Source organism: Lactuca serriola, chromosome 8, assembly GCF_051521515.1.
Source record: "Lactuca serriola cultivar US96UC23 chromosome 8, Lser_US96UC23_V15, whole genome shotgun sequence".
In the NCBI taxonomy this organism is placed as follows: domain Eukaryota; kingdom Viridiplantae; phylum Streptophyta; class Magnoliopsida; order Asterales; family Asteraceae; genus Lactuca; species Lactuca serriola.
The window spans coordinates 83,275,533-83,336,480 of record NC_136415.1 but is presented as its reverse complement, the minus strand read 5'-3'; the positions used below and the strand labels follow the sequence as shown (position 1 = coordinate 83,336,480).

The 60,948-nt window shown below is 39.5% G+C and overlaps 1 protein-coding gene across 1 annotated transcript; it reads left to right on the top strand.

The window, feature by feature from the left end:
- Positions 1 to 9,216: 9,216 nt before the first annotated feature.
- LOC145070923 (uncharacterized) lies at positions 9,217 to 10,567 on the top strand. The gene has a single exon (XM_079017876.1). It carries the CDS (start codon positions 9,408 to 9,410, stop codon positions 10,278 to 10,280), a length of 873 nt encoding a protein of 290 aa, XP_078874002.1. The 5' UTR covers positions 9,217 to 9,407; the 3' UTR covers positions 10,281 to 10,567.
- Positions 10,568 to 60,948: the final 50,381 nt, after the last annotated feature.

Here is a 60,948-nt window from a genome sequence, read left to right as displayed (position 1 = left end):
CCCTGCTAAGATCCCCACGTTGAAAATCACGAAAATAATGATTCATCAATAATCGAATATGGTCCATACATAAGTGCCCAAACTAGGGTAAAGACCTTTTTACCATTTTCTGAACATGACCCAAACCAACAATCCAAATGTGTAAAATCCAAATAAACACTCACGGCCCATACACGACTCAATTTTCCAAATTGGGCCCAAACCCTTACATGTGCCTTGCCTCCAATGCCCAACAACATTCCTTTTCCAAAAAAATTTCATTCGATGGCCCACAAATCCCTAAGCATTAAAGCCCAAAAGAATGTCCCAAACCAAAGCCCAAAACTTCTGAAGCCCACTGACTGAATATGAGGGGCGTACTCAGCTGTACGCTAAGAGTACATGCTTTAGGGCTTGTATGTTGCGTGTACTGGCTTGTACGCCCAATGTACTTCTCCCATTAAGCCATCTTCCTAATTTAGCCCTTAATCCTTTAAGACATTATCCAAAACGTAGATCTGACATCCATGAGCTGGATTATCACGTAAAGTTGCTAACTTTACTTTCATGCATGGATAAAAGAAGCTCTCAAAGATTAAAATGACTTAATAGGTGACTTAATGCATGCTTGTAACCAAAAATCCCATAAAGCTTGCACCTTATTCTTAAGGAATCCATAATAAGCTTAGATCTAAAAGAATAAGTCCTTAAAATGTCCCAATTCCACCAACCCAAAAAGGGACAAAAAGCATAAAAACTAAGATATGAAGAGATCTAAGCATGGAGAAGACAAGGTTTGAACTTGATACCTTAATAAGATTGCAACAAGGGTGGTGATTCTGGATCTATAACCTCCTCACCAAGCAAAGCACTTTCAATCTTCTTTACTTCCTCCACAAAGGGCAAAATAACCACCAAAATCTTCTCAAGAGCTCAAGAATACCACAAAGATGGCTTAAGGGTCGATTTAGGGTTGTAGGAGGTTTAGGGGCTGGTAAATAGGACAACCCTAAAGACTTAAGGTGCTTAAATAGGGTACAATACACTTATATTAAGGTTCCTTGCACTCCTCGTATGCCAAACGTACTCCTTGTACGCCCAGTGCACGAGGTCGAGGCTTCACGATCAATCTGCTGACTACTCTCAGCGTATGCCAATGTTTGCCTCGCATAATGGTCCTTGCACAAGGACGCCTTGCGTACTCCCCATGTACGCCCCGCGTACTAGGGTTTTCCTTAAACCCTAAATTCTTCCGAAGGCCATAACTTCTTCATTATAAATCCGATTTCAACGATCCTTATATACATGAAAAGGTAACGAGAAGCTCTACGCTTTTATCATCTCATAAACACCTTAAAATTTCTCTAACAAAAATCCAATTTCTATAAAATTGAGAGCTGACATCTTACCAAAATACCCTTTGGCTCCAATACACAAACCGAACCCCCAGATCATCTAAATTTACATCACCCACATGAAAATAGGTCCATATTTGTGACATCCCCATTTTCACAGCCAGAAAAGACTGATTTTGTTTATGCTTTATAAAAATCAGAGTATCTCTTTTAATAAAAACGTTGCGTAATTTGTTCCCATAGAAACATGATAATTTCATTATCAAAGCATTTCCGAAGAAATGTATTTTTATTCTTTTTAAAACATTTGGGATGTCATCGTCAATACAGAAACATAAGCATAAACATAACTTACATTCATTTACACTAGTGATCTATATCTCCTTAATCTCTCAGTGTAATGTAACTTCACATTGTCACTTGTGATACAAGTAAACTGAGTGGGTCAGGTTGGGAAACCTGGTGAGTACATAGGGTTTTCAACCCACAATAATATAATTACTTTGTTTAATCATCAAACATTAACCCAATTATCCATCCTCATTATCTTCTTTATTCCTAAGTACCTTCCCTAAGGATTTATCCTAAGGGTTGTCTCCCACATCATATTTACGTCTCATCTCCTTACATCGCATTTCCTTATATGTTTGTTCCTAAGGACTCTCCCTAAGGATCATCGCCTACATCGCATGGACAATATTGATTCATGGATTACTCCCTCAATACGTGCCCAACAAGGGTTAGGGCATCATCGTATGAATATGTAGTTACAACATCGCCTGAACTCGTAATTCATAGTAAAGGGTTAGAGTATCATCGCATGAATACGTAGTTACAACATCGCCTGAACTCGTAATTCATCACCTACAGGTTATGAGCCTGCTGGTGTTTCCACAGGGTTGTCTATAATAGTCCGCGGTTGCCATCTATACTCTGGTAGATGACTACATCTCCAAATTGTCGGACAAGGTTATAGTATCTTTCAGCCTACATCACCGATTCATCATCACCTATCTATCCCCACCTAATTATCATCACCTTCCTATCATCACCTATATCTCATCATTTTATTTCGTCACACATCAACTATTTCATCTAACCATGTTTTATATCAACATATTTGTAGATATAAAATAAATATATAGTTTAAATCATTTAAAACATGTATAAAATCATTCATCCAGCATAGAAAACAAGTATCCAGATAATATGCACACATGGCACGTAATTTATATAAAATACTTCATATCTATGTGTAAGATGAAAGGGACCATGCACTCACCTGGTTAGGTGGTGACTTTGTACTCGGACAACGCTTCGTTATCTCAAAACAATTTCCTTCGGACAAAACCTAGTATCATTACCACTAGAGTTTAGTCTATTATTCACCGAGACTAATTAATAATCTAGCTATTATTACTATTATATAAGCGTTAAACAATCCTTATATAACCCATAATAATAGCCCAAGGATTTATTATAAGGTCCTAATAACGTTACTATATTGAATCATAAGCTATACTAAAGATAGGTTAGGCGTAGCTCACTTACAACGAGTTTTTCTCAAAACCGGGCTTCGCTGGAGCAGCGTTACCGAGCCGAAAGGCTCTTCTTTTAGGAGCCGTTGGGCGGTTTGGGGCTTCTGCCTCGTGCTAGGGAGGTTCCCTAGGCTTTTCGGGGGGGGGGGGGGGTTTAGGGCTTAGAGCGAGAGAGTATAAAGAGATGAATGAAGGGTTAAGGTGTGAGGAATAAAGGAGAGGGGTGATTCTATTTATAGGAGGCTAGAGGAAGGTTCACGTTGTGAATTTTTGATATTCACATCGTGAGCCAGGCTGGCTACAGCCAACCACAGCCTGGTGTTGACACGTGGCATCGCACACAGGGTGGAAACCAACCGATTTTAAAAAATTCATAACTTTCGCTTACGAAATCCGTTCTCGACGTTCTTTATATCCACGCGTAGGTAAAAACAAGATCTACAAATTTCATTTAGACTCCATCGGCTAATTCTCGACCGATATTAAATTTAACTGTACGAGGAGATTAGACTGTTAAATGACCGCGAAAAATTCGTAACCCCTTCATACGGACTCCGTTTTCATCTGTCTTTTCAACGTTGAATTCCTATTAATGAGATCTTCAATTATCATTTAGGTCACGTAGGCCAAAAACCGCTCGAACTAAAATTCGAGTTTCAGGCCGTACACTGCGAAGCTGAAACTTCGAAAAATCATAACTTCCTCATACGAAGTCAGATTTGGGCGTTCTTTTTATGGATACTCTCAGGTTAACATATTATATGACTTTCATTTAGATTAATAAGGCTAAAAGTCGCTCTATCATAAACTCACTATTTAGGTCTTCCCGGTGTCGTGTCGGTTCCGTCGTGAAACTTCGACGGGTCATAACTTCTTTGTAACACCCCATTCCTAAAAGTATTTATGTATGAGTCCTTGAGATTTAAGAGAAAGGGTAATGTTGGTCTTTTTATGGGAAAAGTGGAAAGGGAAGACCATGCATGAAAAAGGGATCATGCTGGGTACGCCCAGCGTAAGCTGGACGTACGCCCAACGTAGTGGAGGAAGAAACACGGGTGTTTGAGTGAGTACGCCCGGCGTACTCTCAGAATCCCCAAAACCCTAATTTTAAGGCAACCACTATATAACGAACATAAAGGCTTCCTCCTTAGCCTCCATAATCACTCTCATAACCTCAGAAACCCTAAGATAGCCGTCCCACCTCCTTGATTGGGTGTGTTTGGTATTGAAAAGCTTGGATTAGCAAAGGAGAGCATAAAGGAAGAAAGGAGAAGTTGTCAAAGAAGGAGAGGAACGGCTGGAGCTTATAGATCTGGGAAGATATCATCCTTTGGAGCCTATTTGAGGTATAAAGCTTCTTGCTTGACATTCATATTGTGTAGATCTATGTGTTGTGAAGCTTTTCCACCATTCTTGTCCCAAAAGTACTCATCTTGTTGCATGTTTCGAGTTGGTCAAGATTATCTGTCCTTTCAGACCTTAGGAGAGGTCTTGAGTGAGAAAAATGAGGTCCCAAGGGCGGAGGTTGTTCTATGTGTGAGATAAGTGGGTCTTAATGGATTAAGACCTTGGATTAAGAGCTTTATGGACGTCCCAAGTAATAAAGTTTGAGACTTTATGAATCCTAGAAATATTTGGCCAAAGGATCTGAAGTTTGGGCTTAAGAGCTTAAACCATTAAGACGTTATGTGATGTTGTTGAGTAGTGAGGTTACGCCCCGCGTAACCTATGAGTACGCCCAGCGTAGCGGGCCAGTGTCCCGATCCCTTATTGTGAGAATTATTGTACCCCCAGCGTACCAAGAAAGGTACGCCCACCGTACCAAGAAAGGTACGCCCAGCGTACCCCATCTGTGGCATTTTCAATTTGGGCCTTATAGTTTAGGCTGTTATTGGGCTACTGGAATTTGGGCCGTGACTGGACATTATGGATAGAGTATTGTGGGCCCATTGGTTGTTATGGATCATGAGTTTAGGCCCATTTGGTGGGGTGGGCCCAATTTAGTAAATTGGGCCAATAATGAGCTTTGCTTTGGACTCCTGGACTTTGGACCATTGGTGGGCTTGGGAGCTTACCTAGTGTTGGGCCGGATTGAGTTAAGGGTAAAATGGTCAATTTACCCTTGGAAGGGTATTGTGCTTAGCCTAATGATTATTTGTGCTATGTTGGCTAGTTCGGGATTTTCGATGAGTCGGTGATTCGATAATCTGCTTTTTCAGTTCAGAGTTTCGGCAGTGCGAGGTGAGTTATCCTCACTATATCAACAGGGTCTAAGGCACCAAGGCCGACCCTTTATCGGATTGAGATCCGAGTGTTTGTTGTTATGTTATTGCTTTGATATGTTGCATCCTGGTAGCTAGGGTGGTATATGTTAGAGACCTGGTTGAGGTCGGTATCCTGATATGTAGGTTGATGCTATGCTAGTGACCGGTTAGGTCGGTATCCTGGTTAGAATGATGATATGTTATGTGATCTGCCAGATCGGATTGTTGACTGTGAATGGTTATATAATTGTATGTTTATGTGCACATGGTTGGTTGACTGGGGTTGGGTTGAGGCGGGTCCTACTTTGTGCTGTAGGCCAAGATACCCAGGGCGGACCGGTTGTCCCGAAGACCCAACGAGTGGTCCGGATATGCTGTAGGCCCCAAGAGGGCGGGCCAGACGTGCCGAGGCTCAGAGAGTGGACCAGGCTGACTGAAGGCCCGGTGCGGACGGACCAGTCATACTGTAGACTCAGAGAGTGGACCAAGAGGATTGAAGGCCCGGAGCGGGCGGACCAATCACACTGTAGACTCGATGTATATGGCTAGACTCGGAGGGTGGACCAGGTGGATTGTTGGTCGGTGCGGCGGACCAGTCACACAGTAGACCCGAAGTGCATGACTGTTCTGTGATCGGATATGATATGGCATGTTATGCGTGTGTGGTATATGTGGTTGGTATTTTGGGGATATCTCACTAAGCTTTCGGGCTTACAGTTGTGGTTTAATGTTTTTCAGGTTCTTCAGGAGACCGTAGCAAGGCAAAGGCGTGATCGTACCGCTCCTCATGTTTATGTTGTGATGTGATTCTGGGAATACTCTAAATCATTTGTATTGAAAACCTTTTTGTAATAATTTAATGAAATCGGGTTGTTTTTGAAAAGTTAAAATTGGTTGCATTTTTATGGTCGTTACATTCTTTGTCATAACTCGGATTTCGGCGCTCTTTATATGTACGGAACCCTTGAGACATATTATACAACTTGGTTAAGATTATTTATTCTAAATAATATTTTGTCGAAAAGTCTTTTTCGACCCCTATTATCTCTAAATTGACTTGCCCGAATCTATGGGCGTTACAGTTATCTCCCCCTTAGGATGATTACGTCCCAGAATCATCAACGAAATAGGACTCACATGATGACTCCATACGTTATCTCTTCATCCTAGGTAATAACCGTAACTTTCATGTTTCTTCGAACAAGTATCTAACTCAAAGACTTCTTAACTGCAGGCGGTGCCCGATCTTGGACCCGTTCTCCATCCAATGTTATATGTCACAATCCGATCTTTGTTGGAGACTCCTTCTTTAACAAACTTGAGATAAGCTTTTTCCTTCGATTATCATAATAGACCGATGGGTCATGTTCTAATGACCTCTCATCGTATGATGCATTGCTTGGACTTAGGTCTTTTAGAGTCAAATTCCAGAACAGACTATACCTTCCTTCATGTTCTAATCACATCTTAAAAGGTAGCATTTGTAGCTACAAGCAACTATCGCGATACCTCTACTGATCTCTTTGATCATCTTTTATTTCAATCTTACGGCTTAAGTCAGATGCCACATCGAACTTGGTTCTCTGAACCACGTAACATACTCATCGTAGTCGGACTCAATTTGATATGACCACTAGGGTCGGAATAACAACAACCTTCTTAGTCATTACCTAAACGATGGTAACGACATACTTGAATAAAACGAAATCAATTACTAGCTTCTTGGTAACCTTGTGACTTTCCCTGATCCAAGCGTGAATCCTGTGCTTCCGGTAGTATATGCATCTACTACCTTTCACACCTACTCATACTCATCCCAAGTATTGTCTCGTAGTTTTCCAATTAACCATAAAAAAAATCACATAACAAATTTACACATCAGATAACAAAACGAAGGTTTTATATTATTCCTTTAAACGATTACATAGGTGTTCAAGTTCAACCTATACTATGCCTCTAATAGGCTACACCTCCTGATACTATCTGCATGGCTTCTTCATAACTTGATCCTCGGATATCCATCCTCACTCCTGATTCCTTGCATTGCCATCTACTTCATCAATGATCATTTGGAATGCTCTTGCTTTTGGATTTAGCGGCGCATTTTGCCTTGCAACTTCGTTCTTCTTTGGAAAGTTCTTCGAAATATGCCCATCATTTCCACATTCATAGCACTTCTTGTTGTCGAACGTACAATCTCTGGAATAATGACCGGTCTTACCACACTTATAGCACGTCACTTCTCCATTGCATCTTCCGAAGTGCTTCTTCTTGCACTTATCACACCATCTTGCTTCACCTCCTCCTCCTCCTCCAGACTTCGGGAATTTTCTCTCCTTGTTGGACCTTGAAGATCCTTCATGCTTCCTTTTCTCACCAACTTCAGCTCTCTCCAGACCCTTCTCTCTTATCTGGGTCTCCATATTCTTAGCAGCCCAGATGACGGCTTTCAGAGTGGTTGCTTGCTTAACCATTGGACCAAAGTCCGCTGGTAATCCGTGGGCAAACTTGTTGACCTTGGAGAGCTCAGTTGGAACTAGATAAGGAACGAGCTTCATCTTCTCCGTAAAACTTGCAGCATACTCGGTGACACTCATCCTCCCCTTCTTTAGATTCTGGAACTCATTGTTGATCTCTAGAAGATCCTGCTAAGAGCAGTACTGCATCTTTAATTGCACTAGGAAATCTTCCCAAGACATCTTGCTTGCTTCTCCCTTGGGCATCGTGTTAGCTAGTAGCTTCCACCAGCTCAATACTCTAGACTTTAACAAAGGGACCACAAGGGCGGTCTTTTGTTTGTTGCTACACTCGCAACTCTCAAACATTGTCTCCATCTCGGAGATCCAGTCCATAACTTCCATTGGTGATGGGCATCCAGAAAGACTCGGGGGTTTGGATGCCATGAAATCCTTGTACTTGCATCCACGTTCGTCATTTCCTGCATCCTGATTGTTTCGTCTAACTATCGGTGGGTTGTCTTGACCAACCATCCCACTGTAGTTCCCTCCTTCTGACTGCCCATCATTCATCTCGGGCTGTTCAATAGGCATCGTAAGTTCCTCTCGATTTTGTTGAAGTAAACACCTTGTTTCCCCCATTTGACGACCCAACATCATTTGGATCATCGCTTATACCCCAGCCATTGTGATTGGCTCAGGTGCGGTTACTACAACATATATTTGTTCAATTACTGGGGGTTGTTGATTCCTATTTCCATTCGCGTTCCCGACTCCACTTCGGGTTCTTGCCATTTCGATTTATACACCAAATCAGACGATCGGTGTGTAATAACGAGAATTAAGATATGAAAGATTTTATCTATGATTGACGTATAATCCCCTTATCTCTCCGAAAAGTTATATGCCAGTTCTAATACCGTAATTAAACGTTTAGAAACCTGAACACATAAAGTTTCCAGATCCGATCGGCAATAGACCATAGATCCGATCATATAATGCCTATAAGTCATTTTATGGTTTTCTCCATTTTATTAAATTCATATAATACTTAAATGTAATAATAAATCTATATCCAATTCATTAATGTAATTTTTTTATAATTTCTAAATTTTTAAATTGAATCTAATTATTTTAATTGTTTATTTATTTACATTATTAATTTAAATTTAAAAGATAAATAAGCACTTCAATTTTAATAATTAAATATTTTACTTTTTTCGTATAAATTTAATTTTTTAAAATTGTTAGATCTTCATTTCTATTTTTTTTAATAAACCCATAAAATACATAGGTATCAAAACTAGTTTTTGAACATATATGAAAAATAAAATGCTTTATAACATTTAATATAAGGTAATCTATTAAAACATAAATATAAAAAACGCGTATAATTGGGATATTTTGTTAAAATCACTTACATTCTACAAATTACAAAATCTGTATTTTATTATTTAATTGAATATTACTGTAATTACGTAAAAATATCGAATATAGTAGTTACGAAAAAAAATGACAGAATAAATTCTAGTGGCATCTCTTTGGAAAAAGAGACCTCACATGCACTAATCTTCTATAAATACACCCTCCACCCCTTTACTCCTCTTCTCATACTTTCCCATTACTCTCCATTCCAAAACCCACAAAGGCTACTAATTTTCCACTCCAAAACAACTTGGGTTTTCTTCAGTTCCTCGTAAAGTTTTTATCTTTCGATCACCCAAAAGTTTCTTTAATTTTTTCTTGGAAACAAAAAAAAAAAAAACAAAATTTATTCTGTTTTTTTCTGTTCTGATCGATCAACATTGTGATCAAATGGCCTCCGCAGTGTGTCAAGGTTTGCAATCTTGCCTGGAACCTCCTCTCACAGAATCAACGGTTTTAACCCACAAATCGTCTTCAAAACCTTCCCAACTTCATCAAAAACCGAATACCGAAGCAAATTCTGTGACAGACGATAAAAATGGTGAGAGAGTTAGCAAGAACAATGTGTTCAGTTTTTTTAATGTTCTTGAAAACCCGTCTTCCAATAGTAATTTAAAAAATGAGGAAGTTTATGTTCATCCAATGGTGAAGCTTTCTGCTTCGACATTAAGTACGATGAGCTTAGAAATGTGTACGGAGAGTTTAGGTACTGAAACTGGGAGTGATGTGAGTGAAAGCAGTGATGAGCTTAACTGGGAGGAGAGAGAGATGTTTCGGTCAAAAGCTAGGAATTTATACCGGAAAGTGGCGAGCCGGAGCCACCGTGGAGGCTTTCCGCCGCCGTTGACCTCCATTAGTGGCTCAGATGGTACTGTGAAAGTGAGCCCTCACAGGGAAGGTGGCCGGTTGGTAATCAAAGCTGTGAGTGTTTCTGACTGTGGTACAAAGTTCGAAGCAGAACGTACGGATGGGAGACTTAGGTTGTCACTGTCGAAGGACTGTTGTGAAAATGTTGAAACTGGGAGGGCTAATAAGAAAAAGGAAGGTGGTGAAAAAGAATCTTGTGATGGTGACGTGGAAGATGGTGGGTGGTGGTGGGAGGTAGATGGACGTAACTCAAACTCAAAACGACCAACTCGTGTAGCAGCAAACTCGTTCGATCAAGAGTCGACTGAGTTTAGGTTAAGGAGTTGCAAAGACGGTGGAAACGGGAATAAGGGAATAGGAAACTGGAGTTTGTTTCGGCCGGTGGTTATATCTTAAACATGAAAATGGCGATTATCTTCACAATTTTCATTAATAGTAATCGTCAGCGAATAACTATTGATCCAGAATGTGTTATCAAGACCGTTGTTTATGATTATATTGGGAGCTGAGGACTAATTTTCACGGGTCATTAAATAATACCGATGTGTATGGTGCGGATTTAAGTTAATATCGTCATGTCATGTGTATTTATTTTGTGGATTATTTAATATATAATCTAATGATAGGTTTTTATGGATGATTAATTGAACATATCAATATAATTTTCATGAATTTAGTGTTTATTATTATTATTATTATTATGGTTAATGACTTGTAAGAGTAATATCTCATGCACCATGTACACATTTAATCATTAAAAGTTATTTTACTTAATTTTACTATTAAACTTAGAAATGATGTTCAAAATATACCATTATTATTATGTATTTTAGGCTTGACCGGTTTCCGACCATCCAGACATCTCCATTAAATCTCCGGCTACCGTGGATTTTCCAATGACCATATTCTACATCTCTCAATTTTAATATCTTTTCGGAGAAGAACACATGATCTGAAAAAAATAATTTCTTGAACACACATGTAAAAATGATTTCTTAAACATGATTTCAAAAACAAAATGAGTGCAACATATTTTTGGAGATGAAAATGTTATCTGCAAAAAAAAAAATTCTTGAAGATAATTATACAAAAACGTTTTTCTGAACATGGGTATTCAAAAACGATTTATTCTTAAACACAATAATTGATTTTAAAACCATGTTCAATGACAAAAATGATTTCAACTTTGTGTTCAATGGCAAAAAAATATGTTAACGTCATAGGAGTCATTGGAGAAGATGACGGTAGATGTCATCGGATGTTTAAAAAACATGTTTGTCTACAACACTCGCTCATAATGATATATTTTAAACATAATTTCCAAGTTAAATGACAAATTGTTGAATCATGAAAAGTATGAAAAGTGAACCTCTAGCAATCACTCAAGATCGAAGTCAGCTGAGTCCGAGATAAGTCCAAGATGAGTAGACGTTCCAAGATAAGAAGATCATTCCGAGATGAAGTGCAATTCCGAGTGTAACAAACCAAAAATCAGGGGTAAAATTTTCGTTTTTATAATAGTAAAAGCATAGTTATCTTTTAAATCCGAGCATTCCAAAAACATTGCTTAATTGAAATAGTTATCAGAGTTACATCCCAAAATCATATGATGCGGAAAACATGGGTGTGTGCATTGCGATCATGTCGGACCATTCTTTTCCCAACTGATGATACTTGAAACCATAAACAAAATTGTAAGCACGAAGCTTAGTGAGTTCCCCAGAGCATACCTCACACAATCCACATAATCACATAATCCATGTTAGCTATAAAAGCAACATAAACCCCATCAATCACACAATCCATATTAGCTACAATATAGCTACATACACCACATAAGCCATGCATACAATATATAGGGATGTTGTGGGCTCCCCCAGGCTCTTACTCCAGGATGAAATGAGTTCCCTACATGGTCTTACACCTAAGTGCCATGGGCTCCCCCATGGTCTTTAATAGGAAAGCCATGGGCTCCGCACATGGTCTTACATCCAATTGTCATGGGCTCCCCCATGGTCTTTAATAGGAAAGCCATGGGCTCCCCACATGGTCTTACATCCAAGTTCCATGGGCTCCCCCATGGTCTTTAATAGGAAAACCATGGGCTCTCCACATGGTCTGACATCCAGCTGCCATGGGATCCCCCATTGTCTTTCATACAAGTATACCACATATACAACTAGCATACCTCCTAGCATATAACCAACTAACATGCCACATAACACTACATCAAATAGCGTACCACATATCATAAAATGGGCCGACCTTGGTGCCTTAGACCCATTGATATGGTAAAGAGACTCACCTCAAATGCAGAAGCTTCCCGAATGATATCCTTAGCTGCTGCCCCGCCAGCTTCCCGAGCTGCCAATACCAATCAATACACCCAATTAGCAATTGGGTTCCTTACTATAATCCTTAATCCATACATGGGGTAAAATGACCATTCTACCCCTGGCCCAATATGATCCAAAATTGAGGCCCAAGCCCAAAACAAATGCCTAATACTATACTGTCCATAACTCCATTAATGGACCTAATCCGAGAAGGCCTAATACCAAAAAGGCCTAAAATACCGAATGGTCAACCCTAGTCAACTCTTGGTGAAAGTCAAAGTCAACAGTCAAGGTCAGCAGTCCATGTTGACCCAACCCGTCGAGTGCATCTAGCAACTCGTCGAGTTCCTTCAGTGTCCAGAAACCGGGAAAAACCCTAGCCAACTCGCCAAGTCTGCTCAGTATCCAGAAAGCGGGAAAACCTGACCTAACTCGTCGAGTTGCCAGGGCAACTCTTCTAGTTTCCCCTGTCTCAACATATTCATCCCCTTTCTAGTCGAATCTAAAGCCCCAAACTACAGATCTAACAGCCTAGGGTTAAGATACCATGTAAAGTTTCTAACTTTACATTTATGAAAAGCATTAAAGGCTAAAAACACTTAATCAAAGCTTGTTAAGGGACTTAGAGCATGAAGGAGGGCCAATACTTGATAAAGTTGATACCTTTAAGTCCCCAAAGGCCCTGAGATGTCCAAATCTAAAGTCATATCTTCATATCATGCTCACAACCAAGAATGGTCCTAAACTAGGCTAATAATGGCCATAAGTTTTCATAGAAGAAGATATAAGCAATGGAAGGTCAAGGTTTCGACTTTATACCTTAAAATGGTTGCCACAACATAGTAGACACCGAATCTACAGCCTCTCCCTTCAGCCATGCACCGACCACTTCAAGTTTCTTCACATAAACACCAAAAAAAGCACTCCTTAAGCCCTTACACACTCAAAATTGGAGATGAGGCACGATATAGGGTTTCTCTGGACAAAGGGGGTGATAAGGGAGGTTACAAGTGAGGCTTAAGGCCTTTAAATAAAGTACAAACCCTGAAAATTAGGGTTTTCCTTTCCAGCATCAACTTGTTTAGTTGGGGCCTTCCAACTCGTCGAGTAGACCACACATGATATGTGGCTGAAGAGCTCTCTACACGACGAGTTGGAGCCTCCTAACTTGTCGAGTTCCCTGCAAAACTCAAAACTTAATATATTTATTCCATACTTGAACTAAGAGTTACAAATCTCCCCCAGTTGAACTAGACTTCGTCCTCGAAGTCTTCTGATGCATAAGGTCCGGATACCGCTTACATGCCACTTCCTCTAACCCCGCCATCTTGTTCTTCCAGGTCCTCGCTTTCTGCTCGATAACTGATGCTAACTTCTCTACATGATGCATGTGACAACCCGAAATTTCCATTCTGAACAAACCATATCAAGCCAATAGAAGTTAGAACAGTTTCAACAAAATTCCAAACTTTGGGTATAAGTTTGAGTTTTTCAGGATTTACACTTAAGGAGATATCAGGAGAGTGGATGCACTAGGGTTTTGTGCAACACTGTTATTCCAATACTCTAGGATATTAGAGTTCATTCCGGGAATAAAATATTTTCTGCCCAAAAATCTCAGGACTATATATAGAAATCTGAACCAAATAATTCATTAGTTACGTTTCCAATTAGAGAAAAGCCAAATTCTCTCTCACGGATCTTCGGGTTTTTATCCCAAATCGTGAGTACTTCGATCTAGTTACATTATATAGCTTAGATTGTATTATATAACATCAAAATCGGACCAAAACCCCAATATTCGGGAGTTTACCGCCCAAGAACACTTGGAGAGTAAACTCCATTTTAAGGGCCAAAAGTGTCCCATTGTCCCTCAAAGCCTTGGAACTCAAACTAGAAGCCACCATTGCATGTTTAGGACACAAAAACAATTAAGAATCAAGGGTGAAAGAGAGTTCACGGCCAAGGAAGTTCTTGGGCCGTGAACTCCATGTTTAAGTGCCAAAATGCCCTAAAAATCCTCCTTAAGCCAAGAGACTAATTAGGACAAGTACCCTAGTGTGTTTGGGGCTAGCAAACACCTTTAGAACACCAAGAAAAAGGTGTTCACGACCCAAGATGTTCCAGGGCCGTGAACTCCATAAAGTGGTGCCAAATGGTGCCATAAATCCTCCTAAAGCCTTGGAAAATTGCCTTGATTCATTCCTTGATAAATTACGGACTTGAAAACACCATAAACCTCCTCCCAAAGGAGATTATGACCGTAATCTCCATGGGATATGGTCCCAGGGCCGTGAACTCCTCAAAGGAGTTAATAGGAAGCCCAAACACTTGTTTAAGCCTTGAAGCAATTCACCACATGAGTTGTATAAATGTTAGGCATCATTTAGGGACTTTATTGAGAGTTTACGGACAAGAGTTTACTCCCCTGGGCCGTAAACTCCAAAACATATGGTCATTTGACCATAAACTCCCATAAGAGGTCTTGCACTCTTTTGTCGCAACCTATTAGCCTCCTAGCACTTGACCAAAAGTGTTTTCCCCGCATTAGGATGTTTATACATGTTTAATTAGTGTTATAATCACTAATTGTTTATATACATATGTCTTCATATGATTATAACAGTCCTACCTCATCAGTTCATCCGTATCACCCACAACAGGTGAGTTCATACCCCTTAATCAATGTTTTAACTGTTTTTAAATGTTTTATGGGGGGGGGGATACAATTAGAATTATGCTAGTTACTATATCAATCACATGTGATTAGTAAGCAACATTCAAATGATTTGCTACTCATTAGCCATTTTACCAAACAGTTTCCTTCAAATGATTTTCATAAACATTTTATATGATTAAAACTCTTTATTAAGTTGTACACTTTACCCTGTACGCTTCGTTTCAAACTCATTTATGATTGTGTTTCAAACAAATGTTATTTTATACTTAAACTGTTTTATCAAAATCACGCTTTCAAACAGTTTTATAGATTGACATCAAGTTGATCGTTTCTTAGATAATAATTTTGTTCAAAAGTTTTACCAAACTTATTTTATGATTTTATATTATCAATTGCATGCCTATATATGTATCAAGTGTACATATATAGTCATAAAGGTTCTTCCAGTTCATTCAATACCCTTGGGTAGCAACGGTATACATCCCTGTCCATACGTACCAGTTAGATTACTAGTAAACTACCATAGGGGTAGTTTAGGAAGATACTAGAACTATTATGAGAACACTATATCATAAAATGAGTCAGTTCATTCATGAGTCAATACTTGCTAGATAGAGAGAGAACACACGTTACAGCTAGCACACGCAGAACATTTACATGATTACATTTACATGATTTCATTTACATGAGTACATTTACATAAACACGCTTACATGAGTACATTTACATAGATAATATATGATGAGTTATTATTTCATTTTATATGTATAGATTACGTTATAAAATCCTCATTCTTATCTTTACCTTGTGATACAATCACATAATCGACGAGATAGATTGGATTTAATATCCTAGTACCAAAGGATACTTTGTGGGACTTACCATTCCTATAGCCACTGTTAGCTACAGAGGATAATGAACATCTACGGATGCCTACGGTTGATACCATTACAAGTATACTTTAAGGGATTTACTATTCCTACACCCAGCTGTTAGCAACAGAGGTAAATGTACATCTACGGATGTCTAAAGTTAACACTGTTAGTTACCCTAGTACCAAAGGGTAATACTTAGGTTAGTTATATTATTACCTTTATTTTGTGACTCATTCACATAACCAATGAGATGAATTATATTTGAGTATCCTAGTACCAAAGGATACAATTTCTTATAATAATAATAATAATAACACAGTCGGGTCTTGGTAGAAGACTACATTCAGAGCAGTTAGGTCTTGGTAGAAGACTCCCTTATATAATAGTAGGAATCATAGGGATTTCTAGGGTTTTTCAAACGTTTACAGTTGTTCTACAAACATTTTTATACTTATACGAGCTTTCTTTCAAAACAATGTCAAGTCTTTAATTACAAGTTTTACAAACAAAGACACATTAATACTTATGATCTCACCAGCTTTAAAGCTGATACTCTCTTTCAAAATAACTTGTATCCTCAGGTCGGTGATAGACAAGTACCGATGCAAGGTTTAGAGAAGATGGAGCCCGATCAAGACTCATCTTTTATTTTGATTGTACTTTAGTGTCTATATTATAATTTGATAAAACACACTTGTATTAAAATTATATTATTAATGCAATGGATGATGTTGTTTCTTGTTTACTACTTTTCATTGTTGTGATACTGTACATGACGTCCTCCGCCCCAGAACGTTTCCGCCGTTCTTGGTTTTGGGGTGTGACAAATTGGTATCAGAGCATTGTTTATAGTGAATTAAGTATATCAACCCATAAAAGATATACTAACTATAAACCCATTGGGATTAAAAATACTCTGACCAAGAGTTTATATTTTAAATAATAAAATATTTAATAAAGTATACGTGCCTGCATTCATACTAAAACCAGTGTCACTAGGACAATACAAAAGAATTACGGTTGTTGGGCAACACAAGTGGGCTTAGAGACATATGGTCAAAACTGGGAAGATATAGCCTGATCAACTATATTATCCGAGGATTGACTAGCATGTGCCTAAGTTTAATTGTGTGGTTGCAACAAGTCTAAAATCTTACCAACCCTACCACAATGAGAACAGTAGAACATAACATTAAACTTAAAATACTATAGGAGTATTTGGTGTTACTATAAGTACGTCATACTTGAGAACTAAAACAGGATCTTCATTACTAAGTTGATAGTTGCTAAGTGGATACACTAAGGATATATGTAATTAGGATATTATAGACTTAGAATCTGTGAAATTTTACTTTACCCCGATTCTGTGTGAATTTGGAGTTAAGGTCACATATTCGAAGGCCTATCCTGTTTCGATTACATATAACTGGTATGCACTTCACAAATAGCGATGTAACTAATGAAGATTTTCTAAATAATTATCTAGATAGTTCTTCTAATAATTATTTTCTGACCCCAATTCTCGCATAGATAACATGGCTGGACTCCATCCCCACGGCAACCCGTACCTCCCGAATGAGGTCATTGCTGGTTGGTTTGGAGAAGAACCAGAGAATGATCATCCTATCCCTATGAATGATCACCATGATGAAGACCTTTCGGACGATGCTAACTCTGAACCAGAGGTTGAGAACCTACCCCAGGCAGCTCCCGTTCAAATTCCTAACCCTCGTCCGACTTTTCATGGGCCGACGCCTGAGTGGGTGGAATGCTTGGAAACATGGAGCCAAGGACAAGATCAACCCATGCCATTTAATGGTGAACGAAGCTTCTACGACTTGAGCAATGGGGGCTCAGCAGACAGGGTCTTGCCAATCTTGGTCCGCAGAGTGGCCCGAAATGAGATTCAAGGCAGGACAGCCCTACATCAGATTACCGAAGTTGTCGCCGATGCGAGAATGCATACCCTCCGCACCTTTTTTCTAGAAGATGCTCGCGAGAGATCAAAGAGAAACCATGAAACCCTGCTGCAAGCACTAGCTGTATCACGAGCCGAAGTCATAGAGCTCCGAGTACGCCAACGGGTGTACGAAAGACACCTACTTGATGTAGAACGTAAACTGGCTGAACTGAGAGTTCACCAGAGGGATGACCGTCGGCAGTAGTAGATGTTTTACTTTATTGTCCTTGTTAGAAGGAATCGTTTTTCCTGTCTATGCCCGATGTGGCATTTTCTATGAAATTATCATGTACTGTAAGTACTTTAGGCTAGGTCTTTATGCTGTTAAGAACTATCTTCTCTGGATATGATGTAAGACCTTTACAAGGTCATTTTCCCGAATCTTTACGTCGTGAATATCAAAGATATTGACAGTCGGCTAACTTCTGTGTCATTTCTTATTCAAGTACTCTTATCATACTTTCATTGGAGTCTATCTGAAACCTGCTTTAGTCAAGTCATTGGACTATAGTAATTTAGCTCCGGAGACATTTCCAAGTCCCTTTTAGTGGTTAGATCCTGTTATTCAACAACCATAGATACCTCGGCTTGAACGACAAACATCTTGAGACCATTTAACAAACTTACTCTCATTCCGTGCTAGGGCTGCATCAAAGGGATGTAGGTCAAACTCACGAGAACATACTTCTATTCTTTTCATAAACAGTCGAACTAAGTCTAGGTTCAATCAAGCTCGCTCACAAATTCATTTTCTTTCCGTGAAACAGAATCATGTCGCCAAAGAAAAACGATCAACCCAACAACTAAGCACCGACCCTTCAGATTGATGCGGCTACTTTTCAAGCTGCAGTCTCGGCTGCCGTGTCAGCTATTCTGAGCCATCTCCACGCTAACAACGCGAATGTTAGTGGAACTGTTAACAACAATGCCAATCCTGGTGACAATCCAGTACCTCAACGAGCAACAAACTACCACGATACCCCGAGTGCCGAGACCAAGAGTAACAAATGGAAGTTTTGGGCCAGAAAGAAGGACAAATCGCTTCGAGGGGTGAATAAGAAACAACGATCGGTAACGACCTTCACAACTACGACATCTGCACCTCCTACTACCATTCCTTCTGGTGTCCCAATTGTCCCTACACCAGCTAGACAATATGCCGGAAATCTACCGAAATGCTATGAGTGTAGCTTTCATCATCTGGGTAGTTGCCGACCGTTACACTGTTATAAGTGCAACAGGAATGGACATACTGCCAGTTGCTGCAGGATCCAGATCCAACACATTTCTTCAACCACCAATGTCCAAACCTCTCAGATATGCCATCTATGTGGCGTCATGGGACACTTCAAGAGGGACTGTCCAACAGAGAAGGACAACGACGAATCCGGAGGGGTTTGACCTAAGAATGCAAAGAGGTAGTTAAGGACCCTAATGTAGTATAGGTTCCCTCCAAATCGTCAGTATTTTGTATGTTCAAAAACATGTTTAAAACTAGTGCAACTAGAGTCTTATCTTTTGCGGGATCCTGTCGGTATAGGGATGCCCGTGCTGCGTATACTTGTCTTTTGTAGTATATCTTATTCACAGCAATAGTCTTGTAACAAATCTAAAGTATTGTAACTCTGTTCATGGTTGCACGGTTGTTTTTGTCTGTAAACGTTTTATGTTCAAATCTAATGTCTTTAAGTTTCTGTATGATTCCGACATTATCATACGACTCGATTCAATTTGATCCTCACAAAAACAGCTTCATACGTACATCTCTTTGTCAGTAAACGTCGTTTTAGCGAAGCCATCATATCAGAACACCGAAGTACTCATGCAGGGAGTGCCTCATAGTTCTTTTCTTTTCCGAAGAAATCCTTGAAGTACCACTCGTGTAGTACGTCAAGTTCAATCCAAGGATTCATATGATTAATCTATCGCTGAAGAATGTATGCATACGAGTGATATATAATCAAGGTTCTACAGGTTTAGAATTGATGATTCCAATTTAACTTCTTTTTCCCTGATGGGATGTGAGCTTAAAGAAGAATCAGTTATTCGACTACCTTTTCAATCTTAATTATATACGACTCGTATACACGAGATTGTGATGGTGAAACCATGTATGAATTCTAATATGAACTTCAGGACGGAGAACTGCCTAAGTCTACGAGTAATCGCATCGTCATGTGAACAAACTTAGAACCCAATATGACTCCCGTAAACGGATCGCCCTACAGCCTAAACCCCTACGGAGATACAAGAACAGTCCGGACAACTTAACGAACTACACAAAAACATAATTAGAAGACTAGGCTTCTCACCCTGGAGAACCCCGGTCATATTCTTCCAGAGATCGACGGATCGCATCGTATGTACCTCGGCTATCGAGGACTCCGTCAAGATTTCCCAGTAGAAATCGTTATCTTTGCCTCGCATAGATGAAATGGTTAAGCAAACGCAAGGAAAGAATTACTTTCAGAAATGGATCTGAGATCCGAATATCACCAGTTCGAGTGTTAGGGAAGGATGTCCGGAAGACTATCTTCCGAACTCGACGCGGCCATTTCGAGTCTGTAGTGATACCCTTCGGATAGGACCAATACGCCCATAGTTTTCTTGAGTTAAATGAGTAGGGTACGTCTTTTTACTAGGATCAGTTCGTCATTCCTCCATGTAATGACTTACTTATCTACCCTCGTAGTAAGAAGATCTAACCCTTGACCCCACGTTCTCTACTAGTTCTATCCTGAATTCCCGTAATCATCCGGGCTCGCCCGTGGACCCCAAAGATCCTCATCCTAGAACATAGAGTAATTCCTTGCCAACCCTGGACGGCGTGCCCAAAGCGCAAGCCGATCTCCTTTTCATGCTTGTGACCACCACATAAACAGTCTACTTGAGACCGATGAATGCTACAGTCCTTTCACAACCTAATACTACTTCCCTTACTATCCGACTGATAGTGAATGCTACGACTCCCCTGCAGTCTTACATCACTTCCCTTACTATCCGACTACTAGTGAATGCTACAACTCGCTACAATCTTTTTGCACTTCCCACACTACCTGACTGCTTGTGAACGCTACGACTCCCCCACAATCTTACAATACTTTCCACATTATCTGACTACTAGTGAATGTTACGGCTCCCCCGTAGTCTTACAACACTTTCACCCTAACTGACTGCTAGTGGATGCTACCGCTCCCCCGTAGTCTTACAACACTTTCACCCCAAATGACTAATAGTGAATGCTATGGATCCCCCGTAGTCTTACAACACATTCAACCTAACTGGCCATTAGTGAATGCTACGGGTCCCTCGTAGTCTTACAACACTTCCGCCCTAGCACAATCGCAACCCACTGCCTTACCCCAATTTATCAATTCAAAACACACACAGAGTCGAGCACACACTCGACCGAACACCCATACTGAACTCAATTCATGACTGGAATCCCAACATGCTTCCCCAAATTCTGCTATCAAGCACAAAGAAGACGCGATTCACATGCTGGGAAGTTTTACCGAACTCCAAACTCACCCACCCCTCAAACCAAACAACCACTTGGGCTGCCATTTTCCTCGATGGGGATGAGAAACTCATCCCGGTCTCATACCTGCTCTTGTCCTGAATACCTGCACGATTCTCCCCCACTTAGATTCGACTAAGACTTCACAATACATGAGATTTGAAGGATTCCCAATCCTTCTTACTCTTTAATAACCAACTGCTGACAACCTGCTACTTACTCGTGCTAGTGTTCTATTATTGGCCCAAACCCCAAATACCACACAACTTCTAAAGATCAAACGAACACTTCCTGAATCCTAGCGAAACTAATAATCTCAGACGCCTTGAAATGATGCCACCCTTATATCTTGAAGTCCAAATAAACGATGCCCATAGCAAAGCCTCTGAAGTAGATCACTTCCCTTGGCACTTCCAAAAGCTGACCCAAGTATAATGGCTGAGTCACTAATCATGACTGTAAACCTTTCGCATCACGTCCCAACACCGATCTCAACTATAGACCTAGATAACATTGAACGCTCCAAACCAGCAAAGAGGGAAACGACCTTTCACTAACCTCTTCGTAACTCACGGCATGCAAGTGACATATGAAAATGTTTGAAGGTATAACCCAAACACGAGCAGGGAAACAAACCCAAAGGTACACTTAACCAAACCCTTGGAATGAAAACTCCATCGTGCAGTTTCCCGCAAGTGCTGCACTTAATCCGACCCTGCTGGCCTCTCAAAAGCTGATCCGAACTCTTGGATCTCTTCCCAAGATCTTCCACTAAATTCATATGACCTGAACCTCTCTTATAGAGGTACTCTAAATTGATCTTCAGCCCTCGGCTCTGAGATCCATGTCATATAGGTTCTCGTACCCCGACACACTCACCGACTCAATCATCAACGGCTGAACTACAATATTTGGAGCAACCTCTGCTCTAAACTGGGCTACTAACTATCCCCAAGACATAGTCTCCAACCCCAAAAGTGCAATAGATCGCACAATATATCCTTGCTGCCTGATACAAGAGATCCAAGGTGAACCCAAAGTTCTGGCAGTCCTTCCACTAACTGGCTCACCAGCGGTGTCGGGACCAAACCCTGGTCCTTCCCCTTGCGTGATCATCCTCATTCTACATAGCAACTATTCCCACAGTCCAAGCATAACTAAGAATTCTCATTCCCATAGGCTTCTTAGATTCTCCGAAACTCTCACCGGTTCGAGTATGGATCCTGTGCTTTTAGTAGTATGGGCCCAATACTACCTTCCACTCGTATCCATACTTTCCTCAGCAATCCTCCTGAATCCTCTAAGTCTCCTAATCCACTGATGCATCAAATATCCGCTAGCAAACAACACGATACCCACCGAAGCAACTCCTAGGATCCCCCTAGGTTCCTAACCTCACCAGACCTCCCCACTAACTCACTGGAGCATATCCTAGGCTTTCCTAGGTTCCCAACCTCACCCTGCCATCAACTGCTAAAGAACTCCTCATGATGCCAGCCATCCACCTCGTGAATATCGTCATATTCACTTAGTAGCTGACTCCCATCATTCAAAAGTTCCACAAATCACAAAGCAAGCAACATTCATGCAGTAGCACTCTGATCCAAAGAACTATCATAGAACATTCAGCCCACATACCACAAATCGTGCTATCCACATCCATCCATCATCACTGTCGGCTGCCTTATGCATGGAAATTATACACATAACAGGATCTAATAGACTATCGAATAATAGACTCTACCCTAGGACCACAACCATACAAGAAACAAGAAATAAGGCCAAATCATTTATTCTAAGGCTATAAGATCCTAACCGCATACAATTTTCAAAGCATACACTTAGCATTTACCAATACCAATAATCATTCTCATTCTAGCATGGCATCCAGTATCTCCAAGGCTACAAGCATCACATATCAGGCCAATCTATCGCTGACTACTCAGCATCATTATGCAAGTCTACCAACTCATACAACATATAAAGGCATCTATCCTAGCCCTAACTAGCATGTGATTCTTAGATTCATAAATCAAGTCATAACAGATAACATATATGGGTATTATGGGAAACTTACTTGAACTCGACTGATTGCATGCACCACACCCTTTCTTATCTTACAAAACTCTTTCGTTGAAAATATTTTTCTTTTGAAAACTCTACAGATCCTTAGTTTGAGTTCAGACACACCTAAAGGTATGTCCAAATCCCTCAAACCAAGGATATGATACCAACATGCAATGACCCAAAAATTGTTGGATTAGTGTCTAAGTCCATAACTATTTTGGTATGTACTTGACCCGATTATGAGCATGATCCTTTTGGGTTGCCTTCACCATAGCAATATGTAGGATGAATTAAGCAGAGAAACGTTTAATTATGAATTATTAATATGTTATAAGGATAATATATTAAAAGAGAAATCATAATGTTTAATTAATATTAGTCAAGAATTAATTAATAATTAATTTTGTGGCTAAAAGAGATTAATTAAACTTAAGGGACTTATTATGTATTTATAAGATAAATTACATAGATGGGCTTATGGACTCCATAGAAGGTGGAGTGGATGAATTCTATGGGGGAAACCCATTAGAATTCGTCCAAGGCTTCTAAAGAAGGAGTCAATGGGTTGCTTAGGGCTTAAGCAGTCAAATTAGGGTTTCCTTGTTAGATAACCCTAATTGCCTAAGTATATAAAGAGCCCTTAGGCACCAAAACGTGGCTAACACTTGGATTAGGGTTTCCACCCGTTTTTGGTGCCTCCCCTCTCTTCCCTCTTCATTCTTGTTGCTTACTGGTGTTTGTGACTCCATTAGAGGTGCAACACTTGAGGCACTAAGCTTTCTGAAGCCAAGGATTGATTGTTATTTCTATATAACAATCAAAGGTCAGATCTAAACCCTACTTAATGTTAATATGATCAACTGTATGATAGGTTTAGGGTTTATAGCTTTGGATATTCAATTGCATGTTCATTAGAAAAACTAGATCCAAAAGCTATTAGGGTTTGCATGTACACCATAGGAATGATCTATTTCTCGAAACCCATCAGTGGTATCAAAGCATAGGTTGTTTTTCTATTGAATAGATGCATAATTGGACTGCCAAAGATCTGAAAATCGAAAATTTTTTCTCACTGCCTTATGAACTCGCCGAGTTGCTCTAAGAACTCGACGAGTTGCATGAACTCGACGAGTTGGCTGTTCTGTTGACGGGATTTTCGAATTTCTGGCCAGATTTTGATGGGGATAATTACCGAAACTCGTTTTTATTGCCTAAAATCGATTTTTTTATGTTTGGAATGTTTATCCTTATCAAAATTGATGGATTTGGTTAAATATGGACAATATATGATTATTATTATTAGATAAATATTTGACCTAGTAAGTTTGAAAAGTTTCAATTTACACCCTTTAGGTTTAATAGTTTAAATTTGAACTTAAAAAAGTTTTGTTTTTGAAATTTAAATAGTTAAACCTGAATGTTTTGAAAGGTTTCAAAACTTGTCCTCAAAATTTGGAATTTAAATTTTGATTAAAAGTTTAATTTTGAATATTTAAATTCTAAACCCTAAGTTTGAAAAGTTTCAAAACTTGCCCTCAAGTTTTGGAATTTAAAAGTTGATTAAAAGTTTAATTTTGAAATGTTAAATTTTAAAACCCTAGTATTTTGAAAAGTTCAAATTACAACCTTACGGTTTTGTTAATTAATTAAAGTGTATGATTAAAAGAGAGTTAATAAATCCATAAAGTTTTGGTTTACATTTAATTAAATTAAAAGTATAATTAATTAAACTAGACCACCTAGTATTTTAAAAGTGTAAAATATACCCTATACTATATATATGTAACATTAAAAGTTTAATATTATATATATATATATATATATATATATATATATATATATATATATATATATGAGTAAAGAGTCAGTCTTACCGTTAGTAGGCCTCATTCACGAAGCTGGTCTATAAGGGGTGTTTAAGGAAATTGCCTATAAAATGGCGATTGAATGGGTATGCACTCTTACCCACCGCACTCTTGACTAGTGGAGGGTCGTTAGCCGAACGGGCAGGATATGACAGAAACCTTCCATTATAAGTATAATGATGTACAAAGTAACTAAATGTCTTACAAAATCCCAAATCATAGTTACTTTAGGGAAAATGTGAAATTGTATGCTAATCCATGGAATTACACTTCGTACCCTTGTCAAACGTTAATGGAGCGTGTGTGGTTAACCGGCACACTAATTTGGGGATGACATTGGTAGCGAAGGGTGACTCGATGTTTTACATAGATCAATGGAGCGTGTGTGGTTAACCGACACATTGATTAGGTGATAGTAGCATTGAGTGCACCATGTGATTCGCACGGTTATTCAAACCTTGTTTGTGATCCTCGGCATCCCAGTCACAAACCTGAAGGGCATAATCGAGATTAAACATGCCATTGAAAAGTTCAATGAATCTCAAAGGATCTAGGAGTTTCAATACATTTAAAACTTAATTCTTTTTCATTTTTCATGGTGGAAATTGGTAAATCGTCATTTACCTACCTTCAAATATTCTGCAACTAGATTACGACATCCCTCTTCTAGGTTGTAGAATATTGTGTTGGATCCTAGCCTTAATAACTCATTCGGGTGTTTTATTAAGGACTCAATCAACTTAACTTGATTTTTCTCCCGTTTTGTAGATGTTTGAATCTTACAATGGTCTTCCCAAATCCTTTGGAACAAGCTTTCCAAATGAAGATGACGTTCCGAGATACGATCAAGGAAATGAGAGTCATGCTTCACTTCCTCCACCTCCTCCAATTGTTCTCCCTGACCTACAAGTTCAAAGGTTTGAAAATTTCAAGCTCACTTAAGCCCTTTTGGCAAGTAAACACGAAGATGGGAAACCTGTATGTGCACACGTCTTAGAGATGAAGTCACACATTGATAGGTTAAGGATGTTGGGTGTTGATATCTCAGAGATGTTGGATGTTGACTGGGTTCTTCAGTCACTTCCTGATTCGTATAGTGAGTTCGTAAGAGAGTACTATTCGATGGTTCACGACACGACCCTTATTGATTTGATCTATTTGCTTATTGCTGTTGAATCAACGATGATTTGGCTCAATGGTCAAGCAAACTTGATTGGTTGATCAAACTCCTATACTTCATTGGACAATGGCAACATTGGAAGTCTAGAAAGGATTGAGCATGAGATTGCCCCATGTAATGTGCCAATGGAATCCATTTGCTTTTATTGCCAAGAGAAGGGGCATTGGAGACGAAGCTTTCCTATTTACCTGAGAGATCTAAGAGATGGGAGAGTCAAGACGTATGGCTCTACTTCAGGTAAAATCCATTAACTAACTATATAAGTTCCTATTTTTGATTCTTAATACATGATGTGATAAGATTACATTTTGATGTTTTGCAGGATCGAAGAAAAGAAAGGAAGCTTAAGGGAGAAGCGTGCTGAATCTGATCACGAAGAAATGGATTTCGATCGCATGGATTCAAAGATCGGATTTTTGAGCTGCTACTTTAGAGTTAGGGTAGATTGCAAAGAAATATGTAAAAGCATAGTTTTTCAGTTGAATTACATTGTAAGGACAAGTTTTTCCACAATAAAATAAATTTTGATTTTATCTTATTTATTTATCCTTGCAATGGTATGTATGAAAAATTGATGTTTGAATGTTTCTATTATTAGCAATAATGGATTTGATTCTTAATTATATTATTTGTGGAAATGAGAATTTACCAAATAGGGAGAGTTTCTCATCACCCAAGTTTCAATTGGACAGAAACTTGGAATCATATAACTTGGTTGTGTGATGCATGAGAAACTTTATAATTGGAAATTCAAGACTAATTCATTGACAAAGAGTCAAGTGAAGGACTAGGAGATCGAGTTCACAATGTTGTGCATCAATCAAGTCCGCCACAAGAGTAATAAATATATTCATCATGATTTACTAAAAGTTTAGTAAATATGATTGTACTTATAAGAATAAGTGTAATTCTGAGTTGATTGGAAGAGTTTCAATGAATGGGAGAACGAATAAGAAGAATCAAGAAGGCAAAAAGATAAAAGTTTCTCTATTCTAAGAAGAAGGGAGAGTACCTTTTATTGTGTTTTATGATAGGTCTTAATGATTAAGAACCATGTCTCAATTGATCCTCTAAGAGAGTCTTAGTGCAATTGCATGTCTAAGAAGAGGAATCAAGAATTGTAGAAATGGTTAAATCAAGAAGTCAATCATACTTTGTTCCAATATCAAGTCTTAGAGTCAAGATTGTGAGTTGAGTGAAAACTTTTAAGTAGGTTTGTAACACTTATCAAATGTATAAGAAGAAAGTTTCTTATTCTTGTACATTTGAAATTGGTAAGTTGTGATGTCTTGGATAAGACAAAGACCAACTATGACCAATTATGTGAAGTGTTTTCTCTTGATAAGAGATACACTAACTCTTGAATATTTGTTTGTCTAGGAAAGTTTCCTGACAAGAGAATCATATATGTCAAGAGGACAGTGGGAGTTTTAATGATCTTGAAAAAGTTTCAAGAACAAATCAAGAATAAACCTTATCATCACTAGCGCACGACTTGAGGTTTACAACCTATCGTGTTGACATTATTTTGTTTCTGTGCCATTCTAATTGAGTTAATTATGCATGTGAGTTTTATGAGTTCTCATTTGAATGCATAAAGAAAAAGCACCTTGGTCGATGGAAAGTACATTAATAGGTAAGGATAAGTTGCTAAACTACTTGGAAGACATGGTGGGCACTCGTTTTACCATAAGGGAAAAAATCAAGATTAAGAAAGTTTAGTCCATATGAGATTGGATTCGTCGCAAACTTTGGTTTTGGCAAATTTACATGGATAGGAACTCATACACCATAAAAATCTAAGTGTCATAAGATTCCCTCCTTCATGAAAATGTCTGTGAGGAAATTGTGACAACCCAAGTTGCCCCGTTACATTTCCCCGTTACCGTTAACGGAATATTCCACTGTATAAAAGTTCCGTTAATTAGAGGGCATCAATTTAATAAACATTCCATTTGATTACCTTTAACATGCCGCTAAGTCGTAATAAAAGGAAATAAAAACACAGGACACACATTTTCATTCATTTGGAAAATGTCAAGTTTTATTATTACGACCACTAAATCGGGTGCGACCAAAAGCCCCGTTTAACGGCAGTATTGGGTAAAATTCCACTGAGCCCCGACTGTGAAACCTATATATGGGTGAGTGGAGTCCATTGGAGACTTTTTTACACTCTCTCTCTAAACACTCTCTCTAGACCCGTTTTCGCCCCGAATTCGCAACCAAACGCTTCCATATTGTAAGTCCACTTACCCTAGCGTATTCTAAACATATTGATTTATGTTTATAGCCCAAAAATCATACAAGAAGGCATGGTATAAGGAGTTTACGGCCCAGGAACATTCTAGGGCCGTAAACCCCTAAAATGGTGCCAAACATGCCTCCAAACTTGTCCATAAGCTTGGAAATAATTAGGGGATATAGCCTAGGGGTGTTTAAACATTAAAATGCATGATTTTAGGACTCAAACAAGAGTTTACGGCCCAAGCACAAGCTTAGGCCGTAAACTCCTCAAAATCATGTCAAAAGTGCCCCAAAACACTCCCAAACTCATCCTAGGGCTTATTACATAATTTAGGGACTTATCCTCTTAACTTTAGACCCTTGAAACACTCCAAAATGAATTAAAGAAAGGAGTTTACGGCCCAGACATGGTCAAGGCCGTAAACACCCTAAATCATGCCCAAAATTGTAGTTTTTGCCCCCCCAAATGACCATAGACTATTTCTATAAAATGCTAGAAAGGAATTAAGGGCTTAAACACAAGGAAAATGAGGGATTTCTTGGAGTTTACGGCCCAAGCATTATCTAGGCCGTAAACTCCCCAAAACCCCCTCAAATGTTGGTTTTAATCACCCAAAATGGCATCACACTTCATTAGAAATCACTAGAAAGGCATTAGGGGCTTGAAACATCACAAAACTCAATGATTTAGAGTTTATGGCCGTAAACTACTTTAGGAGTTGTTCTTAGGCCGTAAACTCCATTATAAGGCCCTTAGAAATCTCAAACCCACTCATGCCTTTGAGGAAAAGTGCTTGGAATAATTCTATGAACAAGCTAGAAGCATCAAACACCCAAGAAATTGACCTTGGGAGTTTACAGCCGTAAACTCCCTTAGGTTGGGCCGTAAACTCCTTGTTTGGTCCATGTTGGTGTTTTAAATCCATTTACACACTTGATATGTGAGTATAGCAAAGTCCTACAGCTGATAGGAGACCCTTAGCACCCTTAAACGCTACCCGGGACCCCAAACACTCAACCAAAAGTGTTTTCCACTCCTTTGAGTGTGTATAATTGTTTAATTAGTATATTATATGCTAATTGTATGTGAACATATGTTATCATATGTTAAAATAGGTCCTTGTGTGTGTTCAAGTCCTTGCGTGACCCCGAACGCCTAAACGGCACTTCCGTCGGACCTACTTACACCAGGTGAGTTCATACCCCTGAATGAACCTTTTAAATGCTTTTAAATGTTTTATGGGGGGGGGATTACAAGTTAAACATGCCAGTTATCATATCAATCACATGTGATTGATAACCCGCATGCACAAGATTTTACCACTGTACACTGTTTTACCGAGTAGGACACTGTAAATGGCTTTCAAAAAGGGTTGTTAAATTGTTCAAGTTCTTACTTTCATAGCTTATCAAAGATTCATTTTCAAACTGGTTTATAAAGATTCCCAAAGATTTCTAAAGGTTTTCACACCTATTTTATCAAAGAATACAAATGCGATTTTCCTGAGTAATAAAGTTTTCAAAGGTTTCATGAATACTCTTAATTGTTAATTACTGCTGCTTTGCTTATACTTATTTTATACTCCTACTCTGTAATGCTTTCGCTTATACCTGAAGTCCCTTATACCTGATGACGCTTATACTTATTCACACTCTTACTTAGTAATACGAGTCTACTTCGCTTATACTTGAGATCGACTTTACTTCACTTATACTTGATACACTCTTACTTCACTTGTGGTCATCTCCACTTCGCGATGCGCTTATACTTATCCGACACTTATACTTCACTTGCGACCGCTCTTACTTCACTTGTGGTCATCTCCACTTCGCGATGCGCTTATACTTATCCGACACTTATACTTCACTTGCGACCGCTCTTACTTCACTTGTGGTCATCTCCACTTCGCGATGCGCTTATACTTATCCGACACTTATACTTCACTTGCGACCACTCTTACTTCACTTGTTAGACACTCCTACTTCACGAGAATCACTTTTACTTGATACCCACTCAAGCATAGTTAGATGTATGTCTGTGCTTGTGTAGACGCATATAAATAATGGTTGAAGGACTTAGGAAGGTTGTCCGCCCTGTTTCCTTTTCTTCGTTGAGATGTGGTCTGGTGGGATCGGATGTCCATCCGAAGGTCGTTTGATTCATTAGTTATATACTATGTATACAAGCTTAGACATATGGGTCACTTCAGTCAGTTCAATTAAGAGTCTCTACCTCTATTTTACACTTTCATTAGAAACCCACTATTGGGAGGTCTCTACTTCTAGTTCAACACTTTCATTAGAAACCCACTGTTTGGGATGCATCTTCAGGACACGGTCTCCTCCGTCGTCTAGTTGGTAACCAGAGTCTCCTGTAGGGAGAGCGGACATTGTGTGTATAGATCTATACGGGATTGACACCCCCGCACCCTGACTGCTAGCTACAGTCCACGGCTCACCAAGCCAAGGGGTGACAAATGTCACATTATATAGATGCTTGTAGGGCGTCTGGAACTCTAGTCAGTATGGTTACGAGTATCCTGGGGTTACCTTATAATTCATGGCTTTAAGGTAACGGTATTTCGTCAGCAATGTACACTGTATGCTGATATCACTTTTCAGAGTCACACTGTTTTGACCTTGCTAGACGTATCTTTCATTTGATACTGTCTGGGGTCTGTAGTCTCTATTTTGACCTTGCTAGACGTATCTTTCATTTGATACTATCTGGGGTCTGTAGTCTTTGTTTCGACCTTGCTAGCTGTATCTTTCATTTGATACTGTCTGGGGTCTGTAGTCTTTGTTTTGACCTTGCAAGAGATACCTTTCATTTGGTATCGTCTTCGGTCTATATTCACTGTTTTAGACCTTACCAGCTGTATCTTTCATTTGGTACCTTTTGGGGTCTATGTCTCTCCTCTGTTAGACTGAACCAGGCGTGTCGTCAGTTCGATACCCTCCTGGAGTCTATGATTCCTTGCCTTAGTCAGCAGTCATCACTGCTGAGGCATATGTTATTCCCTGATGTCTCTTGCTTTCTTTAATAATCAAATTCAGTATTTTGATAATAATAGCAATTAAGGGAAAACTGCTTCTTACCACAATACACTGAACAGTCTTGGTAGAAGGCTGCTTTATTTAAAGAAAATATAGGATTTTCTGGAAAGAACACTGATGCACTGAAAACACTTAAACTACTACTTATTAAAGTTATTTGACTAAATGACACTAAATACTTATGAACTCACCAGCATTTGTAAAAATGCTGATACTCGCTTTTCAAATAACTTGTAATCTCAGGTCAGCAATTAGACAGGTACATCCCCTGGAGCTGCTGATGAAGATGGCTTAAGTACCTTGCTGCACTTTATATATATTTTGCTTGTATTACTTTGATACTATGTAATGTAACCATGTAAAATTATTACTATTAATGCAATGTTTTGTTGTACTTTGATTACTATATGCATGTGTTGTGATACTTGACATGACGTCATCCACCCCAGAACGTTTCCGCCGTTCCGGTTTTGGGGTGTGACAGAAATGCTTTCACTAAGAGGGATTTTAAGAAGATAGCAATTGTGAAAATTGTATTCTCAAATTCGATTATGGTTACGACATCCCTTTCCATAGTTAGAATTGTGAGATTTGGCAATTAGCCGAACATTTAGGACTTATTGATATAAGTTCTGAATTGTTTAGACATACATATGAGCTATCTAAGGCAAAGGTGTATAAGTTTAAGAAGCTTAGATAAAGACTTATCAAAGGATTTGATATTAGAAATATGAACTTCAGAAATTCAATAGGCATTGTTTTCTAGAAGTTCAATTGTTTTCTAAATACATGTCAAAGCTTGTGGGAGCATAAGTGTTATGATTATATGATAATAATTATCATGATAGTGGGAGCATAAGTGTTATGCTTGTATGATTATTATGGCAAGTATTGCAAGTTAGCAATATTAATTATAGAAAAACAAAGATTCTATTTGCAAAGTTGCATGGGTTGAAAAGATGTTTTGCTATAATTAAGGGAGAGAATATTATACTTCATTTCAAAATCTAAAGCTTAGATTGAGAAACTTTAATAAATTTAGTCAAAGGATACATAGTGTGTTCTTAAATTTCGATTATGATTACGACATCCCTCTTCATAGTTCGAATTGTGAGAACGTGACACATAAAATATTATGGCAAAAGCTTGGTAAAATATCATATCTTTATGTAAGACATTATGCATCGTGTCCCATACGCTTCGGGTATAGGATCGATTGCAAATGCTATAATATTTGACCATTCTTAAATTTTCCAAATGTTTAGCGCATTAAGAGGGAAAAAGGACTAGAATCGGTTTTGACTAAAATAATTAAACAACTATCAAAGGGCGATCCAAAGATCGCTCAGGATTGGTCGCTTGTGTGTAACATCCCGGAATATCAAGAGTAGAGTTGAAGGGCTAAAAGTGTAAGTGTGAGAGGGCAACTCGGTGAGTCCACGAGTGGACTCGGCGAGTAGGGTCGCGACTCTAGTCGCGTGTTATGTGACCAACTCGGCGAGTAGCTTGGGTGGACTCGGCGAGTTGGTGCTGAGTGGAGAAAACCCTAATTTCGGGGGATGAGCCCTATATAAAGAACATAACACTTCTTCCCCAGCCTTTTTACCTTCCCTTTGAGTTCCAGAAACCCTAAATTCATTTAAGCCTTCCTTGGTGAGAGATTAGAGCCTTGGAGGAGGTAATCTTGGAAGGAAATTGAAGAGCAAGAAGAGTGGAGCAAGGGAATTTGCAGAGAATTGGTTCATTCATCAGTGGGAGCCTTCATTTGAGGTAATAATCTTCTCTTTAAGCCTTTGTACATCTAGATCTATCATTTGTGGGGGGGGTTTTGGGGCACAAATGAGGTCCATCTCAAGTTTGGTGTAAGATCTAAGGTTGCTACCTCAGATCTAGGTTGTTAATGATCCAGAAATCCATAAAGTCTATGCTCAAGAGTTGTTGGTGAAGTTCTTTTTCCCTAAACCCTAGCCCTAGAGTGTAAAATGCCTAGATCTCCTTGGATCCACGTAAAGTTTGCCACTTTACGTGATGGATAGCTTGTAGAAGGGTAGATCTATGGTTTAGAGCTTCTGCATGGCTTGGGAAAGCCTTTGTATGGTTTCAGATCTAGGGGTACTCGGCGAGTGACAAGGGTGTACTCGGTGAGTTGCTTGAAGATAGACTGAAACTCAACGAGTTGGAAGAACAAATCGAGGAGTTGGTTGAAGATGGGCAGGAACTCGGCGAGTTGGTTGCAGATAGCCTTGGACTCGGCGAGTCTGTTCTTGGACTCAGCGAGTCTGGTCGAGAGGTCCTAACCTTTCTTCTGGTTGAGCTGTGAATCAGTGAGTCAATGGATGACTCGGTGAGTCGAGTGTGAAAGGACTCAGAGTTATTGGACTTGGCGAGTCTCGGGGTGACTCGGCGAGTTGAGTCGCGGATTGGGGGAAATTCTGAGCATGGGGACTCGGCGAGTCATCGGGTTGACTCAGCGAGTAGAGTCAGTCAGGGTTGACTTTGACTTTGACTTTGACCAAGGGTTGACCAGTTGACTTCCAGGGGCATTTTGATTATTGTTGGATATTATTTTGAGTTCAGTGTTGGTGTTGGCGAGTGGTGGAGATCGTGTCAGTGGTCGGAGCAGCTTGGGCTTATCTGTTCAGTCGGCAGTTGCGAGGTGAGTTATCCTCACTACATCAATAGGGTCTACGGCACCAAGGCCGACTCTTTGTCGGATTGTGATCCGGGTATCGTTGTTATGTTATTGCTTTGCTATGTTGTATCCTGGTAGTTAGGATGGTATATGTTAGAGACCTGGTTAAGGTCGGAATCCTGGTATATAGGATGATGCTATGCTAGTGACCGGTTAGGTCGGTATCTTGGTTAGGACGATGTTATGCTTTGTGATCTGCTAGATCGGTTTGATTGGATGCGAATTGTTATATGTTTGAATGTTTATGTGCACATGGTTGTTTGGATTGGGTTTGGGTTGAGGCGGGACCTGCTCTGTGCTATAGGCCAACATACCCAGGGCGGACCGGTTATCCCGAAGGCCCCGCGAGCGGTCCGGATAGGCTGTAGGCCCCAAAGAGGGCGGTGCAGACGTGCCGAGGCTCGGAGAGTGGACCAGGCCGACTGAAGGCCCAGTGCGGGTGGACCAGTCATACTGTAGACTCAGGGAGTGGACCAGGTGGATTGAAGGCCCGGTGCGGGCGGACCAATCACACTGTAGACTCGATGTATGTGGTCAGACTCGGAGGGTGGACCAGGTGGAATGAAGGCCAGTGCGGCGGACCAGTCACCCAGTAGACTCGAAGTGCATGGCTGTTCTGTGTTCTGTTATGATATAGCATGTTATGTGTGTATGGTATATGTGGTTGGTATTTTGGGGATATCTCACTAAGCTTTCGGGCTTACAGTTGTGGTTTAATGTTTTTCAGGTTCTTCAGAAGACCGTGGCAAGGCAAAGGCGTGATCGTACCGCTCCTCATGATTATGTTTTGTGATGTGATTCTGGGAAGACTCTGAAATAATTGTATTGAAAACCTTTTTGTAATAATTTTATGAAACCGTGTTGTTTTTGAAAAGTTTAAATTGGTTGGAATGTTATGGTCGTTACATTGTGAGTAGTTGGAAGTATGGTATTGGATGGACCATATCGACATTATTATGAATAAATAAGATTCTATTAAGAATGAGTTGTCATATGACAAATATGGAAATGTTTCCATATTGGGAGTTGGATATTGAGAGTCTATGTCTAGATTAGAAAATTTTATGCAAGAAGGATGTTCAAAAGAATGTACTTTGAATGTGAGACTTCACGTCTATGGAATTGTCTTGTAACAATTTCCGATAAGTACTTTGTAATTTCGTTGGCCAAGTCTTGGTGACTTTTGTGCTATGACATTGCGAAAGGATCGTTGCATAAAATGTTAGAATCTAGCATATTCTAGTAGTGGCACGAACCTTGTGTTCTAACACTAATGATAAGGATTGGGAATTGTGAAATGAGCATCATTGGAATTTTTTTTTCAATTGATCTATCTTACAAAGTAAGGACCATAGGAAACATAGTGTGCATGCTTTGTGCATGGGATAACTATAGTTGTAATTTGAGTAATAAGTTGATTTTCTGAAACAGTAAACAATGAATAATGAGTAATCAATATGGTGTTTAAACAAAAGTGTTTTATTTACTCCCACAAGTTTGGGGCGATATAGGATTAAGTATTATTGTTGTGTTTTAGTTTTCATGTTTTGACTTCCAGAATAACTGGGTTATTCGAACCTCCACAGTCGATCATACATTGGAAGTAAGTATGAAGGAAGACTGTCATGAAGAGTCTGTAGATTGTCTGAAAAGTTTAGACATAGCACAAGTTAGCTACAGGGTTCATGAGTGCTTTGATAAGATTAGAGTATTGGATTAAACCCACGCTCACAAGAATCACTTCATGAATTTTATCACGAGTGATTGTGAGTCGATAATATTGTATATTCTTGAAACCGAGACATGTGAGTTGTTATTTGTTGGTCGGTTGCACATTGATAATAAGAAAACACACCAATAACTTGGTGTTATAAAACTTATTGTTGTGTGTGATCCGATCAGTAAATGCAAGCGAGCATTTGAGTTGACGTTTATCCATTGTTTTTACCCAAAGTGGGATAAAATCGTTATCTGTGGGCGCCTCGATGATTTAGTGATGACACCTAAGCGCTTGGCCAAGCCGGGACTAAGTTGATGTGTTTAATTGTAGTCTGTTGTCAGTCTTCATAAATCGGAAGTCGGGAAATAGTATAGAGAGAATGATTGAAATTCATGTCTTATGTCCATATGATATCTTGAGAATGGAGGAATATATGATCCCTTATCTAAAGGACACACTATCTGATAAGATCAGAGTTGACAGTGGCTTTTTAAAGCTGCGATTGTTGATCAGGTTCTGAAGTCATACGGAAAATAGTTATTAGACTTATCCAAGTGGGAGACTGTTGGATTAGTGTCTAAGTCCATAACTATTTTGGTATATACTTGACCCGATTATGAGCATGGTCCTTTTGGGTTTCCTTCACCATAGCAATATGTTGAATGAATTAAGGAGAGAAAGGTTTAATTATGATTTATTAATGTATTATAAGAATAATATATTAAAGGAGAAATCATAATGTTTAATTAATATTAGTCAAGAATTAATTAAGAATTAATTTTGTGGCTAAAAGAGATTAATTAAACTTAAGGGACTTATTGTGTAATTATAAGATAAATTACATAGATGGGCTTATGGACTCCATAGAAAGTGGAGTGGACGAATTCTATGGGGGAAACCCATTAGAAGTTGTCCAAGGCTTCTAAAGAAGGAGTCCATGGGCTGCTTAGGGCTTAAGCAATCAAATTAGGGTTTCCTTGTTAGATAACCCTAATTGCCTAAGTATATAAGGAGCCCTTAGGCATCAAAAATGTGGCAAACACTTGGATTAGGGTTTCCAGTCATTTTTGGTGCCTCCCCTCTCTTCCCTCTTCATTCTTGTTGCTTAGTGGTGTTTGTGACTCCATTAGAGGTGCAACACTTGAGGCACTAAGCTTTTTGAAGCCAAGGATTGATTGTTATTGCTATATAACAATCAAAGGTCAGATCTAAACCCTATTTAATGTTAATATGATTAATTGTATGCTAGATTTAGGGTGTATAGCTTTGGATATTCAATTGCATGTTCATTAGACAAACTAGATCCAAAAGCTATTAGGGTTTGCATGTACACCATAGGAATGATGTATTGCTCGAAACCCATCAAAAATTAGGGGTACAAATTTTGTTTTTATAATAGTAAAAGCACAATTATCTTTTGAATCCAAGAATTCTGAAAACATTGCTTAATTGAAACAGTTATTAGAGTTACATCCCAAAATCACATGATGCGGAAAACATGGGTGTGTGGGCTGCGATTAAGGCGGGCCTTTCCTTTCCAAACCGATGCTACCTGAAACCATAAACAAAATTGTAAGCACCAAGCTTAGTGACTTCCCCAGAGAATACCCCATACAATCCACATAATTACATAATCCATGTTAGTTATAAAAGCTACATAAACCCCATCAATCATATAATCCATATTAGCTACAATATAGCTACATAAACCATATAAGCCATGCATACAAAATATAGGGATGTCGTGGGCTCCTTCCAAGGTCTTACTCCAGGATGCCATGGACTCCTCACATGGTCTTACATCTAAGTGTCATGCGCTACCCCATGGTGTTTAATAGGAAAGCCATGGGCTCCCCACATGGTCTTACATCCAAGTGCCTTGGGCTCCCCCATGGTCTTTAATTGAAAAGCCATGGGCTCCCCACATGGTCTTACATCCAAGTTCCATGGGCTCCCCTCATGATATTTAATAGGAAAGCCATGGGCTCTCCAGATGGTCTGACATGCAAGTTGCATGGGCTCCCCCATGGTCTTTCATACAAGTATACCACATATACAATTAGCATACCTCCTAGCATATAACCAACTAACATGTTACATAACACTACATCAACTAGTATACCACATATCATTAAATGGGCCAACCTTGGTACCTTACACCCATTGGTATAGTGAGGAGACTCACCTCGATTGTAGAAGCTTCCCAAATGACATCCTTAGTTGCTGCCCCGTCGGCTTCCTGAGCTGCCGATACTAATCAATATACCCAATTAGAAGTTGGGTTCCTTAATATAATTCTTAATCCATACATGGGGTAAAATGACCATTCTATCCCTGGCCGAGTATGATCCAAAACCGAGGCCCAAGCCCAAAAAAAGCCCAATACTATACTGTCCATAACTCCATCAATGGACCTAATCCAAGAAGGCCCAATACCAAAAGGCCTAAAATACCGAATGGTCAACCCTAGTCAACGCCTGGTCAAAGTCAAAGTCAACTGTCAAGGTCAATAGTCCATGTTGACTAACTCGTTGAGTGCATCTTGCAACTCGTTGATTTCCTTCAGTGTTTAGAAACTGGGAAAAACCAGCCAACTCGTCGAGTCTTATCAGTATCCAAAACGCAGGAAAACCCGATCCAACTCGTCGAGTTGCTAGGGCAACTTGTCGAGTTTCCCCTGTCTCAACATATCCAACCCCTTTCTAGTCGAATCCAAAGCCCCAAACTACAAATCCAGCCCCTAGGTTTAAGATACCATGTAAAGTTGCTAACTTTACATTCATGCAAGGCATCAAAGGCTAAAAACACTTAATCAAAGCTTGTCAAGGGACTTAGAGCATAAAGGAGGGCCAAGACTTGATAAAGTTGGCTAATAATGGCCATAAGTTTTCATAGAAGAATATCTAAGCAATGGAAGGTCAAGGTTTCGACTTTATACCTTAAAATGGTTGTCGTAGCAGAGTAGACATCGGATCTAGAACCTCTCCCTTCAGCCATGCACTGACCACTTCAAGTTTCTTCACATAAACACCAAAAAAAGCACTCCTTAAGCCCTTACACACTCAAAATTGGAGATGAGACACGATATAGGGTTTCTATGGACAAAGGGGTGATTAGGGAGGCTACAAGTGAGGCTTAAGGCCTTTAAATAGGGTACAAACCCTGAAAATTAGGGTTTTCCTTTCCAGCATCAACTCGTTTAGTTGGGGCCTTCCAACTCGTCGAGTAGACCTCAAATGATGTGTGGCTGAAGAGCTCTCTACACGACGAGTTGGATCCTCACAGCTCGTCGAGTTCCCTTCAAAATTCAAAACTTAATATATTTATTCCATACTTAAACGAAGTGTTACACCAAGATTAGCTGTCTGTTGAAACAATTAATGTTTTTTTTTGTCTTATTTATGATGTAACATTTCATAGGACTTTTCCTGATGTATCTTATGGATAACAGTTTGTCTAACACCGTGTATTATCTAATCCTAGGAATGTTTCTCGGTTTGTACCATGTACCTCCTTTGAGTATAAAAAGAGTGATCGTCTCTTCATTTAATAGAAATCAGGACATCTCATGCTTTTACTCAAAAGATAGTATTTATTCTCTTTACACCACTTTCGCTTTTCCTTCAAGTCAAAGTTCTTTCATAACATTCTTCTTGTTCTTTAAAATATCTTTGCATTGGTTATACTCTAAATATTCTCTTCATTTATTACTTGAACACTTCGTTGAATATTTCATTCAAGTCTTCACTGGTATTACCAGATTTGACTGGAATCCTTAATTAAGACCAGACATTGATCTTAAAGATTAACTCAAGGATTGAGTTTTCATACCTTGTCCTTGCGCATTGATTCTTGTACTCACAATTAGTATCAGAGCTTGGGTGGTTGTCATTTGAATCCATAAGAACAAATTATAGTTGATTTGAAATTACCTTGGTATTTCAATCATTTATGTGTTCAGGATAAAAGTTCTTCTATATACCGCTTCTGCTCTAATATCTTAACTTCAATGGTTGCTCCTAATTCTCAACAAATGTATTCAATGAAAATAGAGTGGGTTGCCCTTCTCGTGCCCCATTGCTAGTTGTTGAAGAGTATGATCATTGAAAGTCAAAATGGAAAGGTTCTTACTTGGTAAGGAAATAGGTGAAAAAATATGGAGATCTGTGAAAGAAGGTCCAAATGTTCCAGTCAGAAAAACTGTGAGAGATGTTGCTGCAACTCTCATGGGTCAAGAAGAACAGCGTCCAACATCTCTCATTGCTGATGACATCGAGAAAGTACATGCATATCAAGTTGCATTTTTCGAAATGGTATTCGGTATTCCTCCTTTTCTCTTTGAGCACTTTAAGTTGTGCAAATCTACTAAAGAGATTTGGGACACTCTCCAAGACCTATTCGAGGGATAAAAAAATATGAAGGATAAGCTTCTGACTTTGGTTGTCAACAAGTTCGATACCTTCACCACTACTCCCGGTGAATTAGTTGCCTTGGCCTCTAACAGGTACCGAATCGTTGTCAACAACATGACAACTCATGGGATTGTCCGTACTCCACTAGAATACAATCTCAAATTCATCAATAGTCTTGGTAAAGGATGGGGAAAGGTTAAATCGTGTCTTCATTGTAATGGATCTTTGAAGAAGCTGAAGCTGTACCAGCTGTTTGACGAACTTCAAGGTCATGAATCAAATGTTGCACAAACCTTAAGAGAACTATCATGAGGTCCTCTAGCTCTTTTTAGTTCTTTTGATCCCCAAATCTTGAACCCTTTTGTTTCGGACCCTTTCAAAGTTGTTACATCACGCATCCCGTCTTTTCAACCATCTCCACCAACTTTACTTGCTCTTGCTAATTCCAACTATTAGTTTGATGGACACCTCGATCCTGAAGCAATGGACTCCGAACTTCACTTTCAAAAAGAGTTTGCTTTGCTTTCCATGAAACACAAGCAACCATGGAACCCCAATCACAAACCATATCATAATCGTTTCCAAGATCCTCATCAAAGTAATCCTCAACCATTTCCTAAACCCTCAGAGAATTCACCTGCATACAAGCCAAATATCCCAACACAAAATCACCCCTCAGAATCCTGTGAGATTTCGAAATCAGATAAACCGAAGGTAGTGTGTTACAAGTATGGTCATGGAAACCACTTTGCAAAAGACTGCATGGCAGAAGCCATACATAAACCAAAGATCAAGGATTCTTCATACTATGCCCCTAAGCCCAAGAAATGCTTGCAAGTGAAAAAGCATTTGCCATCATCGTGCAAGAGATGTTGAAGGGTATTGTTCATCTGGCGATGAAGATGATGATAGTTCTGGGAGAAACATGTGTGTTATGGCTAGACAAACTATCGAGTGTGATGAAGGCTATTGGTCATCTGGATCAGAAGGAGATGATGAAGATGCTGAACCAAATTTCTGCTACAGGGTGACCAACGATCCACCAGGTCGAAGCATAGTTCAATAGGTAACATCTATGATTTCGATAATACTTTTGATTTTTCTCTTTGTGAACCGTATCTAACCTAGATCCAATCAGATATGAACATCATCCAAAAGCCTATGAGTCTGCCCTATAAGCCAGTGAGAAGATGGAAAGTGATTTGAATCGTGTTAAATTACGTTTCGAGGATAGGAAGCCTAAGATTGAGTCGTTAGAACGAGAACGTGTAACGTCACAAGATGAATGTATCATTCATAAAGACAAATGTGAAATCACTTATTATGAAAGGAATGTTTTAATTTTCGATAACAATCTTCTGAATGCCAAAATTGATGCTTTACATCATTCCATAGATATTGAAGCAAATGAAAGGATGACTCATAATTTTTGTCATCCTTGGTCCAAATCACCTAGTCTCGGAAGCGGGTTTCCGAAACCTATTGCTCATCCCTTGAAGGAGTTACATAATCTAACTTTTATGTGAGACTTTCCGAACCACAAAAATTCAGACACCTCTGTCTCACCTTTGTCACCCCTTCCTGAGACCTCAGACAAATTTCTTCTTTGATTCCTGAGTTTCAACCAATAGTTGTCAAGTGTCCTGATTCCACACCTCTTCCACCTTTGATGCATCTGGACCTGAATTAGACCTTGGAATCTTTCCCTATCATCACCCATACTGAAGTTCAAATTCCGAACCTCGGTCCTCCTAACAATTATGTTGTTGAGGAATTCATTCCAGATACAACTGGATCTGACTCTGAAAGATCAGATTTTGTTTAGGCATCTTTAGATAATGATGTTGAAGTAGAAACCTTAACTAATAATTCATATGTATCATGTGTTTCAGAGTCTCAAATAATTTCAAAAACCACCTTAGTGCCAATCAAATCCATGTTTAACAACCCATCTGCTGGCCAAACTTCCAACTTATCATCTGAATCTAGGAAGAAACCTTCATTAAATAGAAAAGATGTCATCGATCCTAATATAGAAGCCAAAAATGCCCTCAAAAAGGAAATTAGTTCAAGACATGACTCCAATTTCATTGAGAATTCCAAAAAGAAAGTATCTCTAACTGTCAGCCCGACCACTAGGAACCATAACACATTTGTGGTTGTTAAGATTCTTAAAAGGAAACCCATTCCTCCTAGTTTGGTATTTCAAAAGAAGGTTGTTAGTTCTTTTCTGATAAAGACTATTGTTGATACTTGTCCCACAAGAATTAAATCTCCCCAGACTGTTTCCTCTATTTTCATTGATAAATCTGATGGCACGATTTCTAAACTACAACAGCTTTCAAAACCAAATGTATCATCAAAAGAAGTAAACAAAGAAGGATTTTCTAAAAATAATGTCACTTAAAAATTTTCAAATAATTCAAAACAAAAATTTGAGTGGAGAGCTAAAAGTGTTGAAAAAGAAAATGCAACTTCAATTGACACCGTAATTCCCATTACTTCCAAAACAGCCGGTCTGAGAAAAGTTGTTGCTAAACAATCAATTATTGAATATGATTTTTGGATCAATGAAAAGACTATGGCATTTTGCTTCTTTCCCAAGGCATCTCAGAATCAACTCTCCGAGACATCGATTGCTCAAAAGTCACAATCCAAGTCCAAAGCCCGTGCCAAAGTCCCAAAACCTAACTTCGAGCCTAAAAACTCCAAACTTCACTAATTTTCCAAGCACTCTGTGCTTCAGAACAAGATACAATATGGTATATTGATTGTGCTTGTTCCATGCACATGACGGGGCAGAAAGACTTTCTGCGTGATCTTAAACTCTCACCAAATGCTTGCTATGTGACATATGACAACAAGTCCAACTCTCAGATCCGAGGTTATGGCATCCTCACCAATGGCAATTTCTATGTCTCAAATGTGGCGTATGTAGCTGACCTGAAGCACAATTTGATTAATGTAGCTCAACTTACTGACTCCAACCAAAGAGTTGAGTTCTGCAAAAAGCACAACTATGTCATGACAGAAGATCGGAAAGAATGTCTCATTACATCAAATCGCAATAAGAATATGTATCCTCTAGACATTAACATGATTATCGGTAAACCTCAACTCTGTCTTCTCTTACGACCAATTATTTCAAGTCAATGAAAATCAAAGAAAGTCAATAAAAGTCAAACCAAAGTCAAATCCAGTCAACTGCATTAAACAAAAGTTAAATAATTAAAATTATTTGATTTAAAAATAAAAAATTATATTACTATATGTGTTTTTAGTTTTGGAATCATAAACCACTAGGACCGAAATCCCTTTCCACCGAAAACTACTGCATGCGAGTCCGAAAACAGCCTCCACCGAAAACCCTTATGCGAGGTCCCACCTTCGGACCGACAACACTTCTTCGTGGAGTCTTTAGACCGAAATAGACATGGTTTTCGGTTGCTTTTTAACCAAAATCATCCTAGTTCTCGGTTGAATGCTAGAACGAAATCCCTATTTTTAGGCGGTGTCTCACTATCCAATGTGATAAGATATACATTCCAACGTAAACATCCCATCACATTTCCCCTATATTTATATGTTGAACCGAAATCATATTCATAATTCTCATTTACACTTCAAGATTTCTCCCAAAACTCATACAAAAACCTTCATATCTTCATACGAATTGCCTATATAACCTTCAAATCTTCATATCACATTCAAGAACACTTCACATCTTCATCCAAATTTCCCAGGAATAACAAAACTCTCAATTAATTCTTAAGAATTAATTTGGTAAGCTTTCCTATTATCACCTAGTGTTTATATAACACTTTATTATTAGTTTAACTAATATATACATAATATCATGTATAAATACTATTAGGATTTCGAGTAATTCGCGTATTCTAACACGAAGAACGTTACTACCACATCGTACCCAACAAAGAACACACACTCGAGGTGAGTTCATACCCCTACGTTTTCATGATTTTCATTGTTTAAGGGGGGAATACATGTAAAACACAAGAAATCTTGTGTTAGTATCTAAACTATTTCAAATTATTTAAACAATCGTTTTTACCAATATATATATATATATATATATATATATATATATATATATATATATATATATATATATATATATATATATATATAGGCTTATAATTGGTTATTTCGCCTTATATCCTGTTCCTTGTTTGGTTGTGGGCTTAAGGTAGAATCATTTATTCGATTGTTTTTTCAATCTTAATATTATATATATATATATATATATATATATATATATATATATATATATATATATATATATATATATATATATATATAATTATTTCAACACATTAAACAAAAAGAATATTTTCGCAACTTATTTTATTTTCCGATTGCACAAAAATGATAAATTACATGAAATATCTTCATCTCAGAATTTTGAATATACACGTTCAAGTTGTTAAAAATAAAAAGGTTTTTAGTTCAATAGAACATACACGTTAAACTATAATAGGTATAGTTTATGGACCATACGTACTATTTTACTAAGGATGGGATACAATACAAAAACAAACATATAAACTATAATAGGTATAGTTTATGAGACACACATACAATTTATTCATTACAAAATGGCTTTTCATTATTCTACACGTAACCGTCAATATAGCTTTGTGAGACACACTTCAAGTACTTATCTAAGTACCAACGAAAGACCTGAAATTATTACTAGAGTCTCCTGTAGGGGGAGCGTGACACTTGTATATAGATCTATACAGGACTGACAATCCCACACCTAATCTGTTAGCTACAGTTAGGCCGGCAGGCCAAGGGTGACAAATGTCGTACCAATTTCGATGCCTGAAGAACGTCGTATCAGACCATCTTCGGTCATCAAACATGGTTTTAATAACTCACAATTTGGTATTAACAATACGATTAATGTACGAATACATACATAACTACAAATAGTTTTATTTAGAGTAAATTACATGAATGGTCCCTATGGTTTAGGGTTATTTATGCGTTTGGTCCCTAACTTATTTTTTTTAACTCGGAAGGCCCCTACTGTTTGTTTTTGTTACACGCATAGTCCCCGTCTTACCTAAAAAAACTATTTTGCCCTTGACTATTTAAAATATTTAAATAAACACACCCCAACCCCAATCCCTCTCACCTTACCTTACATATCCCCCATTTTTCCTATTGTTGAGATTAAAACCTTTAATCTATGAAGATCGATTAGATCTTGAACAAGTATATGAATATAAAACAGTAAGAACACAATGATAAGAACAAGAAAAGATTGAATCAAACGTGTCGAATGATTAAACAAAATCCTCAGAAGAGCTCGATTAAGAACATCAACTGTAGAGGATTGGAAGATTACAAGAACGATTAAAGAAAACTGTTGTACTCTAGATGAATCGCTATTTCGATAATCTCTATGATCGTTAACCTAATATGCATGCAAGCATTAACTTATATACAATACATAAAAGGATCACGGTTGGACAGGCCCAAACCGGAGTGTACATGGCTAAACTATCGAGCCCAAAAGACGCAACATCAAAATAATCTTCAGCCCAACAATCTCCCCCTTTGCGTCAATTTGGAGCGAGACCTTCACTTTTTACTTGGGCCGGCAGCTGAAGCTGGTACCTTCTTCTTCACGATGTTAAACAGACACTTGGTTATGGAGAGAATGGTCTGTCTAAACCGGATGTACCAATTGATCATATCATTGAAGTACTTGATGTCATCAGCCGAGTTCTCTTTACACCGCTTGATAATTGATAAGACGTGCTCCAAGCAAGCTGTGGTGTAAAGATGCTTGTCAGCTAAAGCAAAGAGACATTTCTGTCCTTCGGCTCTAGTGAACATTACAGAGTTTCGCCTCGGATCAATCTTGCCCATTTGCATTTGGTTTAGATCACTGGCCGATCCCACAGGTGCTATCTTCGGTTTCTTCTTAAAAATTGTGGCGACCTCCTGATCCATTAGGGCAACCTCCATGATGTAGCAGGCCAACATCCTTTTGACATGGTCTATGATGGGACCATATTCGGATTCATCTGTCAGAAGGATATTGTACAAGACAATCTAGTCATGAGGATTCAGATTCGGCAGATCCGCCAGGGAGATAATATGAGCAGTTCTTGCTGATCCACGAATGAGCTTGAACTTAACGTTTGTGAATCTCCCCACGGCATAAGGCTTCAGCACCCGAACGTTAACAATCTTCTGGGCGCTCCAGGTGAGGTATTAAGGGCGAGCAGCCTCCAGATAGAAGTCAATGAGCTCCCTGTCAAGCTCATCATTTGGATGCGGGACTTCGAATATGTTAGAGAAGGCGTGGAAGATGAACTCCTTTCGAGTCAGCGGCATATCAAATTGCGAATCGACAGTGTTGTTGCAGTCGAATGATATAACCGGCTCGAGCCATAGTATGCTGGGAGTTTCTATGGCCTCTTTGATCATTCTCTCCCGAGTCCATGCAGGGAAGAGAGTCTTTCGGCTCTCAAGGAGATCGTGGGCTTCCTTTTGTTTGCGTTCGGCTTCTTCAGCCTCTCACGCCACACGACTGGCATCATCGTTAGCATTGCGACTATTCTTTCGCTTTAACATGTCAGCAATGGTCTCCTTGTCTTCATCTTCATCTTCATTATCATCTCCTCCCTCAGCTATGTTTTTGCCCTTGTTCTTCACACCCGAACCCGAAGAATGGCCAGTTGGAGGTGGTTCGGTTGTGTGAGTAGCTTTGGAGGAAGGAGGTGGTTTCGATCCGGTTTGCTCATCTCCCCCTTGTTTCGGAATGGACACGAAACTCGGTAGGCCTTCGATTTTGCTGAGAAGGTCCATAGCCGGAGAGAGCTTTTCAGCGAGGGTACGCCTCACCGAATGGTTTAGGATGGGGTCGTGTGCTTCCAGGATGTTGGATAAGGCTGCGTGGACATCCGAAACACACGTTTTGATGACTTCTGTTCGGATCGAAGAGCTTCCAGTTGTTCTTGAGAATTGGATAGTTGCGTGCTCTTGACCTTTAGGGCGGTTGTTTTACTCGCCAGAACGTCCATCAAAGAGTTCTCAGCTGCAAGATCCTCACGTAGTGCCGAGTTGTCGTCGCTGATATTTTGGCGTAGGGCAGCAAACGAAGTCAACTCCGTTGAGACGAACTTGGCCAATTGCTGAACAATCGGTTCCAGAGTTGTCTTGGTGGCGTCGGCGCTTTCCTGCAAGGACTTCAGCAGGACAGAAGTGTCGGAGAATAGTTTATCGACTTTTTCGGTCGCAGCCTCACAGGCTCTGGTGGAGGCATCAATCGCAGCTGTTGCTGAGGCCACCGAATCGTGTTGAGCCCTGGAGAAGGCGTCAACAATCTTCTGAAGGGCAGCTTCAGACAAAGATGATTGCTGGTTGGAAGAAGAGGCGAGAAGTAGGTCAACCTTCTCGTGAAGCTCTTTGAGATGCTTCTTTGTCACTGGAGCATCATCCTCCTCATCACTCTGAACTTGAAACGGACTATAGTAGACCGAATCGAAGTTCACGTGATCACCACCAAGGTATTGGTTTTCGCCATCGGAGGTGTCTTCTGGAGATGGAGGGGGTGGTGAAGCTGGGGGTGTTGTGGGGTTTGTAGGTTCAGGTTGTGTGGGTGTGGGATTAGTTTCGGGTGGTGGTTGAGTATGGGTAGGTTCGGTTGTATGGGTTTCAGTTTGTGGTTCGGTTACAGGTGGGGTTTCGGTAATTGGTGGTGTTTCGGTTGATGTGGTGAAAATGGGTGGTGGTATAGGGAAAGAGGTTGGGGGGAATAGTGGTGTTGGGGATTATGGTCGGAATGGAAGTAGGAATGGTTGGTGGGGGTGAAGGAACTGGGGATTGATGAAGTTCCATCTCTGGGGTTGGGGATCGAGGAGGTGTGTTGCCTCGTTGAGGAGATTCGTCTCCTTGAGAGCCTCCAGAATCAGAACTCCCTCCCTCAGAGTCGCTGGAAGAAGAGGGAATAGTAAGCTTTCGCTTCGGTTGTGTCTTCCTCCTTTCGGCTGTGGGGACGGAGCAGCCTTCGGTTGTTTCCTCTTTTTGGGAGAAGGTCCCTTTGGAGCTTTGGACACTTGCTTCCCTTTGTCACCCTTTTTGCCCCTGTTGGTCGGTTTGTCAGCATCATGGATCGATCTGAGCATATCTGGTGTCAGTTCCCTGGGACCAGTCGGCCTGAACTCCTTGATCGTCCGGATCAGTCTGCTGTCGGAGGGCACGTCTGCATACATTGTCTCCGGGATGGAGCCAATGAATGAAAATTTTGATGCATCTGAGATGATGATCTTCTTGGTATGAAACGTACCAACAGAAGACATCGATGCACCATCAGCAGTAGGAACGTTGAACTTGTCCATGGCCCATCTTGTAATCAAGATCCAGAACCGGGCCAATGACACCTCAGAGTGTCGGGATGAAGAAGATAGGCTCTGGATGAGCTGTTGCCATAGGACCAACCCATAGTCCAGGTTAATCCCATTGTAGACCCCGTACATTATCGACATGAACAAACGACTTGCACCGTCAGATCCTGAGCTCCGCTCCGACAAGCCCTTGAAAAGGACTGTAAATAAGCCATTCCACTGTGGCGGCAGGCAAGACTTCTTAAACTTGGCGACAGAGGTGAGAACCTCTGTGTATCCCATGTTGTAAAACATGCTAAACAGCATCCCAACCGGAATCGTCTCCGGGTTAATTCTCGATGGGTCAGCAGCAAACCCAAGCATGGTGAAGAAACGGGGGCGAGAAATGGAAGTCTTGTGTTCTGCAATCTCGAAGAACACCCGGTCGACTGCCTTGTCGTAGTAAGCAGTCGCATAAACCTGCGATAGAGCCACCATCGGCACGGTTTCAATTCTGGAGAGTGCTGGAGCAAGTTGAGAGTACTTCAAACATTCGATGACCGGCGACATATAGGAGTCGTACGCCAGTGGGTTGAGATCAATGACCAGACATTGCTGAGGACGGATGGGGAGGATCTGAGAAGTAGCATGAACGGAAGAAGATTCAACCATTGTTGCAGGTTGGAGAAGAGGATGAACAGTAGACGGTTTATGAGTTTTTGCTCTTGAGAAATTTCAGAGGCAGTAAAGAGGTAAAAGGTTTTGTGGACTGCCTTTTATAGTGAGGGATTGGAGAGAGAAAGATCGTTTCATATCTTCTATGCGATGATCACGTAGGAGAGAGATTGTCAGAATCCTAGGATCACGCTACCCAACAAGCGCCGTTTCAGAAGAAAATCGCTTCAAATCCGCACGCGCCATTAATTGCCAGAGAGATAACGCTTGGATTTCGCACACGCGTCCATAAGTGTCAGTAAAAGCGCGGCCGTTTCAAATTCACACGCGCCTTCCTTTTTACCGTCGTTTGAATTTCTATCCCTTTAACTCCCGCCGAGTTAGCAACCTTTCGTCTTATCCTTTTTAAACGGCATCTTTTTGAATTAAACGCCCACGTGGATTATTTCTGACCACAGCACCATAATTACAGCCTGTAAATAATTAGTAACGGATTTTTGGAAAATCAAGGATTTTCGTCCAAAGAGTGTAAAAGAAAAGGAAATAAAGCAACTCTTTTAAGGATAATCTGTGATGTCAATAATGACACGAAACTGATGATCCCGGGCACGAATCGCTTCCTTCAAGGTTAAGAGAGACCTCAAAGTGTTAGTGTGGAATCCCGTTGAATTACGATCAAACACTTATTAATAAATGTTGAAAGGCTTCTTTTTAATTAGGCTAATTAATGGTGGTTTCGCTTTGATTCATCAATTCTATTCTTGAAATAAGAAAGAAAGTGAACAAAGTACTTGTGAGACCGGTGTAGTCTGTTGAACAAGTAGGTAGGAATTTATTTTGTATTGGCTTGGAGTAATATAAAATCTCAAAAAAAAATTAAAAAAATTGGATCCCTTGGGAAGAAATGTTATGGTGTGTAACAATTTCATAGGAATCACGCAAAAGAAAATTTGAGATTTTATAAGGGTACATTCGTTAATTCTTTGGTGAAAGCTTGAGCAAATTAATTGTTCACCGTCAATTCTTTGGTGTTGAATTTTGGGTTTCACTCAGCTCGTAGTGGCACGAAACTAAGATCATAAACATAGATGTTGTGTAACCATAAACCTCAGTGGTAGTTTCTAAGAGTCTCAAGGGTTACGTTGATGAAACGAATGAAATGGAGAAGTGTAATGGGGATGGTGTAAGAAAACATGGTACCTCTGCTGCGAAAATAAGGACCAAGCAGGAAACTCTTAACTCATGTGAGAAGAGAGTGAGGTAGCTCGCGATTAGAATAAATGTGTTAGCCTTATTGGGAAGACAAGGTTTGTGTATACCAGGTCATGAAGGCTATTATTCAAAATCTTATGAGGCTTGGGACGCATACATCAGCATGCTTCTAGGGACACTTAAGTAATTCATCAATGATATCCCCATAATCAAACAAACACACAAGAAAAAGTAACTAAAAAAAATATTTTTGGAGTTTTTGAAATATGAAAGAAATTAAAAAAACATTAAAAGAAGTTAAAAACAAGTAGAAAGAAAAAGAAAAAAAAACGTAAAAAAAAAAAAACTTTGGGAAAAAATTGAAAAACCGAACCCGAACGTTCGGTTGGTCTCGGTTCCAGAAAATTTTGAAAAACCGAACCCGAGCGTTCGGTTGGTTTCGGTTCAGGAAAATTTTGAAAAACCGAACCCGAACCTTCGGTTGGTTTCGGTTCAATAAAATTTTGGAAAACCGAACCCGAACCTTCGTTAGGTTTCGGTTTTGAAAATTTTTAAGAAACCAAGAACTTTAGACATGCAATTTGGAAAAACTTTTTACACAAAGAAAAACAATTTTGTACAAGAAATATACAACATATAAAAACTACCTTTGAAGTAATGAGCGAGTCAGATGGTTGAACCGAACCTGAATGTTCGGTTGGTTTCGCTTCTTACGTTTGAGGTGGAGAGGTAGTGTGAGGCACTGACTCTGATTCCATCATACCTAGCCTTTGCAATAGTTTATTAAATGAAGCTTCTGGAAGAGCTTTGGTAAAGACGTCAGCCAGTTGATCAGTGGTTCTTACAAAGTGGACTTCAACATTTCCATCTTCCACATGATCTTTGATGAAGTGATACCTCAGTGCTATGTGTTTGGTTTTAGAGTGTTGCACTGGGTTATGATAGATCCTAATTGCACTTTCAGAGTCACAATATAGAGGGATCTTCTTCATATTGAGTCCATAGTCTCGAAGTTGACTCTGGATCCAAATCACTTGTGATGTGCAGGATGAAGCGGCAATGTATTCCGCTTCGGCAGTAGACAACGACACACACGTTTGTTTCTTGGATTGCCAGCTGACCAACTTCCCGTCAAGGAATTGACAGCCACCAGTTGTGCTTTTTCTGTCGAGTCCACATCCTCCAAGGTCAGCATCAGAATAGGCTTGAACGAAGAAGCCTGAGTTGGATGGATACCATAGACCTAAGGAGGTGGTTCGCTTGAGATAGCGTAAGATGTTCTTTACTGCCAGCATGTGAGGTTCGCGTGGGTTAGCCTAAAATCGAGCACAATAACACACAGAAAACATGATATCAGGCCTGCTAGCAGTTAGATACATCAGTGAGCCAATCATTTGACGATAGAGCGTGATATCTACAGCCGGTTTGTCTAGAGAAGGGTTAAGCTTGGTGCCGAAAGCCATTGGGACTTTGACTTTTGAGGCTCCTATCATTCCAAACTTCGCTAGGAGAGTCTTCATGTAAGCTTCCTGATTAATAAAGATGCCTTCGGGTCCCTGTCTTATGTTCAAACCAAGGAAGAAGTTAATAGGACCCATTGAGCTCATTTCAAACTTAGTCTCCATCAACTTTCTGAATTCAGCTGTTAAGCTAGGATTCGTAGAGCCAAAGATGATGTCATCGACATAAATTTGAACTATCATAAGGTGGTTACCTTCCTTTTTGTGAAAGAATGTTGGGTCAACCGAACCTTGTTTAAATTTGGACATCTTTAAAAATTTTGTAAGCGTTTCATACCAGGCTCTCGGAGCTTGTTTGAGGCCGTACACAGCTTTATCCAGAATATAGCAATGATTTGGATACTTTTCGTTGACGAACCCAGGAGGTTGCTCCACATACACAGTTTCTTCGAGTTCTCCATTGAGAAATGCACACTTGACGTCCATTTGGAAAACCTCAAAGTTTTTGTGAGCAGCATAGGCCAACAATATTCTAACAGATTCTAGCCTAGCTACTGGAGCGAACGTCTCTTCGTAATCTATCCCTTCCTCCTGACAGTATCCCTTTACAACCAGACGAGCATTGTTCCTTATTACATTACCTTCCTTATCCATTTTGTTTCTGAAGACCCATTTGAGACCTACAACCGAAGCATCTGGAGGAGTTGGAATGAGGCGCCAGACTTTATTCCTTTCAAATTCGTTCAGTTCGTCTTGCATTGCTTGAACCCAATCAGAGTGATCGAGGGCAGTGTTAACTGTCTTCGGTTCAACTTTCGATACGAATGAGTTAAACATACAAAACTCATCCTTTGAAAATAAGGATGTCTGTTTTTCCTTCAGTTGTGATCGGGTCAGAACATTTTCAGATACATCACCAACTACTTGAGAGATAGGATGATCTCTGGTCCATTTGATAAGAGGAGGGTAATTCAGATCAAAGATTGGGTCTAGTTCAGCATTGATCATTTCTTCTGGCTCAGATTGGCTATCGTAATCAATCGTCATATCATCATGCTCCCCCTCAATTGATGAGCATTGAGAAACATGAGGTTCAGGGGTTTCTTGTGGTGCGGAGCTTCCAGGCGATGAAGCACCTTCGGATGAAGAGGTATCTTCGGTTGGAGAAGCACCTTCGGTTGGAGAGGTGGAACTTGGCTCCCCTTGGACTTGTGAGCTTGGCTCCCCCTCGACATGAGAACTTGGCTCCCCCTCGACGGAAGCATTGTTGGATGGAGAGTCATCGGTGGGCGATTCTCCTTCATGCATTCTTCTTGCAACATCTTCGACAATTTGCTTCATATGATCAACTTTGTTATCAGCTGCACTTGCTTCTGAGAGAGAAGCTTTTTCCGGTTCATCAAAGAGTTCCAGAAATTTCTCATACAAATTGGCGATCGAGACTGTGACTTGACCAGTTTGAGGAAAGATTTCCCTGACAGTGTCTTCTTTGGCTTGTAGCTTCTTGACATAGTTATCGTCAAAGGTCACATAGTATGTCTCTTCAATCTTTCTCGAACGCTTGTTTAGGACCCTGTACGCCTTGGATGTGAGCGAGTAACCCAGAAAAATTCCCTCGTCGGCTTTGACATCAAACTTGTTGCGGTGTTCTTTAGAGTTAAAGATGAAACACCTTGAGCTGAACACATGGAAAAATTTCACATTGGGCTTTCTGTTGTTTAGTATCTCATATGGTGTGAGCGTGAATCACTTGTTGAGATAGGACCTGTTCTGTGTAAAACAAGCAGCAGAAATAGCGTCAGCCCAAAAATAAAGAGGTAAGGAAGCGAAACTTAGCATAGTTCGGGCAGCTTCACACAACGATCGGTTTCGTCTTTCGACTATTCCGTTCTGTTGTGGTGTGTAGGGAGCTGAGAAATTGTGACTAATTCCCTTTTCTGCAAGAAACTCTTCAAACTCCCTATTCTTGAATTCAAGACCATTGTCGCTCCTGATGTTGCGAACAACCTTCTTGAGCTGTACTTCAATTTGCTTGATAAACACTTTCAGCTTTTGAGTCGCTTGAGATTTGAGCTTTAGAAAGAACACCCATGTAAATCGTGAAAAGTCATCAACAATAACAAGAATATACTTGCTACCACCGATGCTTTCGATAGATGAAGGACCACACAAATCGATATGAAGTAATTCGAGTGGTTCAACAACTTTTGTGTTGATTACAGATGGGTGACTTTGACGACTCTGCTTCCCCATTTCGCATGCAGCACACAAATGCTCTCTGTCGAACTTGAGCAATGGAAGACCCCTAACGTGACCTCCAGTGACAAGTCGGTTGATATCTTTAAAGTTGAGATGAGAGAGTCTTCGGTGCCACAACCAGCTTTCGTCGGATTGAGCTTTAGATAACAGGCATATGGCTGGGTTTCCTTTTATAGGTTTCATGTTTAGAGGAAACATTTCACCCTTTCGCTCTGACTTGAGAATCACTTTCTTTGTCTTTTTCTCTATGATTTCAGAACCTTCATCATCAAATGAGACTTTGAGACCTACAAAGTGAGTTTTTCATGGGAACAGGAACAGTAAGAGATATATCAACTAGATATGTTCGTTTTATGAGAGTTGTTTCATCTTTCTTTTTAATGATAAACACTTTTATCTTATTAGGATGGGATGTGTTCGGTTTGGACTCTGGTTTAGATTCATTGACCTTCTGTTTGCCCTTTTTTTTCAGCAGATGGATGAGATTTTTGAGAACGAACAGTATTAGCTTTCGAGCAAGATGGAGATGAATTGGTGGAAGTGGAAGAATTAGAAGATGTAGATGAAGTTGAGTTAGTAGAAGAATTGGAAGTAGTAGAAGAAGTGGGTTTAGATGGAGAAGATTTCTTGGCTGCTGACTCTAGGTGATCCTTTTGCTTTTGATCATTGGAAGGACTGACCTTAGAGTTTTGATCCTTTTTGACTTCAGAACCAAACCGTTGCTTTCGGTTGGAATCGTCTTGTGAACCGAACCTTGGCTTTCGGTTGAAGTCTTTCTCAGAACCGAACGTTTGCTTTCTGACAGGATTGTTTTCATACTTCAGATTTTTATCTTGGTGTGAGAAGTATGCATTCTGAGATTGCCAGAATTGTTTCCTTTCAGAAAGGTTCTTCCTGTATCTTTGGTTCCTTTCTCTCTTCTTATTCCTCATCTGCTTTGGTTGATGATGAACGTTAGCTTTCGTTTTCAGTTTCTCCTTGGCTGGTTCCTTTTGAACTGAAGGAATTTTACTTTGTGCCGAAGGAGCAGAGGGAGAGTCTGAAGGAGTTTCACTTTGAGATGAGGGAGTAGAGGGAGCGTCATCTTTTGTCGAACTTTCATCCTCCTGAGGAATGTCTTTCGTGCCACTGGTGCTAGGCTCATTGAAGTTATCTGACTTATTCAAGGGTTCAGGTATGTATCTTCCTTTACTCATCCAAGAGGTTCTTTCAGATAAGCCAACAGTTTCGTTTGCATTATCTATTGGAGCTTCCCAGAAGTACTCATCACAGCCATCAGCATTGTCTTCATTCACAATAGCTGTGAGTTCGGCTGTTTGATGTTCGGTTACTCCAGTCACCTTGTCTACTTGATTCGGAGTGGTCCTGACTTTTTGATACACAACTGCTTTCTCTACTAATTTCGGGGACTTTTGTTGGGACAATCGAGCGAACTCCACAGAATTTTCAGAAATAATATTTTTGTGGTTTTCAGGTTCGCTTTTAACAAATTCTGAGCAGTCAACCGTGTCCTCTACAGAAATTTCACTCATGTTGTTGTCCTCGTTAAGCTCAGATGAATTTTCAACATCGATTTTGTTTTCTGAGCTTACATTGGCGTTTAAAGAGTCAAATTTTTGCATGGTTTCGGTTCTCAGTTTAAGTCTATCATTTTCATCCAAAAGATTTTTGAGCATGTTTTTGTGGTCCTTGGATTTAATGAAGGACTCAATTTTGTCCAGTCCATACATATAGGTCGGATTGACATCATCAGACGATATCACACTCTCACAATTGTAGGCTTCTGCATCGATTTCATCCTCCTTAAACTCCAGGAAGGGCAAAATCATGCGATGGATCTTTTGGCCTATTTCACAATCTAGGTGAAGCTGAGTAATATTAGAATACAGACGTTTAGCAATTAAACAAAAAACATTCCGTTGTTTCAACAATTTTAAATTGTCTCTTTGAAAATAAATGTTTTCGTCTTTAACTTTAACTAATTCCGACTCCTTTACCTCGATCCACATTCTTCGCTCTTCACTCTTCGACGCCACCCTGCTTAGTTGATCAGTTAGGTTAGAATTGGTGACTCGAGTTTGAGTTAGGCTACTATCTAGATGAGAAATTCTTGTATTAACGTTTTTTAGTTCTTTCTCATATGAGGATGGTGGTACTTTAGATGAAATAAAAACAGATTGTACCTTCTTTATCGGTTCATCGAGTTCATTGAACTGCTGGCTGAGGGGTTTTGCCGTAAAGCACATGTCTTCCTGCACCTTCGGTCCATCGCTTCCACCATCGGTGTTGTATCCTCTCATTTGAGATACGTCAGTTGCCATGAAGCATTTTCCTCCACTGCTTTCCTCATTAGCCACATAAGCCTTTCCATGGGTAGGCTTCCTCACTTCATCGTCTTCTGAGTCAGTAGACCAAACTTTAGTGCTACCGAACTCGTCATCATTAACCGAACCCTGCACAATAAGAGCATTAATAGAAGGGTTAGCGATAGACTTCTTCTTTCTCAACTCATCCAGTCTCTTCTGCAACACAGTTTCCTCATCATTTCCATCGTCCTTTTCAGCCATCTTCTTAAGAACACAGTCCTTAGCATAGTGCTTCTTCCCACCACAGTAGAAACAGCTTACTCCGGAATCGCCATCCACCTTCGGTTCCTTTTTGGGCTCCTCAGCCTTCGGTTCATTGTTCACCTTTTCAGAGCTGTAACTCCCCTGCCAGTTTCGGTTTTTGTTGCTGGGGAATCTCTTCTTTATGAATCTCTTAGGATTGGACACCATCATGGCATAATCCTCAGACGTGAGGTCATACTCCTCCAGGTTGAGGTCTTCATCCTCCATCACAGCTTTACTTTTGGATAGGAGGGCCAACGAACCTAGACTAGAAACGACATCCTTCTCTTGTACCACGATCTTCTCTTGGGACTTTAGAATACCCACCAGTTTCGCCAAAGAGTATGATTTAAACTGCTCATGGGCTTTGACTGTGGAAACCACTGCTCTCCATTCTGACCTCAGTCCATTCAAGAAAGTAACCTTCTGTTCGATAAGCTTCCTTTCAATATCGTGTTTGATCATCTTGCTGAGAAGATGATTGAAGCGATCAAACGTCTGGGTCACCGTTTCTTCGGCCCCTTGCCTGAATTCTCCAAACTCAGATAGAAGCAAAGTTTGGATAGAATGTTCAAGATCCTCGTCTGTAGAATACAGTTCACGAAGTCTATCCCAAACTTCCTTCGCCGTCGTGCATGAGCTGACCAATCTGAATGTGTCGGACTGAAGGGCGAATCTTATCAACCTTAACGCCTTAATATTGCACTGGAATTTGTCCTTTTCATCTTGTGCAATGTCCTTCACGTCCTTTAGCAGATCATTGTACTCCTTTTGTGTCTTAATGATTCTAGACGTAGCAGAATGAGAAAACGGTCCATTGATGATGGCTTCCCATATGAGGTATCCATTATCCTCCGATCCAATCACGTAGTCTTCAAAGTGATGCGCCCATACTTCATAGTCATGGGTGTATAAGATTGGAATCTTTGTCGTCGAACCGATGCTGTTGGAAATATTAATAGGGTTTGATTGCGTCGCGTCCATTATGACCGTAAAAAAAAACCTGTTCAAAGATCAGACTTGTAATAAAGCAGATTAGGGCAAGACAATAAATATCAAGATACGCCAATAATGAGATGAAGGCTCAATAAATATCGATAGTTGCGGAAAAACCCTAATGGAAATCTTTTTCACAGAAAAGATGTGTATCGATTACACAGCCTCCTGCTCTGATACCAATTGTTGAGATTAAAACCTTTAATCTATGAAGATCGATTAGATCTTGAACAAGTATATGAATATAAAACAGTAAGAACACAATGATAAGAACAAGAAAAGATTGAATCAAACGTGTCGAATGATTAAACAAAATCCTCAGAAGAGCTCGATTAAGAACATCAACTGTAGAGGATTGGAAGATTACAAGAACGATTAAAGAAAACTGTTGTACTCTAGATGAATCGCTATTTCGATAATCTCTATGATAGTTAACCTAATCTGCATGCAAGCATTAACTTATATACAATACATAAAAGGATCACGGTTGGACAGGCCCAAACCGGAGTGTACATGGCTAAACTATCGAGCCCAAAAGACGCAACATCAAAATAATCTTCAGCCCAACACCTATTTAAACAATGGTCTTTTTAGGTAAGTCAGAGACCAATCGCGTAACAAAAACAAATAATAGAGACCAAGCGCGTAACAAAAACAAATAATAGGGACTTTTCGAGTTAAAAAATAAGTTAGGGACCAAGCAGGAAAATTTCCCCAAACCATGGGGACCATTCGTGTAATTTACTCTTTTATCTAATAATAAAACTACAATACAATATTTTATAGTACAACTGGTGGATTCAGGCATACACACTCACAAGAGTTTCATACAAGTACAATTACAGTATACTATTTTCCAGTACAGAGAAAACTTACATTTCGGGAGACATACATTTTATGGTTTTATGTGAATTAAAACTACATTATAGTATTTCAGAGTACAACAACACTTGCACATTTTGGTCTTAAGGTATTAAGACTACAATTCATTTACAACAAAAATATAGGATTTTCTGGAAGAACACACTTACATTTTCAAGGAACAAAGGACAGACTTCTAATACAAAAATGCTTATGAACTCACCAACTTAATTGTTGACACTCATTTCAAAACCATGTGTATTCTCAGGGAATCAGTAGACAGATATCAACATAGGTTTTTAGAAGACGGAGCTTCATAGAGTCACGTATTTTAGTTTTTGCTATACATTTTGGTGTCAAGTATACAATGATTTGGACACACATGTAAAAACTATACTTTATCAATATGATGGTTATTGTGCTTTGATTACTATTATTCAATTATTGGGATACTGTACACGACGTCATCCACCCCCGAACGTTTCTTCCGTTCTGGTTTTGGGGGTGTGACATCTTCTCTCAAAATCCATTCCTCACATCATTTGGTTATGGAATAGGAGGCTTGCTCATCTAAACTTTTGATATATGAATGATTTTGTTTTCGGTGAAATGGTCAGAGGTCTGCCTCTCCCCAAGTTTGAAAACAATCATCTATGTGCTGCCTGTGAATGTAGGAATCAATCAATGAAAGGTCATCCTATCATCATCGAAAAATGAATCTCGGAACCATTGGAAATGCTTCATATAGATTTATGTGGACCCTCCATTGTAGAAAGTCTACATCACAAGAAATACATTCTTATGATTGTGGATGACTTTACAAGGTTCGCTTGGGTTTTCTTCCTCAGGCTCAAGTCAGAAACCGCCTCCAAACTTATTAATTTCATCAAAGGAATTGAAGTTCTAGTGAAACTGCCTGTTCGAAGAATCCGAAGTGACAATGGCTCAGCATTCATCAACATCACCATTGAAAAATTCCTCTCCGACAAAGACATTGACCATAATTTCTTAGCACCCTAGAATCCTAAAAAATGGTGTGGTTGGACGAAGAAACAGAACCCTCGTTGAAGCTGCTCGATCAATGCTTAACTTTGCATATCTTCCACTTTGTCTTTGGGCTGAAGCTGTGGCCACTGTCTGCTTCACTCAAAATCGAAGCGTCATCAATCGTCGACTCAAAATGACTCCATATGAAGCTATGAATGGTCGTAAGCTGATTATCTATTTTCTACATGTCTTTGGTTGTCGTTGTTTTGTAAAAGACAATCATGATCAGCTCATGAGATTTTAGCTGAAAGCCAATGAAGTAATCTTTCTTGGATACTTTGCGAAAACAAAAACTTACTGAGTTCTGAATTGTAGAACTCCTATTTTTGAAGAAAGCTTTTATGTCACCTTTGATGACAAATATGATCGGAATTCTGTCCCAATGCATGTCACAACCCACATCGACATTTATCTCAATGGTTGAACCAAAATCCATCAAAGAAGCATTAGAACATGCTGACTGGATTACAGCCATGCAAGAAGAGCTAGAAAAATTTAATATAAACGAAGTATGGAACGTCGTCACTCCTCCTCTGGATCACCATATCGTTGGTACGAGATGGGTTTTCCGAAACAAACTAGACGATGCTGGAGTTATCATTCGAAACAAAGCAAGATTGGTGGCCAAAGGATTCACTTAGATTGAAGGACTTGATTACGACGAAACCTTTGCTCCTTTTGCTCGTCTTGAAGCCATCAGAATCTTTATTGCTTATGTAACTCACAAAGGCTTCAAAGTTTACCAAATGGACATTAATAATGCTTTTCTTAATGGTGAAATTGATACCAAAGTATATCTGCAACAACCTCCCGGTTTTTTCAATCATTCGTATCCGAACTATTGCTACAAACTCCTAAAAGCTATTTATGGCCTCAAACAAGGTCCTCATGCATGGTACGAGACTCTCACTGACTTTCTCAAGCGTTCTGATTTTCAAATCGAAATTATCGATCTCACTCTATTCCGAAGG

Coding starts and splice junctions, on each gene's coding strand:
- LOC145070923 (XM_079017876.1), top strand. CDS start 9,408: ATGGCCTCCGCAGTGTGTCAAGGTTTGCAATCTTGCCTGGAACCTCCT.